Source organism: Triticum urartu, chromosome 7, assembly GCF_003073215.2.
Source record: "Triticum urartu cultivar G1812 chromosome 7, Tu2.1, whole genome shotgun sequence".
Lineage (NCBI taxonomy): Eukaryota > Viridiplantae > Streptophyta > Magnoliopsida > Poales > Poaceae > Triticum > Triticum urartu.
In genome coordinates this window covers 564617808-564689896 of record NC_053028.1, presented here as the reverse complement: position 1 = coordinate 564689896, position 72089 = coordinate 564617808, and the positions used below count along the sequence as shown (strand labels likewise).

General features: G+C 45.8%; 2 protein-coding genes and 1 non-coding gene across 4 annotated transcripts; 1 reads left to right on the top strand and 2 right to left on the bottom strand.

The window, feature by feature from the left end:
- Nucleotides 1–14751: 14751 nt before the first annotated feature.
- LOC125519800 (stromal processing peptidase, chloroplastic) lies at nucleotides 14752–30800 on the top strand. Of its 2 annotated transcripts, none has more exons than XM_048684569.1 (25): nucleotides 14752–15023; nucleotides 15121–15316; nucleotides 15765–15991; nucleotides 16584–16782; nucleotides 17027–17074; nucleotides 17404–17511; nucleotides 17618–17806; nucleotides 17909–18205; nucleotides 18577–18678; nucleotides 19158–19292; nucleotides 24751–24975; nucleotides 25196–25399; nucleotides 25523–25690; nucleotides 25784–25933; nucleotides 26301–26438; nucleotides 26548–26775; nucleotides 26882–27034; nucleotides 27354–27477; nucleotides 27659–27764; nucleotides 28127–28247; nucleotides 28325–28405; nucleotides 28745–28846; nucleotides 29730–29880; nucleotides 30062–30178; nucleotides 30289–30800. In XM_048684569.1, the coding sequence occupies exons 1-24, from the start codon at nucleotides 14818–14820 to the stop codon at nucleotides 30142–30144; spliced, it is 3741 nt and encodes a 1246-aa protein (XP_048540526.1). In that variant the 5' UTR covers nucleotides 14752–14817; the 3' UTR covers nucleotides 30145–30178; nucleotides 30289–30800. The 2 variants fall into 2 exon arrangements, with proteins under 2 accessions (XP_048540526.1, XP_048540525.1); XM_048684568.1 differs by having other exon boundaries at nucleotides 27656–27764.
- Nucleotides 30801–31661: 861 nt separating this feature from the next.
- Nucleotides 31662–31742, bottom strand: TRNAL-CAG. The gene has a single exon. It is a non-coding gene; the product is annotated as a tRNA-Leu (tRNA).
- A 378-nt stretch (nucleotides 31743–32120) lies between these two features.
- Nucleotides 32121–33003, bottom strand: LOC125521497. The gene has a single exon (XM_048686550.1). It carries the CDS (start codon nucleotides 32947–32949, stop codon nucleotides 32359–32361), a length of 591 nt encoding a protein of 196 aa, XP_048542507.1. The 5' UTR covers nucleotides 32950–33003; the 3' UTR covers nucleotides 32121–32358.
- Nucleotides 33004–72089: the final 39086 nt, after the last annotated feature.

Sequence of the window (72089 nt, the reverse complement as noted above, 5' to 3'; positions counted from 1 at the left end):
TAAAGTTTGTGATTCCCGTAGCATGCACGTATGGTGAACCGTTATGTGATGAAGTCAGAGCATGCTTTATTTATTGATTGTCTTCCTTATGAGTGGCGGTCGGGGACGAGCGATGGTCTTTTCCTACCAATCTATCCCCCTAGGAGCATGCACGTAGTACTTCATTTCGATAACTAATAGATTTTTGCAATAAGTATGTGAGTTCTTTATGACTAATGTTGAGTCCATGGATTATACGCACTCTCACCCTTCCACCATTGCTAGCCTCTCTAATACCGCGCACCTTTCGCCGGTATCATACACCCACCATATACCTTCCTCAAAACAGCCACCATACCTACCTATTATGGCATTTTCATACCCTTTCTGAGATATACTGCCATGCAACTTTCCACCGTTCCATTTAGTATGACACGCTTCATCATTGTCATATTGCTTTGCATGATCATGTAGTTGACATCGTATTTGTGGCAAAGCCACCGTTCATAATTCTTTCATACATGTCACTCATGAGTCATTGCACATCCCGGTACACCGCCGGAGGCATTCATATAGAGTCATATTTTGTTCTAAGTATCGAGTTGTAATTCTTGAGTTGTAAGTAAATAAAAGTGCGATGGTGATCATTATTAGAGCATTGTCCCATGTGAGGAAAGGATGATGGAGACTATGATTCCCCCACAAGTCGGGATGAGACTCCGGACGAAAAATAAAAGAAAAAGAGGCCATGAAAAAAGGCCCAAAAAAACAAAAAAATATTAGAGAAAAAGAGAGAAGGGGTAATGCTACTATCCTTTTACCACACTTGTGCCTCAAAGTAGCACGATGATCTTCATGATAGAGAGTCTCCTATGTTGTCACTTTCATATACTAGTGGGAATCTTTCATTATAGAACTTGGCTTGTATATTCCAATGATGGGCTTCCTCAAAATGCCCTAGGTCTTTGTGAGCAAGCGAGTTAGATGCACACCATTTTTGAGCTTTCATACACTTATAGCTCTAGTGCATCCATTGCATGGCAATCCCTACTCACTCATGTTGATATCTATTGATGGGCATATCCATAGCCCGTTGATACGCCTAGTTGATGTGAGACTATCTTCTCTTTTTTTGTCTTCTCCACAACCACCATTCTATTCCACCTGTAGTGCTATGTCCATGGCTCACGCTCATGTATTGCGTGAAGATTGAAAAGGTTTGAGAACATCAAAAGTATGAAACAATTACTTGGCTTGTCATCGGGGTTGTGCATGATTTAAATATTTTGTGTGATGAAGATAGAGCATAGCCAGACTATATGATTTTGTAGGGATAGCTTTCTTTGGACATGTTATCTTGAGAAGACATGATTGCTTGGCTAGTATGCTTGAAGTATTATTGTTTTTATGTCAATATTAAACTTTTGTCTTGAATCTTTCGGATCTGATATTCATGCCACAATAAAGAAAATTATATTGGAAATTATGTTAGGTAGCATTCCACATCAAAAATTCTATTTTTATCATTTACCTACTCGAGGACGAGCATGAATTAAGCTTGGGGTTGCTTGATACGTCCCCAACATATCTATATTTTTGGTTGTTCCATGCTATTATATTATCCATCTAGGATGTTTTATATGCATTTATATGCTATTTTATATGATTTTTGGGACTAATCTATTAACTTAGAGCCCAGTGCCAGTTTCTGTTTTCTCCTTGTTTTTGAGTATCGCAGGAAAGAAAAACCAAACAGAGTCCAATTGACCTGAAATTTCACGGAGATTATTTTTGGACCAGAAGAAGCCCACGGAGTATCGGAGATGGGCCAGAAGAGTCCCGAGGCACCCACGAGGGTGGGGGCGCGCCCTACCCCCTTGGGCGCACCCCTACCTCCTAGCCGCCTCGGAGACCCCCCTGACTTGTTCCCGACGCCAACATCTCTTATATATACCCAAACTTCCAGAACATAACCTAGATCAGGAGTTCCGCCGTCGCAAGCCTCTGTAGCCACCGAAAACCAATCTAGACCCGTTCCGACACCCTGCCGGAGGGGGAATCCCTCTCCGGTGGCCATCTTCATCATCCCGACGCTCTCCATGATGAGGAGGGAGTAGTTCACCCTCGGGGCTGAGGGTATGTACCAGTAGCTATGTGTTTGATCTCTCTCTCTCTCTCATGTTCTTGATTTGGCACGATCTTGATGTATCACGAGCTTTGCTATTATACTTGGATCTTATGATGTTTCTCCCCCTCTATCTCCTTGTGATGAATTGAGTTTCCCCTTTGAAGTTATCTTATCGGATTGTGTCTTTAAGGATTTGAGAACACTTGATGTATGTCTTGCATGTGCTTATCTGTGGTGACAATGGGATATTCATGTGATCCAGTTGATGTATGTTTTGGTGATCAACTTGCGAGTTCCGTGACCTCGTGAACTTATGCATAGGGGTTGGCACACGTTTTCGTCTTGACTCTCCGGTAGAAACTTTGGGGCACTCTTTGAAGTTCTTTGTGTTGGTTGAATAGATGAATATGAGATTGTGTGATGCATATCGTATAATCATACCCACAGATACTTGAGGTGACATTGGAGTATCTAGGTGACATTAGGGTTTTGGTTGATTTGTGTCTTAAGGTGTTATTCTAGTACGAACTCTAGGATAGATCGAACGGAAAGAATAGCTTCGTGTTATTTTACTACGGACTCTTGAATAGATCGATCGGAAAGGATAACTTTGAGGTGGTTTCGTACCCTACAATAATCTCTTCATTTGTTCTCCCCTATTAGTGACTTTGGAGTGACTCATTGTTGCATGTTGAGGGATAGTTATATGATCCAATTATGTTATTATTGTTGAGAGAACTTGCACTAGTGAAAGTATGAACCCTAGGCCTTGTTTCATAGCATTGCAATACCGTTTATGCTCACTTTTATCATTAGTTACCTTGCTGTTTTTATATTTTTAGATTACAAAAACCTATATCTACCATCCATATTGCATGTGTATCATCATCTCTTCGCCGAACTAGTGCACCTATACAATTTACCATTGTATTGGATGTGTTGGGGACACAAGAGACTCTTTGTTATTTGGTTGCAGGGTTGTCTGAAAGAGACCATCTTCATCCTACGCCTCCCACGGATTGATAAACCTTAGGTTATCCACTTGAGGGAAATTTGCTACTGTCATACAAACCTCTGCACTTGGAGGCCCAACAACGTCTACAAGACGAAGGTTGTGTAGTAGACATCAAGCTCTTTTCGGGGAGGTTAGAGCTTGAAGGTATATCTTTAGATCTTGCAATCGAATCTTTTTGTTTCTTGTTTTATCACTAGTTTAGTCTATAAAAGAAAATTAGAAAAAAATGGAATTGAGGATACCTCGTATGCTTACTTCGGAACCCCCCGGTGAAGTATTGGGCCAACATGGGCCTAAGGGAGAGAGAGGGAAGCCCACGGGAGGTGGTTGCGCGCCCCCTCCTTGGGAGTCTGTATTGGAGAAGGAGGAGGGGGCGGCACCCCCTTCCCTTTCCCTCTCCCTCTCCCTCCTATTCCCTCCGGTGGAAGAAAGGAAAAGGGGGGACCGAATCCTACTTGGACTAGGAGTCCAAGTAGAACCCCATGGCGCGCCCCTCCTGGCCGCCGGCCTCTCTCCCCCTCCTTTATATACATGGGCAGGGGCACCCCAAAGCACAACAGACAATCTCTTAGCCGTGTGTGGTGCCCCCCTCCACAGTTTAACACCTCGGTCATATCGTCGTAGTGCTTAGGCGAAGCCCTGCGCCGGTAACTTCATCATTACCATCACCATGTCGTCATGCTGACGGAACTCTCCCTCATCCCTCTACTGGATCAAGAGCTCGAGGGACGTCATCGTGCTGAGCGTGTGCTGAACACGGAGGTGTCGTACGTTTGGTACTTGGATCGGTTGGATCGTGAAGACGTTCGACTACATCAACCGCGTTACTAAACGCTTCCGCTTTCGGTCTACGAGGGTATGTAGACACACTCTCGCCTCTTGTTGCTATGCATATCCTAGTTAGATCTTGCGTGATCGTAGGAAAATTTTGAATTACTACGTTCCCCAACAGTGGCATCCGAGCCAGGTCTATGCATAGATGATATATGCACGAGTAGAACACAATGAGTTGTGGGGGATAATAGTCATACTGCTTACCACCAATGTCTTACTTTGATTCGGCGGTATTGTTGGATGAAGCGGCCCGGACCGTCATTACATGAGTGCGTTCATGAGACTAGTTCTACCGACGTGCTTCGCACACAGGTGGCTAGCGGGTGTATGTTTCTCCAACTTTAGTTGAATCGAGTTTGACTATGACCGGTCCTTGTTGAAGGTTAAAACAGCACACTTGACGAAAAAAACGTTGTGGTTTGATGCGTAGGTAAGAACGGTTCTTGCTAGAAGCCCGTAGCAGCCATGTAAAAATTGCAACAACAAAGTAGAGGACGTCTAACTTGTTTTTGCAGTGCATGTTGTGATGTGATATGGTCAAGACATGATGAGATATAAATTGTTGTACGAGATGATCATGTTTGGTAAAAGTTATCGGCAACTGGCAGGAGCCTTATGGTTGTCGCTTTATTGTATGAAATGCAATTGCCATGTAATTGCTTTGTTTTATCAATAAGCGGTAGCGATAGTCGTAGAAGCAATAGTTGGCGAGACGACAACGATGCTACGATGGAGATCAAGATGTCAAGCCGGTGACGATGGAGATCATGACGGTGCTTTGGAGATGGAGATCAAAGGCACAAGATGATGATGGCCATATCATGTCACATATTTTGATTGCATGTGATGTTTATCCTTTATGCATCTTATTTTGCTTAGTACGACGGTAGCATTATAAGATGACCTCTCACTAAATTTCAAGGTATAAGTGTTCTCCTTGAATATGCACCATTGCTACAGTTCATCGTGCAGAGACACCATGTGATGATCGGGTGTGATAAGCTCTACGTTCACATACAATGGGTGCAAGCTAGTTTTGCACATGTAGAATACTCAGGTTAAACTTGACGATCCTAGCATGTGTAGATATGGCCTCGGAACACTGAGACCGAAAGGTCGAACGTGAATCATATAGTAGATATGATCAACATAGAGATGTTCACCATTGAAAACTACTCCATCTCACGTGATGATCGGACATGGTTTAGTCGATATGGATCACGTGATCATTTAGATGACTAGAGAGATGTCTATCTAAGTGGGAGTTCTTAAGTAATATGATTAATTAAACTTTAATTTATCATGAACTTAGTACCTGATAGTTTTTGCATATCTATGTTGTTGTAGATCAATGGCTCGTGCTACCGTTCCCTTGAATTTTAATGCGTTCCTAGAGAAAGCTAAGTTGAAAGATGATGGTAGCAACTACATAGACTGGGTCCGTAACTTGAGGATTATCCTCATTGCTGCACAAAAGAATTACGCCCTGGAAGCACCGCTAGGTGCAAGACCTGCTGCAGGAGCAACTCCGAACGTTATGAATGTTTGGCAGAGCAAAGCTGGTGACTACTCGATAGTTCAGTGTGCCATGCTTTAAGGCTTAGAATCGGGACTTCAAAGACGTTTTGAACGTCATGGAGCATATGAGATGTTTTAGGAGTTGAAGTTAATATTTCAAGCAAATGCCCGAGTTGAGAGATATGAAGTCTCCAACAAGTTCTATAGCTGCAAAATGGAGGAGAATAGTTCTGTCAGTGAACACATACTCAGAATGTCTGGGTACCACAACCACTTGACTTAGCTAGGAGTTAATCTTCCCGATGATAGTGTCATTGACAGAGTTCTTCAATCACTGCCACCAAGCTATAAAGGCTTCGTGATGAACTATAATATGCAAGAGATGGAAAAGACAATTCCCGAGCTCTTCACAATACTAAAGGCTGGGGAGGTAGAAATCAAGAAGGAGCATCCAAGTGTTGATGGTTAACAAGACCACTAGTTTCAAGAAAAAGGGCAAAGGGAAGAAGGGGAACTTCAAGATGAACAGCAAGCCAGTTGCTGCTCAAGGGAAGAAACCCAAGTCTGGACCTAAGCCTAAGACTGAGTGCTTCTACTACAAAGGGACTGGTCACTGGAAGCGGAACTGCCCCAAGTATTTGGCGGATAAGAAGGATGGCAAAGTGAAAGGTATATTTGATATACATGTTATTGATGCGTACCTTACTAATACTCATAGTAGCGTCTGGGTATTTGATACTGGTTCTGTTGCTCATATTTGCAACTCGAAACAGGGGCTACGGATTAAATGAAGATTGGCTAAGGATGAGGTGACGATGCGCGTGGGAAATGGTTCCAAAGCCGATGTGATCGCCGTCGGCACTCTACCTCTACATCTACCGTCGGGATTAGTTTTAGACCTAAATAATTGTTATTTGGTGCCAGCGTTGAGCATGAACGTTATATCTGGATCTTGTTTAATGCGAGACAGTTATTCATTTCAATCAGAGAATAATGGTTGTTCTATTTATATGAGTAATATCTTTTATGGTCATGCACCCTTGATGAGTGGTCTATTTTTGTTGAATCTCGATTGTAGTGATACACATATTCATAATATTGAAGACAAAAGATGCAAAGTTAATAATGATAGTGCAAATTATTTGTGGCACTGTCGTTTAGGCCATATTGGTGTAAAGCGCATGAAGAAACTCCATGTTGATGGGCTTTTGGAATCACTTGATGCTTGCGAACCATGCCTCATGGGCAAGATGACTAAGACTCCGTTCTCCAGAACAATGGAGCGAGCAACTGACTTATTGGAAATAATACATACTGATATATGTGGTCCGATGAGTGTTGAGGCTCACGGTGGGTATCGTTATTTTCTGACCTTCACAGATGATTTGAGCAGATATGGGTATATCTACTTAATGAAACATAAGTCTGAAACTTTTGAAAAGTTCAATGAATTTCATGGTGAAGTGGAAAATCATCTTAACAAGAAAATAAAGTTTCTACGATCGGATCGTGGAGGTGAATATTTGAGTTATGAGTTTGGTCTTCATTTGAAACAATGTGGAATAGTTTCGCAACTCACGCCACCTGGAACACCACAGCGTAATGGTGTGTCTGAATGTTGTAACCGTACTTTATTAGATATGGTGCGATCTATGATGTCTCTTACCGATTTACCACTATCGTTTTGGGGTTATGCTTTAGAGACGACTGCATTCACGTTAAATAGGGCACCATCTAAATCCGTTGAGACGACACCATATGAACTATGGTTTGGCAAGAAACCTAAGTTGTCGTTTCTTATAGTTTGGGGCTGCGATGCTTATGTGAAAAAGCTTCAACCTGGTAAGCTCGAACCCAAATCGAAGAAATGTGTCTTCATAGGATACTCAAAGGAGACTGTTAGGTACACCTTTTATCATAGATCCGAAGGCAAGATATTCGTTGCTAAGAATGGATCCTTTCTAGAGAAGGAGTTTCTCTTGAAAGAAGTGAGTGGGAGGAAAGTAGAACTTGATGAGGTAGTTGTACCTTCTCCCGAATTTGAAAGTAGTTCATCACAAAAATCAGTTCCAGTGATTCCTACACCAATTAGTGAGGAAGCTAATGATGATGATCATGAAACTTCAAATCAAGTTACTACCGAACCTCGTAGGTCAACCAGAGTACGATCTGCACCAGAGTGGTACGGTAACCCTGTTATGGAGGTCATGTTACTTGACCATGACAAACCTACAAACTATGAGGAAGCGACGATGAGCCCAGATTCCGCGAAATGGCTTGAGGCCATGAAATCTGAGATGGGATCCATGTATGAGAACAAAGTGTGGACTTTGGTTGACTTGCCCGATGATCGGCAAGAGCCATAGAAAAAAATGGATCTTCAAGAAGAAGACTGACGCTGACAGTAATGTTACTGTCTACAAAGCTCGACTTGTTGCAAAAGGTTTTCGATAAGTTCAAGGATTTGACTACGATGAGACCTTCTCACCCGCAGCGATGCTTAAGGATGTCCGAATCATGTTAGCAATTGCCGCATTTTATGATTATGAAATTTGGCAAATGGATGGCAAAATCGCATTCCTTAATGGATATCTTAAAGAAGATTTGTATATGATGCAACCAGAAGGTTTTGTCGATCCAAAAGGTGTTAACAAAGTGTGCAAGCTCCAGCGATCCATTTATGGACTGGTGCAATCCTCTCGGAGTTGGAATATACGCTTTGATAGTGTGATCAAAGCATATGGTTTTACACAGAATTTTGGAGAAGCCTGTATTTACAAGAAAGTGAGTGGGAGCTCTGTAGCATTTCTAATATTATATGTGGATGGCATATTGTTGATTGGAAATAATACAGAATTTCTGGATAGCATAAAAGGATACTTGAATAAGAATTTTTCAATGAAAGACCTCGGTGAAGCTACTTATATATTGGGCATCAAGATCTATAGAGATAGATCAAGATGCTTAATTGGACTTTTACAAAGCACATACCTTGATAAAGTTTTGAAGAAGTTCAAAATGGATTAGTCAAAGAAAGGGTTCTTGCCTATGTTACAAGGTGTGAAGTTGAGTCAGACTCAATGACCGACAACTGCAGAAGATAGAGAGAAAATAAAGGTCATTCTCTATGCCTCAACCATAGGTTCTATCATGTATGCAATGTTGTGTACTAGACCTGATGTGTGCCTTGCTATAAGTTTACCGGGGAGGTACCAAAGTAATCCAGGAGTGGATCATTGGACAGCGGTCAAGAACATCCTGAAATAACTGAAAAGGAGTAAGGATGTGTTTCTCATTTATGGAGGTGACAAAGAGCTCGTCGTAAATGGTTACGTCGATGCAAGCTTTGACACTGATCCGGATGACTCTAAGTCACGAACCGGATACGTATTTATATTAAATGGTGGAGTTGTAAGTTGGTACAGTTCCAAGCAGAGCGTCATGGCGGGATCTACGTGTGAAGTGGAGTACATAGCTGCTTCGGAAGCAGCAAATGAAGGAGTTTGGATGAAGGAGTTCATATCTGATCTAGGTGTAACACCTAGTGCATCAGGTCCAATGAAAATCTTTTGTGATAATACTAGAGCAATTGCCTTGGCGAAGGAATCCAGATTTCACAAGAGAACCAAACACATCAAGAGACGCTTCAATTCCATTTGTGATCAAGTCAAGGAGGGAGACATAGAGATTCGCAAAATACATACGGAATTGAATGTTGTAGACCCGTTGACTAAGCCTCTCTCATGAGCAAAACATAATCAGCACCAAAACTCCATGGGTTTTAGAATCATTACTATGTAATCTAGATTATTGACTCTAGTGCAAGTGGGAGACTGAAGGAAATATGCCCTAGCGGCAATGATAAAGTTGTTATTTATATTTCCTTATATCATGATAAATATTTATTATTCATGCTAGAATTGTATTAACCGGAAACTTAGTACATGTGTGAATACATAGACAAACAGAGTGTCCCTAGTATGCCTCTACTTGGCTAGCTCGTTAATCAAAGATGGTTAAGTTTCCTGACCATAGACATGTGTTGTCATTTGATGAACGGGATCACATCATTAGAGAATGATGTGATGGACAAGACTCATCCGTTAGCTTAGCATTATGATTGTTTAGTTTTATTGCTATTGCTTTCTTCATGACTTATACATATTCCTCTGACTATGAGATTATGCAACTCCCGAATACCGGAGGAACACCTTGTGTGCTATCAAACGTCACAACATAACTGGGTGATTATAAAGATGCTCTACAGGTGTCTCTGAAGGTGTTTGTTGAGTTGGCATAGATCGAGATTAGGATTTGTCACTCTATGTATCGGAGAGGTATCTCCGGGCCCTCTCGGTAATGCACATCACTATAACCCTTGCAAGCAATGTGACTAATGAGTTAGTTGCGGGATGATGCATTACAGAACGAGTAAAGAGACTTGTCGGTAACGAGATTGAACTAGGTATGATGATATCGACGATCGTATCTCGGGCAAGTAACATACCGATGACAAAGGGAATAACGCATGTTGTTATGCGGTTTGACCGATAAAGATCTTCGTAGAATATGTAGGAGCCAATATGAGCATCCAGGTTCCGCTATTGATTATTGACCGGAGATGTGTCTCGGTCATGTCTACATAGTTCTCGAACCCGTAGGGTCCGCACGCTTAACGTTCGATGATGATTTGTATTATGAGTTATGTGATTTGATGACCGAAGTTTGTTCGGAGTCCTGGATGAGATCACGAACATGACGAGGAGTCTCGAAATGGTCGAGAGGTAAAGATTGATATATTGGAAGGTTATATACAGACACCGAAATGGTTCCAATAAGGTTCGGGGATTTTTCAGAGTACCAAGAGGCTACCGGGACCCCCGAGGAAAGTTATTGGGCCTAATGGGACATAGTGGAGGAGAGGAGGCAGGCCACAGGAGGTGGGGCGCGCCCTTCTTGCCCCAATCCGAATTGGACAAGGGAAGGGAGCGTGGCCCCCCTCTTTCCTTCTCCCTCTCCCTCCTTTCCCCTTTCCCCCTCTCTGTTGGAAGGAAAGGGGGGCGAATCCTACTAGGTTTGGAGTCCTAGTAGGACTCCCCCCTAGCGTGCCTCCCACTTGGCTGGCCTCCTCCTCCCCCCTCCTTTATATACGTGGGCAGGGGGCACCCCAAAGCACAACAGACAATCTCTTAGCCGTGTGCGGTGCCCCCCTCCACAGTTTAATACCTCGGTCATATCATCGTATTGCTTAGGCGAAGCCCTGCGCCGGTAACTTCATCATCGCCGTCACCACGCCGTCGTGCTGACGGAACTTTCCCTCGTCCCTCTACTGGATCAAGAGCTCGAGGGACGTCGTCGTGCTGGACGTGTGCTGAACACGGAGGTGCCGTACGTTTGGTACTTGGATCGGTTGGACCGTGAAGACATTCGACTACATCAACCGCGTTACTAAACACTTCTGCTTTCAGTCTACGAGGGTACATAGACACACTCTCCCCTCTCATTGCTATGCATCTCCTAGTTAGATCTTGCGTGATCGTAGGAAAACTTTGAATTACTATGTTCCTCAACATGTATGAGTTATGTGACCGAATATTGTTCGAAGTCCCGGATGAGATCACGGACATGACGAGGAGTCTCGAAATGGTCGAGAGGTAAAGATTGATATATAGGACGATGGTATTTGGATACCAGAAGTGTTTCGGGGGTTACCGGGTACTTATCGGGTCACCGAAAGGGGTTTCGGGCACCCGCGGCAAAAGATATGGGCCTTATGGGCCAAGAGGGGAAATGCACCAGCCACAAGGGGCTGGTGCGCCCCCCATATGGGTCGCCCTAAGAGGAGAAGAAAGAGGGGAAAGGGAAAGGAAGGAGAGGAATAGGATTCCCCCTTCCTCCCCCCCCCCTCTTTCCTTCCCCCTCCGACATATATTCGGTCCTACTTGGGGAGCCTCCTAGCCTCCCCCTCCCCCTCTCACCTATATATATGTGGGAGGGGGGCACCTAGCACACATCAGATCAATTGTTAGTCATGTGCGGCGCCCCCCTCCACCGTTTACACCCCCGGTCATATATTCGTAGTGCTTAGGCGAAGCCTTGTGGAGATCACTTCGCCATCACCGTCACCACGTCGTTGTGTTGATGGAACTCATCTACTACCTCGATGTCTTGCTGGATCAAGAAGGCAAGGGACGTCACCGAGCTGAATGTGTGCAGAACGCGGAGGTGTCGTGCGTTCGGTACTTGATCGGTTGACGTGAGAAGAAGTTCGACTACATCAACCGCGTTGTGAAACGCTTCCGCTTACGGTCTACAAGGGTACGTAGACACACTCTCCCCCTCGTTGCTACGCATCTCAATGGATAAATCATTGCGTGTGAGTAGAAAAGGTTTTGTTTTCCATGCAATGATTCCCAACACCCTGGGTCTCTTATGGGCAGAAGAGAATCTCCAAGAAGTTTCACTGCATTTGGACTTCGCTTGATATGGATATTATGCGAAGTAAAAAACAAGCAGAAAACAACAACTGGCACTGGGCACCATGTCAATAGGTTAGTCCAAAAAATGATATAAAGTTGCTATAAAATGAATATAAAACATTCAAGAATGATAATATAACATCATGTAACAATAAAAAATTATAGATACGTTGGAGACGTATCAAGCTGTCACGTGTGTTTGAAATCCGACCGCTAGACACGTGTCGGTTCCTTAATGACCCAGGATCATTTCGGACATATCATGTCGGGTTGCCCCCTAACTATAAATAGCCACCCCCTCCACCATAAATTGGTGGTTTCTTAGAGTTAGTGCACGCTTTTTGTCGTTTGAGAGTAACCCACCTCCGGAGCCTTTGAGAGAGAATCCTTGCAGGACAAAACCCAAAACACCCAAAGCCCAAAGAGTGTTTGGCATCACCGAAGTCTTTCTGTCCGCGTGATCTGAAGACTTGTTACACTTGAAGGCTGTGATCTTCCAGTAGGTTAGGCCGTGTTACGAGGATCCTTGAGTCATTGTGGATCGCCGGTGAATGAAGTCTGTGAAGGTTTAGAAGTCTACCTTGAAGACTTACCTGAGTGATTGGGCGAGGACTAAGTAACCTTAGCTCAAGGGGAATAAGATGAAGACATGGTCTTCTGAGTTCAATCTCAGCCTCCCTAACCAGACGTACAGTTGTCACAACAATTGGAACTGGTCTATCAAATCCTTGTATTCGTCAAGCAACTGGTTCTATCTCCTCACTCCTTCACTTATAGTTTAGCCTCGTGAAGTCATTGCTTGCCTGCTCTATTTGACTTTATTGTGTGAAGACATTCTTTCTGATTGCATATTTGGCTTCATATTGTCTTCCTATTCCGATCTGACCTATCTAGCTGCTATTTGTCTTCGTGTTTACTCTGTATTATTTTTTTGACTATGGCATGGCTAGTGTAGTTTATCTTCCGTTGCATACTGTGTAGGTGTCATTTGGTTGTCTGTCTTCGAATACATTGCCTGCCTTGAAGACTGTCATAAAAATCGCCTATTCACCCCCATCTAGTCGATAACTAACACTTTCACCATGTCACACGAAAACACTTTTTGTCCGTTCAAAGCACACTTTTCCATGTTGAAAAAACAAAAAAATACTAGATCAAAATCTGTAGGAAAGTGTTTCCCAATAATCTCGAGTTGGAAGCAATCTCGTTAGCACATGGTAACAAATATCCTTGGTATGAAGCATGATTAATTTGCGCTGGAAATAATTCACCCAGTTGGAAACAAGCATCTTGATATGGAAGCACATTGCATGGCGCTAGCAGTTAGGCCTCGAGAGATTTACGGGAGTGGTTTTATTATGAAATAAATTGCTATTAGTAGATCGTTGCATGGAATTAAGCACCTTTTTCCGGCCCATTGCATGTTCCTGATGCATCCAATCCTATGGTGGAACAGTGGTCTGATGGGAAGCTAAGAATCAGTAGTATGATTTCTAGCGGTTCCCATCTTAATTTACGGTTTATACACACGTGCATATGAGTTTTTCATTGAATCACATATTTCAGGATCATAACAATTATAGCATAGAGTATAAACTCTTAATTATGAGCAGAGAAATATAATAATACAATATTATTGTCTTTAGGGCGTATTTCCAACAACCTTCAGATGATGGTTGGGTCGAAGTGAACTCTGATGAGGCGTGTCAAAGTTTGGTGACAAAGGTGGAGGTGGTGCCATGCTGATGGATCACAATAGAGCTTTTCTGGCTGGAGTTAGCCACTATTTCCAAAACATTTTTGATCTAGAGGCTGCTGAAATTCTTGCTTGCAGGAGACGTATATAGGTAGCGACCGAGCACGAGATTGAGGGGGTCCATCTGAAGCTTGATAACAAGACAGTGGTGCAAATGATCAATGATTCGTAGATGAACCTAGCTGCAGTCGTGTCGTGGATTCAAGAGATAAAGTAGATGCTCAACACGCGTATGGATTTTCGAGTTGTATGGGTTCATCGTTCTGCTAATATTGTCGTGCATAAGTTAGCAAAAGTAGGCGTAGAAGATGAGATTTGTAAGATTTGGTTAGGGACTCCCACGGATTTTGTTTTAGATGTAGTTCCAAAATATATTCCTAGTCATGTTTTTCTTTTGAAGGGAAAGCCTCAAGGCACTTTATTGTGAAATTATCGGAGTTACATCCTTAAAGACACGTGAAAGAAGAAAACTAGATGGTTCATCGTCCCATCAAATACACCAACTGAATATCATAAGCATGCCTAGCTATATAGTGTGCCAAATTATTGGCTTCCCTCGAACAATGCTGGAAACGAATCAAAGGTATACTGTGTGCGAGTTGGAAACAATCCACGAGAGTAGCAGCATACGGTGCCAATACATCTGAGACTCCATTGCACACATCAATTACCTCCAAGCAGTCATATTCACAAATGATCTGTGAACACCCAATTTGATTCCTAGCCATGTTGGCTAAATAAAGCGACAACATTAATCTCGACAAAGAAAGTCTGTTGTGTTAAAAAAAACAAAGAAAGTCGGTTGATTCTCAACCTCAAAAAAAGAAAGAAAAGAAAGTCTGTTCACGCTTTGGTGCGTCCGGGGCCGAACCCGAATGGAAACTCGGGTGCCTTCCGGCACCAACTCGCGAGTCAGGGGGATATTTGCGTCTCCACCTCTCGCAGCCGCGAAAGCCGCCGTGCCGGCCCCCAACTCCTCGATAGGCCCCAGCCTATTTTACCCTCACAAAAAACACCAAAAATACCCAGAAAAGACTAGTAATAGAGGGAGAGAGCAGCGTTCTCTCGCTCTCCTATCCTCCCCTCCCCTCCGGGCCATCCCACCCCCATGGCCTCCTTCCCCTCCCCCTCCGTCGTCGCCGCGGCAGCGGCCGCGCCCCCGCGCCTCGCCCCGGGCCTCTCCCTCTCCGCCGCCGCGGTGCACCACTCCTCCCACGCCTTCCGCCCGCGCGCCTCCCTCGCCCTGCGCCCCTCCGCCACCGCCGCGCCGGCCAACCCCCTCCGCTGCTCGCACCGCCGCGCCGTCACGCCCAGGCGAGCACGGACGCACGAACTCCCCCACGCCGCCTGCGAGGGTTCACCGGGTTTGTTAGCGAATTGCTGATTCGTCTTGCTGTGTGTGTGCCTGCAGGTCGAGGAGGCGGACGCAAGGGCTCGGCGCGGCGTCAGCGTCGGCCGCTGGGATTCTCGGCGAGGAGAGGGACGGGTGCCTCTCGTGCTTCCCGAGGAGCCGGAGGCGGGGGCGGCCGGGGCTCGCCAGGTTCGCGCCCTGCGCGCTCCCGCACACCTCGGGCTTATCGCTGCACAGCCAGTGGAGCGGGCCTAAGGTTCGTTTCATCTGAGTTGATAGATTATCAGGCAGCTATTTTTTTCCTGTTATGGATTGCACGTGATGACTGCTAGGAAAAGTGTTTTGTTCCTTACTTCTCTTGGAGTATATAGGTTCTGCTTGGTTCCGTAATTAGTGGTGCAAATTATGGGGGGTATATGAGCAGCGCAATAAATGTGGACCGACCATCAGTATAGAAGTGTAAAAGATTTAAGCGTTAGTTTTTGCACTAAAAGGATTTCCCTGGTTTCGATGTCCATAAAGCCTGCACATGTTTGTTTTTTCATTAACTGTCAAGCTAAATGTTGAGCTTCACTAGTGGGAGGCAAATATTTTGTATCAAGCAACATATAGCGAGAGGGCTGTTGCTTGTCGCCTTGTCGGTATTTGAGTATGCAGCAAGCAAAATGTTGAAGGCATTGACTTAACTATTTGATGTTTTTCAGACCAGGCGTAGTCATATATTACGTGCTGCTGGACCTGACGAACCACATGTTGCAAGTCCAACATGGTCTGAGACGGCTCTTGATAAACCTTATGATCCCACGATTACAAACGGGGCGCTTGAAGATGTCCTGGACACTCCTCTTCCGTCCCATCCAAAGCTAATACGTGGTCAATTGAAGAATGGCCTCAGATATCTTATTTTACCTAATAAAGTTCCAGCGGACAGGTGAGGAAACTTCATTTTCACCTCATTTTATACACTGTAATACAATTACCAGAAGTGGGTATGACATGGCCGTACTGCCATAATCATTTCCCTTGCAACTGAATTTTTATTGAACCCTTTCTACATTCACAACCACAATTTCCCAGTGAACTAGCAATTTGTGTTGTCTTTTCTGTTTCACTTCAATGCAGTTTCAAAGATACATGGCAGAATGATTGCTGAAACTCTTAAATAGTTGAACAAGTACATGGTTTCAACCTGTCTTGATTTCTGGACCATAAAATTCTCATGCTTGTATATGGATGCATCATCATACATTGTGGCTTCCATTGCTCTCTTATTATTTTAATTTACTTTAAGAGACATTTTAAAGAACTATAGGTGAATCCGTTGGAGAATTAACCAGGACAGTGTTGATTTGAGTCCCTGAACATGGAAATTCTGCTCCGGTGTATGGATCCGCAGCAGCCAGTAAATATTAAACCATGCTTAATTCATGCCACACTTAAACTTTAGTTAAGTCAGACTAAGCAAAATTACTTTGATATACATATTTAAATATGTGCATGGTTCTAAGTATTTTAGTTTGCAGGTTTGAGGCTCACATGGAAGTTCATGTCGGATCAATTGACGAGGAAGAGGACGAGCAGGGAATTGCACATATGATCGAGCATGTTGCATTTCTTGGGAGTAAAAAGCGTGAGAAACTCTTGGGGACAGGTGCAAGGTCTAATGCATATACAGACTTCCACCATACAGTCTTCCATATCCATTCTCCAACTAAAACAAAGGTCCTTACTTTTGTGGCTTTTCTCAGTGTCAATTTTGGGTTGGAAATTAACTCTTGATGGTTTATTCGAGGCCATTGTTACTTTCCTATTTGCATACTTTCTTTGACAAGCACTTTCATCGAATGGATTTGAAAATGTATATGTTAGCTGCCAGACTTATATTCTGTGAATACTGATGGTTGAAATTAGATGTCTTCTCTTGTTTGTCTAGGGTCTGACATTTAGTTTGTCTTCGGTGTGGCAGGAATATGGTGAATCCTTACTCCCTTCTGTGTTGGATGCTTTGAATGAGGTAAGATCTTACTCAATTGCATTCCTATTTGGAGTTATAGGATGTATGCCAACCATAGGCTATCTATTTTTGTTAAAGATATTTGAAACCACAAGCATATTCATTCTTTCTGTTAAAGATATATGAAACAGCAAACATATTCAAAATGGTCGGAGCAAATTAAAGACTACCCACCACTGTCATTTAATGTTATTTGATACAACATTATCTTCAAACTGGTAGCTAAAATTTTGATGCATGCTGCAATGGCATGATATTAGTCTGTATGACAAATCTCTTAATGCTATTACGTAGATATATGAACAGGTTCTTCAATTTATTCCTTTCAGATAGCTTTTCATCCTAAGTTCTCATCGTCTCGCGTTGAGAAAGAGAGAAGAGCAATTCTTTCAGAGCTCCAGATGATGAACACAATCGAATACCGTGTTGATTGCCAGGTAAGTTTTTGTTCTTATTCTTTTTGGCCATGTTCCTGGGACAGTATTGAATCATTAAGACACTATCTTTCTGTACAATCAGTAATTATGGTTCCTATGCTTGTAGTTGTTGCAACATTTACACTCCGAAAACAAATTGAGCAACAGATTTCCTATTGGACTTGAGGAGCAAATACTTAAATGGGATCCTGATAAGATCCGCAGATTCCATGAGCGATGGTATTACCCTGCCAATGCCACTTTATACCTGGTAGGAGAAATTGATGATATTCCCAGAGCAGTGCGGGAGATAGAGGTAGTTAGAAATTACATCCTTTTAAGTATTGTTGTTGATTATTTAGCTGATTCCCCTATAGGATTAAGTTGCAAGCTGGTTAGCTGACCCATTTCAATGCAGGCTGTGTTCGAACATACACTTTCAGGAAACGAAGCAGCCCCTATGTCGTCTGGAAGTCCGTTTGGTGCTATGGCAAGCCTCTTTGCACCAAAGCTACCAGGTGGCTTGGCCGCAAGCCTAACTGGTGAAAGATCACCTGCCACAGATAAACTAAAACCTATAAAAAGGGAAAGACAGGCAGTCAGACCTCCTGTAGAGCATAAATGGTCTCTTCCTGAGGTTGATCAGGCTGCCAAGCCTCCAGTGATTTTTCAACATGAGTTGATTCAGAGCTTCTCTATTAACATGTTCTGCAAGGTATGGTTGCCTGCTACTCTTTACTCTTACAGTTATGTTCTGCGCCCTGTGGTTAGTTTACCACCAATCGTTCCATTAGTGTTCCTAGGGACTGGTTTCCGTTATAATATTTAATAGATATAAGCAAGCTGTATCAGCATTGCTGTAACGTGCACCACGTATGTTTCAATAGTGCAATTTTTTGCTAGGGTTAGAAAGTGTCATGTTGACAATAGTGCACTTAATTGTTCACCTTTAAAGATATTTGAATGGATTGTCTTTTTATTGCTACGAAAAAAATAGGAGGATTTCTGCAGTCAGGTTACTGCTTCTGTCTGTGAAGTTCCTTAATCATGCTTCGTATGTCTGACTTGCTTTCCATTTTTGGACAGATACCCGTCAACCAAGTTCGTACATACAAAGACCTGCGCAGTGTACTGATGAAACGGATATTTTTATCTGCTCTGCACTTCCGAATAAATACACGATACAAGGTTTGTGGTTTGGAGAAACGTTCATGATATATGTATAAGTTTTTCCATTTTGTTTGTTGCGTCAGAACATAATATTTTCTGTGGTTTATAACTTTGTATCCTCGCATAAGCAGATTAATTCAAGCACTTCATACTTTCATATGTATGCACATTTGCACATGTTATTTTCTCGTTGTTAGGATCTTTACGCCCACCAGTCTACTACAACTCACATTAAATGTCACTCCAGTCCATACATAATATAATTCATACTTGTTTTGGTCTTTTAGGCTTTTAGCCGAGCTATTAGCTACTCAGGATGCATTATACTGGATATTGGACTTGAAATGCGAGTCAAATATCCAAGATTTCCAGTGAGGAATTAGCACACGTTAGCACTTAGCACACTATTATGTATTTTACAAGGAAATGGAACATATGAGTTAGTTACATGGTTTCTCTGACTGAATAAAGTTTTTTTTCCTTCTTTTATTATACAGAGCTCAAATCCTCCCTTTACATCAGTTGAGTTGGATCACAGTGACTCAGGAAGGGAAGGATGCACTGTCACTACTCTAACAGTAACAGCTGAACCCCAAAATTGGAAGAGTGCCATCAAAGTTGCTGTTCATGAGGTTTGTTTGTGCCTTCATGGCTCAATTACTCTGTATGTTTTACAAATATAGTTTGAGCTGACTGTATTATGTCATTCAAATATGGATCAATTACCTAGAGAACATGAGTTTGAATCAGTACACTACCATCTATATTCATCTATTGCAATTGGCATATGAGGAAAGTCCTGTGAAATTTAAGTGTTGGTTTAGCACGTACATCAAGAACATTACCCTTTTAGCTACAAGAAATGTTTTAGGACAACATTTGTTGAAGAGAATAAATGATAATTGAATGGAAAATATTACAGCAAGGTTGTCCTAGCATGACAGCTTCACAAGTCAAGCCTGTTAGAGTTATAATATAAGTCATGTACCCCGTTGTATTTATCCCGTTGTATAAGGGGTTTCCTGCATATGTTCCACACCTGTACATGTATATATATCGGCCTATGGCCTCATGGGAATACAAGTTGCATATTCCTAACATGGTATTAGAGCCCTAGGGTTTTTTTTTTCGCACGTGCAACTCGTGCTCTTCGTTCCAATTTCCGGCGTCGATTGCCGCTGCTCCTCTCTCCGGCCGACTGCTGCTGCTCATCTGTGTACGCACAACCACAACTCTCCTGATCGCCGTTGTGTTCGTCCGCACCCGATTCTCCGCTGGCCGCCGCTGCCCCGATCCATCTGCCTGTCCGGATCGGGTCGCACCCTCCAGTTCGGGTCGCGCCCTCCAGATCGGGTCGCCTCGATCCACTCCCCGCCTGCTGGGTCACCCGCCGCAGCCCAAGACGTGTAGTCTGAGGTGTTCGTCCGCTGCTGCCGTTCTCCAGCCCCAGCTCTTTTCTTCGTCAAAAACAAAGGAGCGTACTGCTCCTATCTGGTGCTGCTACGTGCTACTTGCTGCTACGTGTTGTCTCCTCAATTCCTCTCGATCTGGTGGTGTACGTGCTTCTACGTGGTGCTACTACTGCTCCTTGGTGCTGCGTGGTGCCTCAGCCGCCGATTGTCAGAGTAAAAAAAAATGATGCTTTCCTCGCGTATGCATCTCACTCGCTGTCCGCCTACTCTTGACGGTGTTCCTTACTTTGATCCCGTCTCGCATATGCATCGTTCCTCGGTGCTTGATGCTCCTTCGTCTATGACGTCCTCCTCTTCGGCGTCTTCTGCAGGCTGTGTTGGTCGCTCTTCTGCGGCTCCTCCTGTTACCCCCGCACATGATGATAGTCGCTCTACATCGACTCCTCTCGCGACTGTCATCGGTGAATGTCGCTCTTCCCCGACACCTCCCGCGACTTCCACTGGTGGTGCTGGTGCATATGACTCCATTGACCGCGCCTTGCACACGCGTCTTCCCTTCGCGCTTGGTGCTTGTCTGCATACGGTCTCGTCTTCACCACCGGTCCTTGTGGATGCTGCTGGTCATTCTACACCGCCACATCTAGCGGCTTCCACAGATGGTGGTGGTCGCTCATCTCCCGGTATTACTGCGTCGACTACTTCAACTGTGTACTTCACTAAGGAGGAGATTGCGCGACTTCGCGCCTTGCTGAGTACCTCCGGCTCTCCATTGTCGGGTGCATCTACATCGACCTCTTCAGTTCAGCCCCTGACCGAGCAGGAGATTGTGCGACTTCGATGCCTGCTAGCTCCATCTTCCGGTTCTTCATCGACAGGTTCTGCTGGTTCTGCTACTGAGTCTTCTGGCATTGTGAGACCACCTTCTACACAGTCAGGTACATCTTCGTGGATTCTTGATACTGGAGCATCTTTTCATATGACTCATGATTCATCCACTTTGTCTTCCATTCGTGCTCTCGATTCTCCTGTTCATGTTCATACTGCTGACGGTACCTCCCTCCCGGTTAATGGGCGAGGCATTCTTAGCACCTCATCTTTTCATGTTCCTGATGTTGCTCATGTTCCTCGACTTACCATGCAGCTTCTTTTTGGTGGTCAGATTGTTGACTCTGGTTGTCGGGTCATTCTAGACTTTGACTCCTGTTCTGTTCTGGACCGTCACACTGGTACTCTCCTTGGTGCTGGCCCTCGGCGCCGTGACTCTCAGGGTCTCTGGGAGCTTGACTGGCTTCACCTTCCCTCCGCTGCTACCGCTGCCAGTCTCTCCGCCTCGGTCACCTTGTCTACTAGCTCTTTTCAGCAGTGGCATCATCGCCTTGGTCATTTGTGTGGCTCTCGTCTCTCCTCTTTAGTTCGACGTGGCCTTCTTGGATCCGTCTCCGGCGGTGTGTCTTTAGACTGTCAGGGTTGCCGTCTTGGCAAACAGATCCAGTTACCTTATCCTCATAGCGAGACTGTGTCTCAGCGTCCTTTCGACCTTATTCACTCTGATGTTTGGGGTCCAGCTCCCTTTGCCTCGAAGGGAGGTCATCGCTACTATATTATCTTCATAGATGATTTCTCTTGGCACACATGGATATATTTTATGTCTTCTCGTAGTGAGGTCTTATCTATCTATAAGCATTTTGCTGCCATGGTCCACACTCAGTTCTCTACGCCTATTCGTGTGTTCCGTGCTGACTCTGCTGGAGAGTATACCTCCAAGATGTTGCATGGAGTTCTTGCCGAGCAAGGTACTCTTGCTCAGTTCTCTTGTCCTGGTGCTCATGCTCAGAATGGCGTGGCTGAGCGCAAGCATCGTCACCTTCTTGAGACGGCTCGTGCGTTGATGATCGCCGCCTCTCTTCCACCTCACTTTTGGGCCGAGGCTGTTTCCACTTCCACCTATCTCATCAACCTTCAGCCTTCCACTGCTTTGCAGGGTGGCGTTCCTTTTGAGCGTCTCTTTGATCGTTCTCCTGATTACTCGGCGCTTCGTTTGTTTGGTTGTGTTTGCTATGTTCTTCTAGCCCCTCGTGAACGCACCAAACTGTCCGCTCAGTCTGTTGAGTGTGTCTTCTTAGGCTATAGTGATGAGCATAAGGGCTATCGTTGTTGGGATCCTATCGGTCGTCGGATGCGTATTTCTCGGGATGTAACTTTTGATGAGTCTCGTCCTTTCTACCAGCGTCCATCTTCCTCAACCTTTTCAGTGGAGGATACCTCTTTCCTCACTTTTCCTGACACACCTCCCTCTGTGCCCAGTATTCCTATTCCTCGTCCTGCTGTTGCAGATCCGACGCCATCCTCTCCTACAGGTTCTTCTCCACCTTCATCACCGACACATTTCCCATCTCCACCTTCATCACCGATACCTTCCTCTTCTCCACCTTCGTCATCGCTACATTCCCCGTCTCCACCTCCAGTGATTCCACCTCTTCCCTCCTTTCTTTTTCATTATACTCGACGTCCACGTGTTCTGGATAAATCCACTGACGTGCCATCTACTTCTGGTGCGTTGTCCTCCTCATCCCAGCCGCCTTATGGTCTTCGGGCTTGGCCTCGCCCTCCCCCTGACCGCTATTCTCCTAGTCGATATGCTCTTTCGACTATACTCGAGCCTACGTCTTATCGCGATGCTCTTATTCATCCTGAATGGCAGTTTGCGATGGCAGAGGAGCTTGCTGCTCTTGAGCGCACCGGCACGTGGGATCTTGTTTCTCTTCCTCCTGGTGTTCGTCCCATCACTTGTAAGTGGGTCTACAAGGTTAAGACTCGCTTTGATGGTTCTCTTGAGCGTTACAAAGCTCGTCTTGTGGCTCGTGGTTTTCAGCAGGAGCATGGTCGTGATTACGATGAGACATTTGCTCCTGTGGCCCATATGACCACTATCCGCACACTTCTCGCTGTGGCCTCTATTCGTCATTGGTCTGTTTCTCAGCTTGATGTTAAGAATGCCTTTCTTAATGGTGAGCTGCGTGAGGAGGTATACATGCAGCCCCCACCTGGGTATTCTGTACCTGATGGCATGGTCTGTCGTCTTCGTCGCTCTCTATGGCCTTAAGCAAGCCCCTCGCGCCTGGTTTGAGCGTTTTGCCTCTGTGGTGACTGCCGCTGGTTTTTCAGCGAGTGATCATGATCCAGCGTTGTTTGTCCACATTTCCACTCGTGGTCGGACTCTTCTTCTTCTCTATGTTGATGACATGATCATCACTGGCGACGACCCTGAGTATATTGCCTTTGTAAAGGCTCGTCTTAGTGAGCAGTTTCTTATGTCTGATCTTGGACCTCTTCGCTACTTTCTTGGGATTGAAGTCTCTTCTACCTCTGATGGCTTTTTTATATCCCAGGAAAAGTATATCCAGGATCTTCTTGCTCGTGCTGCTCTTACTGACGAGCGCATTGTTGAGACTCCTATGGAGCTCAATCTTCACCTCCGTGCTACTGATGGTGATCCTCTCCCTGACCCGACGCGTTATCGTCATCTTGTTGGCAGTCTTGTCTATCTAGCTGTCACTCGTCCGGACATCTCTTATCCGGTTCATATTCTGAGTCAGTTCGTCTCTGCTCCCACATCGGTTCACTATAGTCATCTCCTTCGTGTTCTTCGATATCTTTGGGGCACGATCTCTCACCGTCTGTTCTTTCCTCGCTCCAGTTCTTTACAGCTTCAGGCCTATTCGGATGCTACGTGGGCTAGTGATCCTTCAGATTGCCGTTCACTTTCTGCCTACTGTGTTTTTCTTGGTGGTTCTCATTGCCTGGAAGACGAAGAAACAGATTGCAGTTTCCCGTTCGAGTGCCGAGGCTGAGTTGCGAGCAATGGCTCTTTTGACGGCAGAGGTGACTTGGTTACGGTGGTTACTTCAGGATTTTGGTGTTTCTGTCACTACACCGACTCTGCTCTTATCTGACAGTACAGGTGCTATTAGCATTGCGCGCGATCCTGTGAAGCATGAGCTCACCAAGCATATTGGTGTTGATGCTTTCTATGTGCGCGCTGGTGTGCAGGATCAGGTTATTGCTCTTCAGTATGTGCCTTCTGAGTTACAGTTGGCGGATTTCCTGACGAAGGCCCAGACTAGAGCACAACATGGCTTTTATCTCTCCAAACTCAGTGTTGTTCATCCACCATGAGTTTGAGGGGGGGTGTTAGAGTTATAATATAAGTCATGTACCCCGTTGTATTTATCCCGTTGTATAAGGGGTTTCCTGCATATGTTCCACACCTGTACATGTATATATATCGGCCTATGGCCTCATGGGAATACAAGTTGCATATTCCTAACAAAGCCTAGCTTCGTCTGTGACCTGCCTAAGCCTACTAGCCCAGTCTAATATGGCACGATCCAAGTTCAATCTTGGAAATCCAGGCCAAATGCGAGCTTTGAACCAACTGTAGCCAGATCAAGTTTGACATTAACCCAGGTCAAGCTTGAACTCAAGCCAACTCAAGAATTTGTATCAGTAGAACTGATGGATGTGCAGGTAAACGGTTTCTACTGGTTTGACGCAATGCACAAAAGTTTCTTGACAGTGAGATTTGTGCTGCACAAATGCCTTTTACCTTTTATTACTTGAGCCATTTTGTCGCAAATGTTTCTTTACTGTTTACCAACTTCTCCTTGTGCTATTTTAGGTTCGGAGACTCAAGGAGTTTGGTGTCACAATGGGAGAAATGACCCGTTATATGGATGCACTGATAAAAGATAGTGAGCAGCTGGCTATGATGATTGATAGTGTGCCCTCAGTTGATAACTTGGACTTCATTATGGAGAGTGATGCACTTGGCCATACAGTCATGGATCAGTTGCAGGGACATGATAGTTTGCTTGGGGTTGCCGAAACTGTCACACTTGAAGAGGTGCTAACATAATCATTTCTCATATATATGTCATATTAGAAACAAATGACATAAATGCATTTTACTGTCTATTACTCCCTCCGTTCCAAATTACTCGTCGCAGAAATTGATGTATCTAGAACTAAAATATATCTAGATACATCCATACCTGCGACAAGTAATTTGGAACGGAGGGAGTAGCTTTTAATGATACTATTAAACACATTTTTGCCATATGTAGGTTAACACCGTTGGTGCAGAAGTACTTGAATTTATTTCGGACTTTGGGAAGCCCAGTGCACCACTTCCTGCTGCTATTGTGGCGTGTGTACCTAAAAAGGTCCATATCGATGGAGTAGGTGAAAGTAGTTTTGAGATATGCCCAGAAGAAATAACCGAGTCCATGAAGGCAGGTCTTGAAGAACCCATTTACCCAGAGCCTGAGGTATCTTAGTTATTTCTGATATCTTTTCTTGGTTCTGAAACTATACTAACTTGGCTGTAGATGTATTTTGGTGTCACTAATAACTGTAAAGTAACATGTTATTGATTGTTATTATGATTGCAGCTTGAGGTGCCAAAAGAGTTGATTACTCAATCAGAACTTGAAGACTTGAAAGTGCAACACCGACCATCATTTGTTCCTTTCAAAGAGGATGATGTGGTGAAAGTATTTGACAATGAAACCGGTATAACACAACGTCGCCTTTCTAATGGAATTTCCGTCAACTACAAGGTACTTTAGTTCACTTCTAGAGATGGAAGTTCTGATGTAATTTAGCTTTTATCTCACGTTCCAGACTAACATTTTAATGATGATTCATGATAGATCACACAAAATGAGGCAAGGGTTGGTGTCATGCGGCTGATAGTAGGTGGCGGGAGAGCCACCGAAGATTCTGAATCGAAGGGATCTGTTATCGTTGGTGTTCGTACTTTGAGTGAAGGTGGCTGTGTTGGTAACTTTTCGAGGGAACAGGTACCCCCTACTATTCAGTTTTATGTCCATGCCAGTCAAGCTTCCCAAACTTCAAACTTACCGATTATGTATGCATAAACATTTAGACTAGTCACTAGTCACATGATATAGTCTTTTATGTAATTCTAGCTTCAAATTATAATTCATAAATCGTATAATATACAATGCCCTATGGTTTAATTTTCTTACAATAGCCTATGGTTTTTGTTTATATCTATCCCGTTCATCCCCACTAGCTTTGATAATATTCATATTCATGCATGTAATCCACTTGTGATGTTCACATATTGTTTTCCTTTTATCTTATTACTGCTGAGAAATCGTTTGATAACATTTTCTTATAATCTGCATATGATTTTTATTTCAGGTTGAACTTTTCTGTGTGAATAATCTTATAAACTGCTCGCTGGAATCCAATGAGGAGTTCATATTTATGGAATTTAGGTTTGCTTTGAGAGATAATGGCATGCGTGCTGCTTTCCAGCTCCTCCATATGGTCCTTGAGGTGTGGGTTTAACTTACTACATATGTCACCTGTCTTGCTATAAAAATATGAGTTTTCTGAAACATGTAGGTCTTCCCCTTACATATATATATTTCACTTTGTGTTACAGCATAATGTGTGGCTAGAAGATGCATTCGATAGAGCTGCTCAACTATATTTGTCTTACTACCGGTCTATTCCCAAAAGTTTGGAACGTGCCACGGCTCACAAACTTATGGTAGCCATGTTGAACCATGATGAAAGGTTTGTAGAACCATCACCACATTCATTGGAGAAGTTGACTCTTCAATCAGTTAAAGAAGCTGTCATGAACCAGTTTGTGGGTAGCAACATGGAGGTTTGTTGAGTAGTTTGTCCATTCTGAATCTCCTTTCTCTACATCTCTTTGTTCTAACATTCTTTTAATCCTTTTTTTAACTTAATGTTGAAAATATTTTTTTCAGGTCAGTGTAGTTGGTGATTTCACAGAACAAGAGGTAGAATCTTGTGTTCTTGATTATCTTGGGACTGTAAGCGCTGCAAAATCTTCAAACAAAGAGGAACATATTGAGAAGATTTCCTTCCTGCCATCCCCATCGGATCTGCATTTCCAGCAAGTATGAACTGTCATGCAGCCTTCATAACCATCTTTTTAATATGTTGAAGCATTCATGAAAAAAAGATGGATATTTTGGTACTTCATTAAAATCATGTGTTTTAAGCCTCAGGGTGTGTTTGGTTCTAGCCCAAGCTTGCCCTGCCAATTTTTTTGCTAGCCTAAGTTCTGGTTGAGCTTTTGGTTGCCATGAGCTGGCTAAGATTGGCAAGAAAAATGAATTTAATAGGCAAAGAGCAATTAACATGCCAAAAAACAGTAGCCATCCTAACAAAAGACCAAATCTAAACATATTCATTTAACCGTGAATTCTTTCCCAGGTATACATAAAGGATACAGATGAGAGAGCTTGTGCATACATTGCAGGCCCGGCACCTAACCGATGGGGGTTTGCTACTGAAGGAAAAGATCTCTTCAATGACATTCGAAGTTCCAGCGCAGATGGTAACTATAATTCAATATGTGTGCTATTCTCTGACATGAGCCACACGACTGACTCCAACTCAAGTGCCATATCTTGAATTAGACCTAATTTTTGTTTTTGTTTGAGGATTTTACTACTCATCTGTTAATGACCTTGTGGGTATAAACATGTGCACTGATAATTGTCGTACCATCTTAGCAGAAATCTCTGCACCGGCTAACTCGGGGAAGACACATATTAACGTTCGCAACCATCCTCTTTTCTTTGGCATCGCTTTGAGTTTGCTGGCTGAAATTATAAATTCCAGGTAAAGCATTTCAGTGCATTTTTTTTGTTACATCATTGTAAAGCTCTTCCATACACAGTACACGCATAATTCTTTTTTGTTAAATCGTTATGAAGCTCTTCCATACACAGTACATGCTAATATGCTACAAAGTGCATGGTGTGCTTACTTTCGTGTCCCACCCTTGGATAACTGGGTCATGAGTTGTTGCTTATGCAAAAATCGTGATGATGCCCTATGTATTCTATTAAGCGACATTCATGGTTTCATGTCTTATTGATGTCCCTGCGAGATGCTTGGTTGCGTGTCATGATTCACTTTGATGTTCTGTTGGTTTTTACCTGATAAGACTAACATGATGGGCTGCACCTTTTTTCTCTCAGGCTATTTACAACAGTGCGAGATTCAATGGGATTAACCTACGATGTTTCTTTTGAATTAAATCTTTTTGACAAACTGGATCTTGGTTGGTATGTGATCGCGGTAACTTCAACTCCGAGCAAGGTAAAAGCTGTGATCTTGAGCTTGTCTTACTTTGTTCTTCCGCTGCTAATATCTGCATTTTGCGATCTTGATGCCAGGTCCATAAGGCTGTTGATGCGTGCAAAGGTGTTCTCAGAGGTTTACATCACAATAAAATTGTTGAAAGGGAGCTGGATCGGGTTAGTCAAAATTCCGTACCACCTCCGAGCCATAATATGTGTCGCAGTTTTAAACTAACCACAGTTCAAAACTGCAACACTTATTTTGGATCGGAGGGAGTACTATTTTTCATCTGTGACAATTCTTGCTAATCAGGGCCATGTTGCTTAAATGGTAGTCTAACAGAAGTGCACATTTTTATGATTGCATATGTTGTTCAATTTTTCTGTACTCAAGTTGAATCCACATCTTAAAGAAATGCATATGTATTGTATTACTAAGCTCAGAGCTTTAAACGTAACTATGAGAACATACTTCTTTGCTTGTTAATTTGGTTAGCATTTTTTTGCATGTTTCAGGCAAAGAGGACACTGCTGATGAAACATGAGGCAGAGACAAAAACAAATGCCTATTGGCTTGGTTTGCTAGCCCATCTGCAGTCTGCATCCGTGCCGAGAAAGGTATTCTGTATGTGAGGTTTATAAGTGCATATTCTATAGGAAACTAGAACAGAAATAGACCGACTCTCCAAGCCCTGGTTTCACGGAGACTCCGGCTGCATCATCCTTGTGCCACTTTACTGTGGTGAACTCCATGTAGTTACTCTGACTAGATTTTCTTGATGCAAGTTTTCTAGACGAACTTCTGAAAGCCTGCTGACCCACGACCATCTCGATGATAGTTATGATCATGTAATTATTGGTTGAGAAGTTTGTTGATATATCAAGAAGTTCCAGGGGTTGCTGTATGAGTAGCAGAAGGAAAACAAATAAATCTACTCCCTCCGTCCCAAAATAAGTTGTACTAAATCGGCGACACTTATTTTGGGACAGAGGGAGTTCTTTTTCTTTTTTTCGAGAAAACGCAGAGGACTCTTGCGTTTCATTGCATTGAAAAGATAGGGAGGGGACAGAGGGAGTATGTTCTATGCTCTTGGTTATACTCCACCAGGCTGCAAGTATGACTCTATGGTTTGGCTGACACTTGGCCATGCACTCAGGGCATTCAGTGTGTTTACTGAACCAAGTATAACTAAACCTTCTGCTTTAAAAAAAATGCTGACTTGGCCAAGACCCTGCCTCTGAATAATTCGGGCTGTAGAGCCTTCCCCAGAGGAAATTTTTAACAGCAGTTTGCATTACATGTATCTGCCAATGTATGATCACATGTTAAATCTGTATAGATTGTATCTTTTTCGTGTTAGATATTATCATTTGTTGGATCCCAGTCCATATCTTATCCTTCATTAGTTTTTTGTGCTATTAGTTTCCATACTAGTTTCATTTCCTCTTCTCTTGTTGTATCACTGTCTTACTGTAGTTCATCTCTTCCAATTAAATGCAGGATATATCCTGTATTAAGGAATTGACAACATTGTATGAAAGTGCCACAATTGAGGACTTGTATCTTGCATATGAGCACTTGAAAGTTGACGATTCATCTTTATTTGCCTGCATCGGGATTGCTGGTGCTGAATCTGGTGAAGAAGTGAACGGTACGTAATAAAAACATTGATGATAAAGTTGCACAGTTTGTATGAATCTTATTCGGATTTGAGCAAAGTTTAGTACATGAAAATGGCCGTATATTGTTTATTTGTTTGCTGTATGGTAGATGCATTTTTTACATCAGAATTTGTAGTTTCATCCATTTATTTTTCATTTAATTGTCAGCAGATGATGAGCCTGAGTTGGGGCTTCCTGGTATGGTTCCCATGGGAGGTCGGGGTCTATCTACTATGACCAGACCAACCACATGATCTCTACACATTTTCACGCCCCAACTTTCTCAAGGTGTGTAACATTGTTATCAATTGAATCATTCCATATCCAGTGTTATACAATGCTTTTGTGAAACCTGCAGACTTTTTTTTTCTTCTGATTATAACTGGCCCCATACACAGGTATCAAGTATCAACCTAGCTCCTGAAGAGGGGATCTGCATTGCCATGTGGAGACTAGACTGATGGCAGTCGTTTGCTAGCGGGTAATGTCCACCCACTGGTTTGATTGGATCAGGCCGATAGTTATTCAATGCACATTGCAACAGAAAGCGTTGGTTGTTGCATTTTGTCCGAGAAACATTGAGTTGATTGTTGGCAAGGTCTTGAAAGGTTTACTTGGCAGGCCATGCCCACATGTATAGCGGTGAACGATTTGATTCTTGCAGGTTCCTCGGTTGTTGTAACTTGTAACTAGGATTCTTCAGGTCATTGCAGAAGATATAGGATGACAGTAGAGAATCAATCACTCCCAAGACACTGTGCAACGGCTAAGTAGCACAGGTCATTGTAACACAATAACGGTGAAATAATAAATAGCATAGGCTCGTGTAAGTTTTTACTACTGTTATTTCTTCTCACAGTTGTAATACTTGAGGTATTTATAATGAGAAAGATACAGAGTTTTGGTTATAGCTACTCTGGTTCCACTATTTTGGGAGCCTTGGCTGAATTATGTTTTGAGCCTGAGGTGTCAAATTGAATGCTCGCGGCCACGGGAGCCCCTCAGGGGCATCCGATAAAATATCAGGGAAAAGATCAAGTTGATTATTCGCTGATGGAGTTTCGTCCAAAAGCTCGGGTTGACGGGGAGAGACGACACTGCTGGTTTGCTGAAGTGGTAGGTTGTCATTCACGTAGTTGATCCTGTTGGCCACATGAACGCTACCTGATGCCGCCGCAGTCCACGGTCCGCGTGGTCCATGCGGGGACGGAAGCCGTACCCGTACGCCTGCCTCTCGTCCACTCACCGCGGGTCAAATGCGTCAGCCAGGGCTTCCAGAAACAACGCCCGCCGTGCAAGCATCATGTGTGTGTGCCACGACCAAGTCTGAAGTCCCCCTCTCGCCAGCACGAGCAAGGGCAATGGACATGAAAGAGAAACCCAGTCGGGGAACGAGCAATTTGCAACTCGCTCGTTCAAACTTCTCCCGTGTCCAGTTTTTTCAAAAAGAATGCATGCATGTAGCTAGCATGTTGAGAAGACCAGGAGCTGTTGCCACTGGCACTGCGACTTTGTGATCACGGAGGGAGGCCTTTTTTACAGCTCAGACTTCCAGTGGGGGCGTCGGTGAGATGCTCGTGCCCGTTCAGCCTAGCGCCGATTCTCTCAGCGGAAGTCGTACAATCTGGTCGGCACTCGGCAACCGACGGCACAGACCAAAATTAAGTCAAACAAAAGGATATTACATTCAAAAAGAAAAGGTGAAGCAAATATATGAACGAAAAAACTGTGTCAAGAGTGGGATTTGAACCCACGCCGAACGAAAAAACTGTGTCAAGAGTGGGATTTGAACCCACGCCCTTTCGGACCAGTACCTGAAACTGGCGCCTTAGACCAACTCGGCCATCTTGACTTGGTGATATAGCTGCGTATAAAGTTTATTTGTTAGTGTAGCAGCCTGTGCGCTCCACCAACGATGCGCATATCCACCTGCCGTTTGGCTGACCAGACCAGTACCTTCTCCGTCAGTTGAAGTCCACAAGATGATTTCGACATAGCTAATCCGTACCCACCACTAATTCTGCCACGAGAGATGCTCGATGCTTCAACTATTTCCATTTTCTAAAGTCTCCTCCCCCCAATACAAAATAATCTTAGGCATCACGACACAACGGGGACAAAAAGAAGACATGCGCGATAGTCAACCGAATATTATCACATGATCTAAAGCCGACGCCTTTGACCACTAGCCCAACACAATCAACAAAAGTAGAAGTATGAACAAATCATATATGGGACCACATTTCAATTCCCTTTGTTACCAAATACTAGTACATGTACAATGGCAAATCAACCAAACGACATCCCTATCTACCTTTTTTGAATTTTCCTCACCAACACCACTGTTCCAAAAAATGGTTAATGCGAAAACAATAGTACAGAAAAAATTAATCCTATCACAAAATCTTGTGATTTCCTTCCATTTTATCACTCGGCGTCGCCTGCCTTTTTTTCTTATGAGCATTGCGTCACTCCGCATCTTCTTGGATGGTGCTGAGCGGCTTGAGGGCCTTCCTCGCCGGCGGAAACGCAGCCACGGCAGCCTTCTTGCCGATCCACGCCGGACCACCCGAGGCCGTCGCAGAGTACTCCCCAAGGGTCCTCTCGTTCAGCTTCGCGTTGACCTGTGCGTCCACGTCGCCACGCCTACCCTCGGCGTGCACCGGCGTGACGCGCACCTTCCTGATGCCGGCGCCGCGCCCACGCGGCCGCGCTCTAGTCGCCAGCGCCTCGCTAGCCCGCACCGCCATGGCCGCCATGTCGGCGCTCGAGAGGGGCCGCCCGAGCATCGCCTGGGGGAGCACGAAGTATATCTGGCCGGGACGGAGCAGCTCGCCGCCGCCGAGCGCCGGCACGTCCTCGTCGAAGTAGAGCGCGTCGGAGCTGCACAGGAAGAACGAGTCGCCCGCATTGCCTGCGCGGAGGACGTCGGAGACGCTGACAGGCGAGGAGGCGGCGAACTCCGTCAGCGAGCCGTCGGCGGCGATGACGCGGGCCGACGACGGCTGCTGCTGGGGCGCGACGCTGCTCCGGTGGTTGTGAGAGAGACCTGATCCCATCCACGGTTTTCTGAATACAGGTTGAATGGTTTTGGTGTTTGGTGACGACGGGACGCGGAAAGAAGCTGTATATATAGCCACGACGCGCCCAACATGGAGGACAGTAGGAGTCCAGGGACAAGGGTTTAATTGGAAACGAATTGTTGTCATGCCTTTTACACGCCGCTCCCTTGCTTTTGGTGTTATTGTGAGCTTGTCGCCCTTCTCGATTCTCAGTTTCTCATGGTGGGCACTCCTTTCTTTATTTATTGCCAAAGCAATCTTGTTTTCTGCCACTTAAATGTTGCAAATAGTGCCTGAGTATAACTGTATAAGGATACATGTACTCTAATATTTCCCATCTATATACGAGAGTTAGACGCATCCTAGTTTGTTCTTCGAAATCCGGCAAATAAGATTTTCACTTAGAGAGCCAATGGTGTGATCGCGACAAACTTTTCATATAAAAATATTCCCTCTGTTATATTGGTGTAAAAAGGTTAGCCAAGGAAAAATTCCATGGTATTGTTGGTCGAAAAACAAAATAAAACACTATATAGAAGTTACTACTCGCATTTTTTTGTCCTTGAGATCCCCCCCCCCCCCCCTCCAGCCAAAGGAATTCTTTTCCTCGCAAAACATTTTAGGTATAACAAAAGGTCAAGTTTATTTCAGATTGTTTTTAGAAATTTTGACTTTTTTCAAATTACTATTTTTTCTTTCATACCAAGTGTATATGCACCTAGGAACCGGAGAGTATTTCATCGCAGAAACCGGCCAATAGACTAGTCGCAAAGATAAAGAAAACACATGCATTCTAATTTCCAATTAACGAAAGATGAAGCCAATCAAAAAATTCTACTGGATCCGCTTCTGGTGTAAATGATAGTCCACTTCTATTCCTCAATTATAAGCATTATGTATTATCATAGGATTTGCTAGATGGCATCGGGATGTGGGATCAACACAATGCCTCTTTTTTTCACGTAGTAATACGTGTCTCATTAATAATATAAAATTTTAGTTACAAGCCACGTAAATATCGATATTACAGGACTGAAAAGATATGATAATCCTATGCAAAAGACCAGCGCCTGACCCTCTCCACTATGAAAAAGGAGATAGATCACCTCTTCACCCGAGCTCGACGCGGCTCCATCACTGATCAGCAGCTTTACGGATCTCTAAAGTAGTTTGCCTGAAGTAAAACCATTGTCGTTGAAAGAATCAGACCGAGGCAACGTGTTCTCGGACATGCCATCGAACTCCAGAACTGACACCCCCACATGACTACGCGTCGGAGAAGGAAACCAGAACTGTCAGCCTTCAACCACAAACGCAGCACAAGATGCACCATCTTTTAGCTGTCACTTGCGTAGACAAACGTCTGCGCGTACTCCTGGACGACAAAACCTCTCTGCTCCACCATGACGTCGGAGACAACGCCTCAGCAACGGGGACGGAGCAGAAGGAGAGACACACCTGATGGAGTCGCCGTCGCTGCCTCGCCGACACCATCCATGAACCCTAACATCGCCGATCTGAAGGATCGACAAATACATGATGCCAGCAACTCTGAAACGCCGCCATGAAGGACACCGCCGGTGTGAAAGTGGAGTTGAGGCAAATTTATTCATCCGGATGCCGCTCCCACTACTCCAACGACGCACCACGACCTACAAATCCAAATCCTAACTACAGAGCGAATGAACGGGTCCTCCATCCCTCCTGCCGCCAGAGCAGCAACCGGAGAAAGGGGGGGCCAGCGCCCTCGCCGTGGGAGATCGGTAGAAAAAGATCGCCTCCCCGTGGCGGCGGCTAGGGTAGATCAACACAATGCCTCGTTGTAGGCTTGTAGCTGTCTCCACCCTGCAGCAAACAAGATACGTAGAAATGTACAAAACACCGACTCATCCCATGAAGCTCTACCATTAGTTTATTTTTTTCGGCAAAATCTCTACCATTAGTTAATGTGTACGAAAGTCAGCCTAGCCAGCACATATATTTTATTTTTCCAAGTCAACCTTGTGAATTTTACTATAGTTTATCTCATTCATAGCCAAACTACAAATTTCATAGCCTCTCCCCCAAGAAAGAAAGCCACCTGGTTCATCTTGTAAAATAGCACCTCCGAAGGGACCGGGTTGCAAAGTCTCCACGGACGAAGCACGAGCAAAAACGGCCGGCTGGGGTGCTGGGGTTGGGGCGTGGGCGCTGACGCGGCGGCGAACCGAACGCATCGCCGCACCTTGTTTTCTTGCGGATATGTACGCACTGTCATACATACGGCTACTCCTACGTATACTAGGTATAAAATATTTTTTCGGAAACTATTTTTTCCCTCTTAAATTGCCGTGCGTTTCGCTCGGTCCGCGTGTGAGTGACTCACGCACGGAACCGCACGCCGCTGCTGCCGCAGTGCCTGCCGCTTTGCGCTGTTGCGGACGGGGTGCGGCGCGCTGTGCGCCCCGCGCCGCGGCACTGCCGGTCCGGTCGGCCGCCACAGCTGGTGCGCGCTCCACTAGCGCGTATCGTATTCGTGTCAGCCTACGGCCTACGCGACGCGACCGGTTTTCCTTTCACTTTCCGGCCGGCTTCTCCTGTTTCGGGACGAAGGAATGCCATGCGGTGCGGTGCCGGTGCGGTGGTGCTTCTTCTGCGCCGCATTTGTCAACTTGTGCCATGATCAGAAGAGGGGATATGCGGTGCGGCGTTGTAGCTCGCTAGTACTCCTACTAGCTATGGCCGGGCTGGAGGTCACTGCCTGTAAACCGTGTGCCGCGCAAAACATAAGCTGAGAGAGAAGCGGAAAGCACTGCACGTTTGGTTTCGTTTATATCTCCTCCGCCTCCGGGTGGGTTTTCTTCTTCGTGCGCAAGCTACCTGTGCAGGGCAGCAGGGGTCATTGGAGTACAGTGTGTATCTTACGTATTTTTTTTAATGATTTAGAGCAACTCCAATGGGTGACCTAAACAGACGACGATTTCATCCGCTTTTTGTCTGTCTGATCGGTCGCCCGCCCGGTGTCCGTCCTGTTTTAGATGTGGATCGGCAACGCGCCCAACGTGCCGACCCATATGTACCGGCATGGCCGGCCTATTTTGCATTGATGAAATTACATTTAAACATATACTGTAGTTAATAAAACGAATAAAATAACATAGTTTTATAAGCTGAATAAAAATAAAAATGTCTCGTATAGTTCTCACATAGGTTTACAAATGAATAAAAAAAGATACATCTATTGGTTGTCAACATGAGCCCACATATGCTTAACCGATTCATTTTGTAGTTGCACGTGGATTTCCCTTTCACGCATGTCATGATGAAATTGGATGAACTGTTCAAACGTTGCCGCTCCTCCTGTAAGTGCATCTAGTGCCACCCCTAATTGGTTTTGGAGTATTGACGACAAACCTAGTTGAGGACAAACCATGTTTTGAAGACTTTCATAAAAATCGCCTATTCACCCCCCCTCTAGTCGACCACTAGCACTTTCACCTCCATACTCAGGCACAACATTCTTACTCTGAAACTGAAACCCTTGATCGTACAGACGTTCCAGGCGCTCGTCTTCTACGATCATATTGTGCATGATCACACAAGCAATCATCACCTCCCACAGTTTCTGCGTGCTCCAGGTATTAGCAGGATACCGAACGATGCCCCATCGAGATTGCAAAACACCAAAGGCACGCTCGACATCCTTCCTAACACTCTCTTGCTCTTGGGTAAATCTTTTCCTCTTCTTTCCGACAGAGTTGGGTATTGTCTTGACAATAGTGGTCCACTGAGGATAGATACCGTCATCCAGGTAGTATCCTTTGTTGTAGTTGTGGTAGTTGACAGTAAAGTTCACCGGTGGGCTGTTGTCTTTGGCAAACCTAGCAAACACCGGCGAGCGCTGACGCACGTTGATATCATTGCGTGATCCAGCCATGCCGAAGGAAGAGTGCCAGATCCAGAGGCATGTAGACTCGCTCATACGGACGTACTCGTCAATGAGATCACCGGGCACTCCGTATGCAAGCATTCGGATGGCAGCAGTGCATTTCTGATAAGAGGAGAAACCAATCTTGCCAACGGCATCCTCTTTGTACTCGAAATAATCATCATAGCCGACCACCCCCTCTCTAATACGGTTGAAAAGATGCCTACTCATACGGAAACGACGGCGAAATTTTTGATGTTTGAACAACGGGTTTGTTGTATCAAAGTAGTCCTTCCAAAAAAGGAAATGCCCGCTCTCTCGGTTGCGACTAACGCCGGAAGGTGGCCCGGAATGGAGCTATGGAACAACGACCGCTAGCTGTTGAGGTGGTGATGGACCAACACGGCAGCCAATATCTCCTCCTCGTCATCGAACCACGAATCGTCGGAGTCGCAAAGGAAATTGTGAAAAAAGAACTCGTCGGCGGAGTCCATTTTGTATCTTGACAAACCGTCGAACAACTTGCGGCCGTCGACGAAGGAGACGGCCGATGAAGGGAGTCACGACGCGCACGGACCAGCTAGCTGCCCTGCCGGCGTCCGACGAGCGTGCCGGGGGCGGCTGTGTGGTGGGGGACGCGGGGGTGGGAAGCAGTCGGCTCCCCGGCAGCAAGACGGCGATGGCGGGCGAGGTTGGAGTGGGCAGCTGGCAGAGTCGCGGCAAAAATTGGCGGCGTCGGCGACGAAGGAGGCGGACGAGGGTTGTTGTTGGACGGGAAGGCCAATATGCCACCGATCAACGGGCTCGGAAAAAGAGAATGCGAGCGTGCACGCGTTCGTCACGTGTCTACGCTGATTTAAATCCGGCTTAAAAATGAATCGAAAATGAATCACTCGCGGATGAAAAGCGGACGCGCATTCGTTTGAATCGACGCGACGGCGGCGGACGAAATGGATCGCTCATTGGAGTTACTCTTACGGTGCATTGGATCGGGGGCCGTGAGATCCCGCGAAATCCTGGTACGACATGCAGTGAAGGCTTGATCGATCTTGCGTCGCCAGGACAGAACGGAGGGAGTATTAGCATTAGCGTACGTCGATCGCCTCGTGCTCCCTGTCCCCGATCGATCGTTGACTACAATCATCACAGACAAGCTAGCGCGGCTGTAGCGGATCGGTGGGCGAACGAAGCAGGTTTCTTGGCCTGGTCTTCATGCTCCCGATCGACCATTCCACGTTTTTGTCGTTGCCAACATAGAGATAGAGGGTCCAGTCCAGTGTTCGATCAACGGCAACAACAAAATAATAAACCGTGCCCGTACGTACGTACTCGGTTCCTACGTTTCTTTCCCACCTGGGGCATGGACTGCAGGTGTGACCCCATCGTGCTTCCAAGATGTACTACTGTCCGTGCTCCGCATGTACGCGCACGTATATCACACCCTTCACACTTTTTCTTCAGTCGTACTAGATGTCTGTGCTTGCATTTGCATGTACGGGCGTCGTCCTTCTGGAGCTGGAGGTGGTACACTTCGAATGGTATTTCTCCACCTGCCTGCCGTGAGCCGTAACAAGGACCGTGGACCAACGCCGTATGTACGGTACGGCGCTCCTTGGTAGTGTACAGAAACTGAAAGTTCAAAAGCTGCGTCTCTTCCAACACCGCCTTGATTGCGGGTTTCATCAGTCGGTTCACTTTAGTGATAACAGTGGTGAAAGAGATCGATGCAACGGGACTCGCGTGAATGGAGAAAAATACTACTCCAGAATGGACAGCTCAAAGTCGAGCCCTGTCACGTCTCCTGCTGCCGGTGGACGTGGCCACATGCTCTGAACCCGCACTTGACCGCACCAAAGTTTCTCTCCGCCTCCGCCTCCGCCTCCGCCTCCGAAATTGATCAATTCCGCAGCTTCCCTCGCGTCCTTCCTACGCTGATTTTAAAACAAAATTCAAATCAATCCCCAAATTCAAACGCGGTTCTGCAACATGCTGAATTGCTGATGGGAGCAGACCAGCGCCCATTCTGGAGTAGTACTAGTATATCGTACTAGTAATTAATTAGGGCTGATCTCTATCAGAAAATGTTATCATCAGCGCCGCGGCCGGCAGACAGTGACCTCAACGGCTGTGAACTCTCGAGCCTGACGGCTCCTGCTGGGAACCACACCTTTCTTTCAGGAGACACAAGCATCTATCCCATCCCATGTTTTTTTTTGTGAAGTGTGTCCCATTCAAAGTTTCTTTCTTGGCCATCTAAAAACAAAGTTTCTTTCTTGGATAGGAAGTGTGCGACATGTTGATCTGGGAGGTGGCTTTTCTGGACGTTGGAACTGTTGGGCTCGTTAGTAGTTAGTTTAGTTGGTTGGGGGTACTTTAGAGCATCTACAGCGGGGCGCCTTAAACCCGTCTCATAGGTCCAGATGGACCGTCCGGTGACTAACCGGTCACGAAATTTCAATCCAAACAGGCTCCTTAAACGGGTTTCAAATGTCCGGACTGACCGGCATCCCTCATATCCAGCCCAAATACGAGGCGCCTGGACATGCTCACCACGTTGAACCCGACAACCCGTCCCCACTGCAAATTGCACCAAATCCACCAAACCCCTCCTCCTCTTTCCGCAGCCCTCCAACCTTTCCCGCTCCCGCGCCTGAGCCCTCGCCGTCCTCCACCCTTGCTCCTCATCCTCACCACCGGTCTCGATCTACCGCCAGAGATGTCGTCCAGCCCGCCCCCGACCGCCGCCACGGATACACGGTCCACCTTCTCCGTTGGCGTCCCTTCGCCGACTCCATCTTGCAAGGTGGAGAACGTCACCCGAAAGTTGCGGCGACGCTAGCAGCGAGAGAGGGAGGCGACGGCGACGACATAGGGAGGTTCAGACATGGTGGAGTAGTTGTCTCCTTCGCCCCGGCCGGAACCCCGCACCCTTCCATCTGAGCACCGACGCGGATTGCGCCGTCCGACCCCATCGGGGAGGTGGCTTTTCTGGACGCGGATTTGTCGGCCGGCTGGGCCATTCCGAGGAGCTTTCTACCCACGCAGATGCCGTTAGTCGACATATGTGACTCACCGCAGCCCGTTCGGGCGTGGATGAGCACGGGCACTGGCGGCGCACGGGCTGCCCTTGACATGTTCGATGGAATGACAGAACAAGAGTCTCTACGTTTTCTTTTCTCCTGTCTAATCAATTTTTTTTGCATAGACCACTAGTTCATTTCGCACATGATGAATGCTTGTAAATGAAGGAAATATGCCCTAGAGGCAATAATAAAGTTGTTATTTATATTTTCTTATATCATGATAAATGTTTATTATTCATGCTAGAATTATATTAACCGGAAACTTAGTACATGTGTGAATACATAGACAAACATAGTGTCCCTAGTATGCCTCTACTTGACTAGCTCGTTAATCAAAGATGGTTAAGTTTCCTGACCATAGACATGTGTTGTCATTTGATGAACGGGATCAGATCATTAGAGAATGATGTGATGGACAAGACCCATTCGTTAGCTTAGCATTATGATCGTTTAGTTTTATTGCTATTGCTTTCTTCATGACTTATACATATTCCTCTGACTATGAGATTATGCAACTCCCGAATACCGGAGGAACACCTTGTATGCTATCAAAAGTCACAACGTAACTGAGTGATTATAAAGATGCTCTACAGGTGTCTCCGAAGGTGTTTGTTGAGTTGGCATAGATCGAGATTAGGATTTGTCACTCCGTGTATCAAAGAGGTATCTCTGGGCCCTCTCAGTAATGCACATCACTATAAGCCTTGCAAGCAATGTGACTAATGAGTTAGTTGCGGGATGATGCATTACGGAATGAGTAAAGAGACTTGCCAGTAACAAGATTGAACTAGGTATGATGATACCGATGATCGAATCTCGGGCAAGTAACATACCCATGACAAAGGGAATAACGTATGTTGTTATGCGGTTTGACCGATAAAGATCTTCATAGAATATGTAGGAGCCAATTGAAGGAAATATGCCCTAGAGGCAATAATAAAGTTATTATTTATTTCCTTATATCATGATAAATGTTTATTATTCATGCTAGAATTGTATTAACCGGAAACATAATACATGTGTAAATACATAGACAAACAGAGTGTCACTGGTATGCCTCTACTTGACTAGCTCGTTAATCGAAGATGGTTATGTTTCCTAACCATGAACAAAAGAGTTGTTATTTGATTAACGGGATCACATTATTAGGATAATTATGTGATTGACATGACCCATTCCATTAGCTTAGCACCCGATCGTTTAGTATGTTGCTATTACTTTCTTCATGACTTATACATGTTCCTATGACTATGAGATTATGCAACTCCCGTTTATCGGAGGAACACTTTGTGTGCTACCAAACATCACAACGTAACTGGGTGATTATGAAGGAGCTCTACAGGTGTCTCCAAAGGTGAATGTTGGGTTGGCGTATTTCGAGACTAGGATTTGTCACTTCGATTGTCAGAGAGGTATCTCTGGGCCCTCTCGGTAATGCACATCACATAAGCCTTGCAAGCATTGCAACTAATGAGTTAGTTGTGAGATGATGTATTACAGAACGAGTAAAGAGACTTGCCGGTAACGAGATTGAACTAGGTATTAAGATATCGACGATCGAATCTCGGGCAAGTAACATACCGATGACAAAGGGAACACCGTATGTTGTTATGCGGTCTGACCGATAAAGATCTTCGTAGAATATGTAGGAGCCAATATGAGCATCCAGGTTCCGCTATTGGTTATTGACCAGAGACGTGTCTCGGTCATGTCTACATTGTTCTCGAACCCGTAGGGTCCGCACGCTTAAGGTTTCGATGACAGTTATATTATGAGTTTATGAGTTTTGATGTACCGAAGTTGGTTCTGAGTCCCGGATGTGATCACGGACATGACGAGGAGTCTCGAAATGGTCGAGACATAAAGATTGATATATTGGACGGCCATATTCGGACACCGGAAGTGTTCCGGGTGATTTCGGAGAAAACCGGAGAGCCGGAGGGTTACCGGAACCCCCTCGGGAGAAGCAATGGGCCATATGGGCCTTAGTGGAGAGAGAGAGGGGCAGCCAAAGGTGGGACACGCGCCTCCTCCCCCCTGGTCCGAATTGGACTAGGAGAGGGGGGGCGGCGGCGCCCCCTTTCCTTCTCCCTCCCCACTTCTTTCCCCCTCCTTGTAGGAGTCCTACTCCTACTAGGAGGAGGACTCGTCCTTGGCGCGCCATAGGAGCCGGCTGGCCTCCTCCCCTTGATCCTTTATATACGGGGGCAGGGGGCACCCCTAGACACACAAGTTGATCCACGTGATCATATTCTTAGCCGTGTGTGGTGCTCCCTTCCACCATAATCCTCGATAATATTGTAGCGGTGCTTAGGCGAAGCCCTGCGACGGTGGTACATCAAGATCGTCACCACACCGTCATGCTGACGGAACTCTTCCCCGACACTTTGCTGGATCGAAGTCCGGGGATCGTCATCGAGCTGAACGTGTGCTAAAACTCGGAGGTGCCATAGTTTCGGTGCTTGATCGGTCGGGCCGTGAAGACGTACGACTACATCAACCGCGTTGTGCTAATGCTTCCGCTGTCGGTCTACAAGGGTACGTAGATCACACTCTCCCCTCTCGTTGCTATACATCACCATGATCTTGCGTGTGCGTAGGAATTTTTTTTGAAATTACTACGTTCCCCAACAACATCGATCACGGAGGACTTCTACATCAACACCATAGCCCCTCCGATGAAGTGTGAGTAGTTTACCTCAGACCTACGGGTCCATAGTTAGTAGCTAGATGGCTTCTTCTCTCTTTTTGGATCTCAATACAATGTTCTCCCCATCTCTTGTGGAGAACTATTCGACGTAATGTTCTTTTTGCGGTGTGTTTGTTGAGACCGATGAATTGTGGGTTTATGATCAAGTCTATCTATGAACAATATTTGAATCTTCTCTGAATTATTTTATGTATGATTGGTTATTCTGGCAAGTCTCTTCGAATTATCAGTTTGGTTTGGCCTACTAGATTGATCTTTCTTGCAATGGGAGAAGTGCTTAGCTTTGGGTTCAATCTTGCGGTGTCCTTTCCCAGTGACAGTAGGGCAGCAAGGCACGTATTGTATTGTTGCCATCGAGGATAACAAGATGGGGTTTTCTTCATATTGCATGAGTCTATCCCTCTACATCATGTCATCTTGCTTAAGGCGTTACTCTGTTTTTAACTTAATACTCTAGATGCATGCTGGATAGCGGTCGATGAGTGGAGTAATAGTAGTAGATGCAGGCAGGAGTCGGTCTACTTGTCTCGGACGTGATGCCTATATACATGATCATACCTAGATATTCTCATAACTATGCTCAATTCTGTCAATTGCTCAACAGTAATTTGTTCACCCACCGTAGAATACTTATGCTCTCGAGAGAAGCCACTAGTGAAACCTATGGCCCCCAGGTCTATCTTTATCATATTAATCTCCTACTACTTAGTTATTTCTTTGCTATTTACTTTGCTTTATTTTACTTTGCATCTTTATCATAAAAATACCAAAAATATTATCTTATCATATCTATCAGATCTCACTCTCGTAAGTGGCCCTATAGGGATTGACAACCCCTATTTGCGTTGGTTGCGAGGATTTATTTGTTTGTGCAGGTAAGGGGGGGGGGGGGGGGGGGGGGGGGGGGGGGGGGGGGGGGGGGGGGGGGGGGGGGGGGGGGGGGGGGGGGGGGGGGGGGGGGGGTGGGGGGGGACTTGCGTGTTGCCTCCGCTGGATTGATACCTTGGTTTTCAAGAACTGAGGGAAATACTTACGCTACTTTTCTGCATCATCCCTTCCTCTTCGGGGAAAGCCAACGCAGTGCTAAAAGAGGTAGCAAGAAGGATTTCTGGCACCGTTGCCGGGGAGGTCTATGCAAAAGTCAACATACCAAGTACCCATCACATACCCTTATATCCCGCATTACATTATTTGCCATTTGCCCCTCGTTTTCTTCCCCCCACTTCACCCTTACCGTTTTATTTGCCCTCTCTCTCTCTATCCTCCCTCTCTTTCTCTATTTGCCTCCTTTTGTCCGCTTGCTTTTTGTTTGCTTGTGTGTTAGTTGGCTTGCTTGTCGTGATGGCTAGTCCCTTATCTTCTCCGTTGTCTCCCGAGAATGAAATTCTAAATTTTAAGCAAAGGGAGGGTGAAAATCTAAAAGATGCTTGGTATAGAATTTGCAAAGCTCAAAATAAATCTACTAGGAAGCAATCTACTACCATTCTCCTTCGCATTTTTTATGTAGGCATTACTCCTTGGCACCGTTATGTTCTTGATACTATTACCGGAGGGAATTTTTTGGGTAGCCATACTTTTGATTCTTATAATGCTATGTTAGATTTATTTGGCTCACCCCCTCTCTTGGTTAATGGAACTATATTAACTTTGGAGCATGTAATGCAAAGTCTTGAAATTATCGAAAATAAGGTTGCTACCATAGAATTGATTGAAAATTTGGATAAAAAGATCCACAGCCGAATCTCTCAATATGGATCTAAAGTAGGAGTTACTTTGAAAGATATTAAAGAAAAGGAACCCATAGTTAATGAGAAAATAAATCACGATTCCGTTAGGATCGATAAACTTGAGAATATTATTACCAACTTGGGAATCGCTTTTTATTCCGTAAAGAATACTCCGAGTCCTTCCACTAAAGTTGCCAAACTTATGTACGCTCCTAAAAATAAGGGTGAATCATCTAGTAAGGAAAATGCGGATCTCAAATCTATAAGTGTTCATCCCAATCTTTTTGCTATCATTAAAGAACCCTTTGTTACAAATGAATTTTTTGATCTTGTGCCTAAAAGTTTGATAATTAATCAAAAGAAATAAATTCCTAAAGATAGTAGATGCCTCATTGAAGAATTGCCTACCAAAGATGGCAATACCTAGATCTATTCTTGCTTGTTATGCCTAGCTAGGGGCGTTAAACGATAGCGCTTGTTGGGAGGCAACCCAATTTTATTTTTATTCCTTGCTTTTGCTCCTGTTTAGTAATAAATTATCTAGCCTCTGTTTTGGTTGTGTTTTTTGTGTTTAATTAGTGTTTGTGCCAAGTAGAACCGTTGGGAAGACTTGGGGAAAGTCTTGTTGAACTTGCTGTAAAAAACAGAAACTTTAGCGCTCACGAGAACTGCTGTCATTTTTATTTGGAAAGTGCTATTTAGTTAATTCTTTTTGCAGATGATTAATAGATAAATTCCTCACGTCCAGCAATTTATTTTAGAATTTTTGGGGTTCCAGATCTTGCGCTAGCTACAGATTACTACAGACTGTTCTGTTTTTGACAGATTCTGTTTTTCGTGTGTTGTTTGCTTATTTTGATGAATCTATGGCTAGTAAAATAGTTTATGAACCATAGAGAAGTTGGAATACAGTAGGTATAACACCCATATAAATAAAGAATGAGTTCATTACAGTACCTTGAAGTGGTCTTTTGTTTTCTTTCGCTAACGGAGCTCACGAGATTTTCTACTTTAAGTTTTGTGTTGTGAAGTTTTCAAGTTTTGGGTAAAGATTTGATGGATTATGGAACAAGGAGTGGCAAGAGCCTAAGCTTGGGGATGCCATGGCACCCCCAAGATAATCTAAGGACACCTAAAAGCCAAAGCTTGGGGATGCCCCGGAAGGCATCCCCTCTTTCGTCTACTTCTATCGGTAACTTTACTTGGAGCTATATTTTTATTCGCCACATGATATGTGTTTTGCTTGGAGCGTCTTGTATGATTTGAGTCTTTGCTTGTTAGTTTACCACAATCATCCTTGCTGTACACACCTTTTGAGAGATCATACATGATTTGGAATTTGTTAGAATACTCTATGTGCTTCGCTTATATCTTTTGAGTTATATAATTTTGCTCTAGTGCTTCACTTATATCTTTTAGAGCACGGTGGTGGATTTGTTTTATAGAAACTATTGATCTCTCATGCTTCACTTAGATTATTTTGAGAGTCTTAATAGCATGGTAATTTGCTTAAAATCCTAATATGCTTGGTATGCAAGATTAATAATAAAACTTTCTTATGAGTGTGTTGAATACTAAGAGAAGTTTGATGCTTGATGATTGTTTTGAGACATGGAGGTAATAATATCAAAGTCGTGCTAGTTGAGTAGTTGTGAAATTGAGAAATACTTGTGTTGAGGTTTTGCAAGTCCGTAGCATGCGTATGGTAAACGTATGCACAAATTTGAACATGAGTGTTATTTGATTGTCTTCCTTATGAGTGGGGTCGGGGACGAGCGATGGTCTTTTCCTACCAATCTATCCCTAGGAGCATGCGCGTAGTGCCGAGGTTTTTGATGACTTGTAGATTTTTGCAATAAGTATGTGAGTTCTTTATGACTAATGTTGAGTCCATGGATTATACGCACTCTCACCCTTCCATCTTGCTAGCCTCTTCGGTACCGTGCATTGCCCTTTCTCACATTGAGAGTTGGTGCAAACTTCGCCGGTGCATCCAAACCCCGTGATATGATACGCTCTTTCACACATAAACCTCCTTATATCTTCCTCAAAACAGCCACCATACCTACCTATTATGGCATTTCCATAGCCATTCCGAGATATATTGCCATGCAACTTCCATCATTCCGTTCATCATGACACATTCATCATTTCATATTGCTTAGCATGATCATGTAGTTGACATAGTATTTGTGGCAAAGCCACCGTTCATAATTCTTTCATACATGTCACTCTTGGTTCATTGCATATCCCGGTACACCGCCGGAGGCATTCATAGAGTCATCTCTTGTTAGTATCGAAGTGTAATCATTGAGTTGTAAATAAATAGAAGTGTGATGATCATCATTATTAGAGCATTGTCCCAAGTGAGGAAATAAAAAAGGCCATAAAAAAGAGAAGGCCCAAAAAAGAGAAAGGTCATAAAAAAGAAAAGGCCCAAAAAATGAGAGAAAAAGAGAGAAGGGACAATGTTACTATCCTTTGCCACACTTGTGCTTCAAAGTAGCACCATGATCTTCATAGTAGAGAGTCCTCTCATGTTATCACTTTCATATACTAGTGGGAATTTTTCATTATAGAACTTGGCTTGTATATTCCAACAATGGGCCTCCTCAAGTGCCCTAGGTCTTCGTGAGCAAGCAAGTTGGATGCACACCCACTAGTTTCTTTTGTTGAGTTTCATACATTTATAGCTCTAGTGCATCCGTTGCATGGCAATCCCTACTCCTTGCATTAACATCAATCGGTGGGCATCTCCATAGCCCATTGATTAGCCTCGTTGATGTGAGACTTTCCTCTTTTTTGTCTTCTCCACATAACCCCCCTCATTATATTCTATTCCACCTATAGTGCTATGTCCATGGCTCGCGCTCATATATTGCGTGAAAGTTTATAGGTTGAGATTACTAAAGTATGAAACAATTGCTTGGCTTGTCATCGGGGTTGTGCATGATGATAGCATTCTTGTGTGATGAAAATGAAACATGACTAAACCATATGATTTTGTAGGATGAACTTTCTTTGGCCATGTTATTTTGAGAAGACTAATTGCTTAGTTAGTATGCTTGAAGTATTATCATTTTTATTTTAATATGAACTTTTGTCTTGAATCTTTCGGATCTGAATATTCATACCACAATTAAGAAGAATTACATTAAAATATGCCAAGTAGCACTCCGCATCAAAAATTCTGTTTTTATCATTTACCTACTCGAGGACGAGCAAGAATTAAGCTTGGGGATGCTTGATACGTCTCCAACGTATCTATAATTTTTGATTGCTCCATGCTATATTATCTACTGTTTTGGACATTATTGGGCTTTATTATCCACTTTTATATTATTTTTGGGACTAACCTATTAACCGGAGGCCCAGCCCAGAATTGTTTTTTGCCTGTTTTAGGGTTTCGAAGAAAAGGAATATCAAACGGAGTCCAAACGGAATGAAACCTTCGGGAACGTGATTTTCTCACCGAATACAACTCCAGGAGACTTGGACCTACGTCAAGCAACAAAGGAGGCCACGAGGTAGGGGGCGCGCCTCCCCCCCCCCGGCGCGCCCTCCACCCTCGTGGGCCCCCTGTTGCTCCACCGACGTACTCCTTCCTCCTATATATCTACGTACCAAACCAGATACGGAGCCAAAACCCTAATTCCACCGTAACTTTCTGTATCCACGAGATCCCATCTTGGGGTCTGTTCCGGAGCTCCGCCGGAGGGGGCATCGATCACGGAGGGCTTCTACATCAACACCATAGCCCTCCGATGAAGTGTGAGTAGTTTACTTCAGACCTACGGGTCCATAGTTAGTAGCTAGATGGCTTCTTCTCTCTTTTTGGATCTCAATACAATGTTCTCCCCCTCTCTTGTGGAGATCTATTCGATGTAATCTTTTTTGGTGTTTGTTGAGACCGATGAATTGTGGGTTTATTATCAAGTTTATCAATGAATAGTATTTGAATCTTCTCTGAATTCTTATATGTATGATTGGTTATCTTTGCAAGTCTCTCCGAATTATCAGTTTGGTTTGGCCTACTAGATTGATCTTTCTTGCAATGGGAGAAGTGCTTAGCTTTGGGTTCAATCTTGCGATGTCCTTTCCCAGTGACAGTAGGGGAAGCAAGGCACGTATTGTATTGTTTCCATCGAGGATAACAAGATGGGGTTTTCTTCATATTGCATGAGTCCATCCCTCTACATCATGTCATCTTGCTTAAGGCGTTACTCTGTTTTTAACTTAATACTCTAGATGCATGCTGGATAGCGGTCGATGAGTGGAGTAATAGTGGTAGATGCAGGCAGGAGTCGGTCTACTTGTCTCGGACGTGATGCCTATATACATGATCATACCTAGATATTCTCATAACAATGCTCAATTCTGTCAATTGCTCAACAGTAATTTGTTCACCCACCGTAGAATCTTATGCTCTGAGAGAAGCCACTAGTGAAACCTATGGCCCCCCGGGTCTATCTTTCATATAATCTCCTACTACTTAGTTATTTACTTTTCTATTTACTTTGCCTTTATTTTACTTCGCATCTTTATCATAAAAATACCAAAAATATTATCTTATCATATCTATCAGATCTCACTCTCGTAAGTGGCCCTATAGGGATTGACAACCCCTATTTGCGTTGGTTGCGAGGATTTATTTGTTTTGTGCAGGTACGAGGGACTCGCGCGTAGCCTCCTACTGGATTGATACCTTGGTTCTCAAAAACTGAGGGAAGTACTTACGCTACTTTGCTGCATCATCCCTTCCTCTTCGGGGAAAACCAAGGCAGTGCTAAAAGAGGTAGCAAATATCACCGAACCTGCGGTGACCTGTGGGCCGATGACCGGGAATGAAGTCGCCCCAGGAGCCAATCTAGTGCCGGTTCGCCTCCAGGCCGCTCTTTTTCTGCGCTGATGCTCTTACCGTACGATATGTAGCCGACAATGTACGCCGGCGCTGGCATGGTGCCGGTACATTTCTGCCCACTTGATTCTTGGGCCCACCCGACCTACTGGGGCTTCTAGCATGTCTAAGAAAGAAGGAGGCTGTCAACACTTGAGTTTGTTTTATTTATTTATAAGAGCATACACTAACAAAAAGGCCCAGCAGCTAATTTTGTGGCAAACTAGCATGTGGAGATGATTGAGCAAAGATCAGAGATTGTATGTTGGGAGATGAAAACACGCAATTCTTCCACGCCGCTGCAAATTGCCCCTCCAGAAAAAAAACAGAATTAGAATGCTGATGAGAGATGACATACAACACTATGAGAATTTAGAAAAGCTGACTATCGCTGCACAGTTCTTCACAAACTTGTTTGGTCCGGACTCATCTCTTCCAGTTATTGATCCCGCAAATCTGTATGATCAACTCGACATTAGTATGTTGGATGAACCTATCTCCTGGGCTGATATTGTTAATATGCTATCAACAACCTGGGCCTTCCTTTATGTACCCAAAAAATTACGCATGGCATGCTAATGCCTGTAATTCAGAGTGGACAAAAGACTCTCTGGGTGGCTAGCCACCTTTCTTTCTTGGGGAGGCAGACTAATATTGATCAACTCCGTGCTCCGTGCGATTCCAAATCATTTCATGGCATGCTTCTTGTGGCCTAAAGAGTTTAAAAAAGCTGGAACAAATCCTGTGAGGTTTTATTTGGCAAGGTCTGAGCCGCCGGTCCGAAACCGAAGCACAAGAGTAAGCGCACGAAGGCATACACGGCTGCCGAGGACAAGCTTTTTTGCGAGTGCTGGCGTGACATTGGACAAGACCCCAAGACGGGCGCCGAACAAAAGCATTCAACCTTTTGGATTCGTGTCCATCGAGAGTTTCATGAACACAAGAAGTTTCCGTCTTACCAATTTGTGAGCACGCGCGGTTGGGTGTCCATTTCCAAGCGATGGAGGGTGAGCCAACAAGAGTGCAACAAGTTTTGCGTCACTCTTGAGAGCGTCAAGGCCCGCCCCGTGAGCGGCATCGGCATGCAAGACATGGTATGCTAGCAAGCCGCCCTCTTTTGTGTCATCAAGTTCATGCTTGCGTGTTCATTTGCATATCATTTGCCCATATGCTTGCATGAAAACATTTTATAGGCATTTCAAGCTTTTGAGGCATTCAAGGTTCAACACAACGGCAAGTGCTTCAACCTTTTCCATTGCTTTCGGGTCATCAAGGACGAGGAGAAGTTCAAGGCGCAATATGCCGCCCTCAAGTCGCGTGGGGGGAAGCAAGCCGTGGAGGAGGTTGGGGAGGGCGAGCCGGCACGGCCGCGGGGGAAGACCAACTCCAAGGAGGACAAGCGGGATGCGGCATCCAACGCCTTAATTGCAAGCGTGGAGGGCATGATGAACAAGAAGGACTCAAGAGAGGAGGAGCGCCGGCGTTTCAAAGAAGAGCAAATGAACGCCTTCATGGAGATCCAAAGGAGGAGGCTTGAGATAAACGCGGAGATACAAGCCAAGGAGCTTGAGATGGAGGCGAAGAAGCAAGCCAAGATGCTAGAGATCGAGGCCGCCAACGCCAACACAAGGCGAAAGAAGTGGCGCTCGCGAGCATGATGACCGGGGTGGAGATCATGAAGGTGGATCTCAACACCGTGTCGCCAAGAAAGAGGCCGTGGTTCGAGAAGATGCAGGCCGACATGCTCAAGTTCGACGACGAGTGATCTATGGCGGCGAGCGCTATCTTTTTTGTATGCCGGCAGGTGTGCTGGCATGACCACAGGGGCTGTGACGGTGTGGTCGAACTCAAGTCCCACCCATTTTTATGTGCAGACATATGTGCCGACCGCTGGCGAGTGCACCAACATAAACTGTGTGGTGTTAGTTTTTGTAGCTGGCAATGTATGCCGGCGCTGGCATGGTGCCGGCATAAGATATGGCTGCTGACATGATCGGCCGCGAGCCTTTAAAAAAATTAAATACATATGAAATGGGTCGATGCGTTGGGTTTATTGTCGATCTAAATACAAAATTGGACAGATGACGGGCGGTCCTTTTTTATGACTCGCGTCACGGCGTTAGATGGACAAATATCATTCGAAATGTAGCACACACAGTAGGACGTCCGTACGTAGTTTCAAGCCTGTGACTGAAGAGAAGGTGTGAACGGCGCGATGCTGTGATTCGTGCGGGTACATGCAGGGTACGGACAGTGGTGCATTCTCGAAGCTGAGAAGCACGACCGGGTCACACACCTGTAGCCCATGCCCCATGTGGGAGGAGTACGTACAGGTACGGTTTGTACTACGTATTATTTTTATCGTTGCCGTTGATCCAACACTGGACCCTCTATTCTCTTCTCTATTCTACGTTGGCCACGACAAAAACGTGGACTGGACCACGCGAAGAGACCTGCTTCGTCCGCCGTCCGATCCGCTACAGCCGCGCTAGGTTGTCTCAGATGATTGGAGTCAACGATCGATGTTGGCCATCGACGTACGCTAAACCAAACGTGCCGTGCTTCCCGCTTGTCTCTCCCCGTACGTTTTGCGCGGCACACGGTCCGGTCAGCCGCGCGCGCAAAAGCCTAGCGCCGTCCGATCCCCTGTACTAATCGTGGCACAAGTTGACAAATGCGGCGCAGCCAGGCAGTAGCACAACCGCACCGCATCTTGGCATTTCTTCGTCCCGAAACAGGAGAAGCCGGCCGGAAAGTGAAAGGAAAACGGGCCCGTCGCGTCGCGTAGGCTGTAGCTACGAATACGATGTACGCGCTAGTGGAGCGCGCACCAGCTGTGGCGGCTGACCGGACCGGCAGTGCCGCCGCCAGGGGCGCACAGCGCGCCGCCCCAGTGAAAGCGCAATGCGGCGGAGGCAGAGAGAGAACCACCCGCGGTTTCGTGCGTCACGGGCCCGTGGCCGTGAGTCACTCACGTGGACCGAAAACGTACAGTAATGTTAGGTATATTCGCAAAACCCAAATACGTATAGTACTCCAGGTCATACGTACGTATACACATATACATATATCCAAAAGAAAACAAGTTGCGGTGATGCGTTCGGTTCGCTGCCGCGTCAGCGCCCATGCGCCGACCCCATCAACGACACAGCCGGCCCTCCTGATTTTGTTTCTGTCACTTCCCGTCCGTCCTCGTCCTGGACTCCTGGTTGGCCCGCGCTCGTCCGTGGACTTTGCGACCGGGTCCCTGCGGAGGGGCTATTTTACAAGACAAAGCAGGTAGCTTTCTTTCTTGGGGGACAGGCTAGGCGAATTTGTTGTTTGACTACCAAATAAGCAAATACCAAAATGGCATTCACCAGGTTGACCTGGAAACAAAAAATTTATTTTCTTGTCACGGCCTTCAGGCTGACTTTACAATAACATTAACTCATAGTACAGCTCCATTGGGTGAGTCGGTGTCTCATACTTAATTATCTTGGTTGAAGCACGGTGGAGACAGCTATGAGGTACTGGGTTCCTTCTGGCAGCTCACCCCTGTGCCATTTAGCAAATCATGTGGTAATACTCCCTTCATCCCAGAATAAATGTGTCGGTGTCAAAACCGGCGGATCTTGGGTAGGGGTTTTCTGAACTGTGCGTCTAGGCCGGATGGTAACAGGAGGTAAGGGACACGAAGTTTTACCCAGGTTCGAGCCCTCTTGATGAAGGTAAAACCCTACGTCCTGCTTGATTAATATTGATGATATGGGTAGTACAAGAGTAGATCTACCACGAGATCGGAGAGGCTAAACCCTAGAAGCTAGCCTATGGTATGATTGTTGTTCTGTATGTTGTCCTACGGACTAAAACCCTCCGGTTTATATAGACACCGGAGAGGGTTAGGGTTACACAAAGTCGGTTACAATGGTAGGAGATCTGCATATCCGTATCGCCAAGCTTGCCTTCCACGCCAAGGAAAGTCCCTTCCGGACACGGGACGAAGTCTTCAATCTTGTATCTTCATAGTCCAGGAGTCCGGCTGAAGGTATAGTCCGGCCATCCGGACACCCCCTAATCCAGGACTCCCTCAGTAGCCCCTGAACCAGACTTCAATGACGACGAGTCCGGCGCGCAATTTGTCTTCGGCATTGCAAGGCGGGTTCCTCCTCCAAGTACTTCACAGAAGATTTTGAACACAAAGATAGTGTCCGGCTCTGCAAAATAAGTTTCCACATATTGCCATAGAGAGAATAATATTTACACAAATCTAATCTGCTGACGTATTCCGTGGTGCGACTTCGCACCACGGCCAAGCCTTTATTCGAATCGTTTTATTATCCCACCTCAGCGCGTCATGCGAGGCGATTTCCTTGGCACGTCTTGTTAAAGCAGAGATCGTGTCCCCTTATTCCGGAATTCTCATCAATACGAGCGTGGGTAACCCAACCGCTTCTAGGACTCCTAGACTATAGGCAAGTCCAAACGGCCACGGAGAGGACGCTTGATATTCACCCTCTTTACAAAGGGACAAGGCTTTTATTTTTTCCCTCCCGTGCTCAATCGAATCCTTCCCCCACCTTAAGCTCAAACACTCAAAGTTCAGGTCAGGTGCTCTGAACCTTCAATCATGTCCGGATCTAGCCTTCAAGGCCGATGGGTGCCTTCCTCCATCACGGAAGAAGACATTAAAAAGTTGAGGGAGGCCAGATATCTGACCGCCGAGGTTGTGCATCGGCTGCCTGCCCGAGGGCAGGCCGTCCCCTCCCCCAAACCCAACGAGAGCATCGTGTTCGTCTCCCACTTCCTCCGAGCTCTAGGCCTTGCTCTGGATCCTTTCGTCAGGGGTCTGTTGTTTTATTACGGGCTAGACTTCCATGATCTAGCTCCGGACTCCTTTCTTCATATCACGACATTTATTGTCGTGTGTGAGGCCTTCCTCCGGGTTACCCCTTACTTTGGCTTGTGGCTCAAGACCTTTGAAGTAAAGCCGAAGATGATCGAGGGGCAACATGCAGCGTGTGGAGGTGCCTCAATATGCAAGATGACGGGAGCTCCGTGGCCCAAAGGTTCCATTCCAGAGGTGTCTGAATTGTGGCAACAGGAGTGGTTCTACATCACGGCTCCTAGAAGTGCCAAGTGGGCGGCCGCCCCTGTTTTCCGCTCGGGCCCTCCACCACAACTGATGTCATGGATCAGCAGAGGTCTGAGCTGGGGTCCAGCCAAGGACGTGCCTATACTGCAAAGCCGCATTCGAGATCTCTTCAATGGAGATTTTAGTTTGGCTGCGATAATACAAGTTATGCTGGTTCGTCAAGTCCAGCCTTCCAAACGCCGGCCCCCTCGCTTGTGGGAGTTCAATCCCGAGGGACCGCGTGTCATCCAAAATTTCCTCGGCCTGACGCACGAGGAGATGTACAAGTCATTCTTCGGACCCCAGGTAGAGTGTCCGGAAATCACCGAGGGCGTGGGCTTGAGCAGTAACCGCGCCGCCGAATAGGTAAGGAATCTTCCGGCCAAACATACTATCTCTCATTCGTTACGAAGTTATTTCTGAGAGTTCGCTTTTTGACCAGGACTGGCTAACAAAGGCGAAGTTGATTCGATGTTCGGCCCCCCTCCCTGAGGGTTTGGACAATCCGGTATTGGAAAAGATGCTCCAGGTCGCACCTTGCCCGGAGCCCTTGAAGGAAGATACTGGGAAGGATAATACGGGCGGACGCGGCCCCCAACGCTGCCCATTCTAACCGAGGGAGCGAGCGTCTCCATGAAGGAAGACGACCGGAGGAGGAAAAGGACTGCGCCCGGGGATTCGGACGCCGAAGCTTCCAAATGGGAGAAGAAGTCTCCCACAGAGGGTCCTACCTTGGGGGGTGCTTTTGCCGCACAAAGTCCGCGGGGGGATCAATTCTCCAGCGAGTCGTAAGTGACCCGAAATACTTTAATAGTACAGGTATGCCATCCTTTTCTTCTGAGAAAATAACCACCGCATATATCTTTGCAGTTCGGGCCTTAGCCCCTCTCAAATGAGCTCGTCTTCGGGGGATCTTCTTCCAGAGATGATGGAGAGCGAAATGCCCCCTCCGGACTCCTCCGCTCCGGAAGCGGGCGACCCCGAAGTGTCGTCACGGAGGGCCTCTCCGGGTCCGGTGAGGCCAGAAGATAATCCCATTGACCCCCGAAGCTCCCAGTATCCGGCTCCCGAAGAGAGCGGAAAAAAGAGTCCGGCACCGTCTGGTGTGCGATCGGATGTTCTGAGGGAGTTGGTGGGGCGAGCGGCCATCTCAGAGAACACCGTGTGCTGATGAATACGGTGATGGAGAGAATCTTGTCCGCCGAAAGCGGATTGCATGAAGCTTTTATGAGTCTACTGACAGGCTTTGAGGTACGTAAAATAACGTATGATAGTCCTGCACATGCTAGGTTTGTCCTGTGTAGATAGTAGCCCCTGAGACTCTGGTTGTCATCGGAAACGACGACGAACAGAGGATCATATTCCCAGGTAATAACCATACTGCCTCTATGTGCAGGTGATGGAAGCTCCGGTGGCTAGCCGGACTAGCGAGTTTGCCCATTTAAAACGGCAGTTGGATGCGGCAGACGCCGACATCGAGCTTGTTAACAAAAGGCTTGACGAGGCATAGGGTAAGTGTCATTATCTGGTAAACGCCACATAGTAAGAGCAGCATGATGCCAGTATCTTTAATATGTTGTGACTGCAGATGGAGCTGCCACTGTTGAAGCCTTGTGGGCAGAACTTGCCCGAGCCAAGGAACAAGCGAGGTTTAGTAATGCGGCTGCTTTGAAGGCAGCCGAAGAGTTGAAAACCGAGAAGGCCGCGCATGGTGAGAGCCGAGATAAGATGGCCAAGATGGCCATAGAATTAAAAGCTGCCGCCGACCGTTGCCGGGTTCTTGAAAAGGAAAACCTAGCGAAGGCATCGGACCTTGAGAAGGCCGCTGCGACGAGAAAAGACATCCGCTCTGCTATGAGGGCGAAGAAGGAGGAGTTGCGGGAAGCCGGGGATATTGTAGCTGGGAAATCCTTTATGTTGCGGAGGAAGTTCGGAGATCCACGGTATGCCTCTTTGGATCGGCTGTGGAGTTCGGAGGATGTGTATATGGATTTGGCGGCGAGCGCCGCCGATGCGGCCAAGTACTTCCGGGGTCAGACAGACCGTGAAGTGGACCAGCTGTTTTGGACACAATTCCATTCTCCCGAGCGTCCGCTTTCATTGACTGACCAATTAGCCGAATGGGCCGAACTGAATAGGTTGTCCGGACTCGCCATGAGGTCTGTTGTGGACCAGCTATGGCCGGAAAGGCCAAAACCGAACATCTATTTCAGCTTGGTGCAACAGCTCCTTGACGTGGTGCCGCGCATTAATGCGATGAAGAGGTCGGCATGCATAGAGGGCTCACGGATGGCCTTTGCCCGTGTTAAAGCAAACTGGGCGGTGATGGATGCTACCACTGTTGCAGCGCGGGATTCGGCCATAGGTCGAATGGCTGCTGAGCACTACTTTGAAGAAGTTCTTGAGGGTGCTCGTTTGATAGAGACCCAGTGCTCAAAAAATATTATGTTTGAGTGATATGTAATCTCATTGTAAGCGAAATGCTTTTATAAATTTTTATGAGGCTATTTTTATACTTTTACCTGAAAGTAATATGATGCCTCCTGGGCGGCCGTTTATATATACATGTGTATAACCTGAAAGATTGCAGCCGTCGGCTTCAACCCCCACGCATATAATGCGGAGGTGCTCGCAAAAAACACGCGTTCACACTTAACCCAACGTCTTGGTCCTATTAAGGAGGTGATAGCGGAGCGAGCGAGGCAACCGGACTATAATGCTTTAGCACTTTCACTTAGCCATAGGAGTTTGACAGTGGGGCTACTAGATAGCCCCTGGTGGCTCCACACTCTCCCGATCCCGGGGTGCATACATGCCTGGCCAGAAAACGACCCTTCATTAAGGCGGAGGAATTCTAACATTCCCACAGGTCATCGAGTGGTTGACCAGTCTCACGCTATATCATGACAGTCAGTTTTCGGCTTTCTCTACTGAGGTGCTCGTCCGGATGAACCAGGGCACAATCGCAGTAGTTCTCCTGGTGCTACCTTAGCCGGTAAAGCGGAACGTAAGGCACCAAAACACAGGAGCCGGGAGAACCCAACATTTGACCAAAGACAATGATTCGGAGCTGATGCATATAAGGCCAAACTCGCGACGCCGAACATTCCCTAAGGTATTCGGTCTTTGTGGTATAAACCGGGCCTAAATAATGGCCTTTGTAAGAAGCCCCTTGTGTCCAGGTACGTGCATTGTTCTGGCATGGCCACATGCCAAGACGTCAGCATCCTTCTCAACGGTGGATATGTATCAACAAGAGACAGTAAAAAAGGTTTACGCAGGGTCTTAATCTAAAAAGAATCCTTGGAGCGGGTCCCTGCTGCACGTCTGCGCCTGTGTCTCCGTTGTGCCGTATCCTGGACGTGTGTAGCACGATGATCGTCTATAAAAGAGAGGAATTTAGGTGAAAAAGTTGTCGTGCAAAAAGATAGTTTTTAAAGAAACCATGTATAATTCAAGATGAGAAAAAATTGCCACTTGTCTGCGCGCGTTGAGCCCCTTGTATTGACAAATAGGGGTGTGACCACTTATTCGGTATAAATAGCGGCGCCGGACTTGATTAATTGTGTCTGAGGTCTTGACGACCTATTGGATGCTTTCGCTAGTCCGGGCGCCTTTAGTGTGCGGCTGCCAAGGCAGCCGCACTTTCTTCGGCGCGTAGAGATCGCTTGATATTTCCTTTCACTGAAATGATGCCACGTGGACCGGGCATCTTGAGTGTGAGGGAGGCGTAGTGTGGTATTGCATTAAAGCGAGCGAAAGCTTCGTGTCCGAGCAGTGCTTGATAGCCACTTTGGAACGGAGCGATGTGGAAGGTTAAATGCTCGCGACGGAAGTTATCGGGGGAGCCGAATATAACTTGTAGTAGGAGGGAGCCCATACAACGAGCCCCTGGGCCTGGCGTTACTCCTTTAAAGGTAGTATTGCTATGGCGAATTTTTGTTGGGTCTAACCCCATCCCGCGGATTGTATCCTGATATATTAGGTTTAGACTGCTGCCACCGTCCATCAAGACTCGTGTGAAGTGATGTCCGCCAATTATTGGGTCTAATACCAGGGCGGCCCATCCTGCGTGTCGGATACTTCCTGAGTAATCGCGATGGTCGAAAGTGATCGGTTTAGACGACCAGTGGCAGGACTTCGCGGTGACAGGCACTTGGGTATATTTTCCTGGGAGTGCCGCGTTGTTTTTTCCCTTGATCATGTGTAACACGTTTACTGTTTTGACTTCTGGTGGAAATTTCTTTTGTTCCCCAGTGTCTTGCTTGGGAGGCTCGTCCTCGTCTTCACTTGGTGTATCCTCCCCCTTGTGTACGACGTTGAGCTTGCCAAACTACTTGAAGACCCAACATTCTCTGTGGGTATGATTAGCCGGTTTATCAGGGGTACTATGGATCTGACATACTTGCTCCAGAATTTTGTTGAAGCTGGACAGTTCATCCCTGGTGCCTTTAGAGGGCGGCTTTTGCTGACCTGGCCAAGAGTTTTTGAATCCGGTGTTTACTGTCGTGCCCTTCGTGTTGTCTTCTTTATTCCGGCGTTTGTTATTGTTGCGCCGTGATTTCCCGTTTCCATCTCTAACTTCATCTGGCTAGCCAGCTGTCCTCACCCGTGCAAAAGCGGGTCATGAGGCTTGTTAATGCGGCCATCGTTCTCGGCTTATTTTGGCCGAGGTGTCCGGCGAGCCATTCGTCATGGACGCTATGCTTAAAAGCTGCCAAGGCTTCGGCGTCCAGACAGTCGACAATCTGGTTCTTTTTAGTAAGAAACCTGTTCCAAAGCTTTCAGGCTGACTCTCCGAGCTGTTGAGTTATATGACTCCAATCGTCCGCATCCGGAGGTCGGACATAAGTCCCTTGAAAATTTGCCCGAAAGGCGTTTTCGAGCTCTTCCCAACTTCCAATGGAGCTTTCGGGGAGGCCTTTAAGCCAGTGACGAGCTGGCCCTTTGAGCTTGAGGGGTAAGTACTTGATGGCGTGGAGATCATCTCCTCAAGCCATATGGATATGAAAGATGTAGTCCTCAATCCAGACCCCAGGGTCTATTGTTCCGTCGTATGTCTCTATGTTTACGGGTTTGAATCCCTCTGGAAATTCATGGTCCGGCACCTCATCGGTGAAACATAAGGGGTGTGCGGCACCCCTGTAACTGGGTGTACCGCGTTGTTCGGATGTTTGTTGTGTTGCATTGTATGCTGGGGCGCGCTTGCGTGGTCCGTAGATGGATCTTGCTGCGCCATCCTTTGGGTGCGAGCCCTCGCATGGGTCGCGTGTTGCATTGTGAGTGGCGTTGTATGCCGCTCTGTGTTGGTAGAGGGGTCGTTTATCCGGCCAGGTGGCTGCTTTGATATTTGGTTGTGGGGGGTCTGAGGCCTCCTCATCGAATTCAGGTAGCAGCTTCCGCTTTGGGTAGCTCTTGGAGGGGCGATTGTTGCCGTACCTCGCTGCTGTGTTGAGTATTTTACTTCATCTGATTTGGAGTGTGTCTTGCGCAGCCTTGAGCCTTTGCTTCTATTTTTTAAGACTCCCCGCGGTGGCAGCAAGCCTTTTACGGGCATTCTGCTGCTCCGGGTGCCTGTCCGTTGTTATATCGTCCGGACCATTATCCTTAATAGAATTTGTTTGTTCGGTTTGATTATCTGGATTGCCGCTGTCCGGCAGCGGTTCGCCCTGCTCCAGCGCTGGGTCTGTGTGATCGTTATTTCTGTCGAGGCGGGATTTGGGGCGGCGCTTGCATCGCCGCTTTAACTTCTTCTCGAGGGAACAAGCCTTCGGTGCGTCCTTCCGCTCCTCGTCGTCATCTTTTGGTGCGTCCACCATGTATATGTCATATGACGAGGTGGCTTTCCAGGGCCCAGTAGGTGCTGGTTCTTCATCGTCTCCTTCATCGGTGTCCATACCGTCGATGTCTTCAGAGTCGAAGTTGAGCATGTCGGTTAAATCGTCGACAGTGGCTACAAAGTGGGTGGTGGGTGGGCTTTGAATTTCTTCATCGTCCGTATCCCAACCTTGCTGACCATAGTCCGGCCGGGGCTCTCCTGATAAAGAGAGAGACTTTAGTGTCTTCAGAATATCGCCAAAAGGCGAGTGCTGAAAGATGTCCGCGGCAGTAAACTCCATGATTGGCGCCCAATCAGATTCGATCAGCAGGGGCGCGGAGGGTTCGGAGTCCGGCTCCTTGGAGTCACGAGTCTCGCGGAGTGCGGGGCTGGTGTTCGGCTCGATCGCCGTTGGGATCGCAGCCCCCGAGGCGGCGTCCAACCACCCATCCTCGATCGGTGCAGTTGGCTCCGAATTAAGGGTCGAAGCCGATGCGGGTGCGGCCTCCAGGGCACTGTTCGGCGGTAGAGCTAGATCATGCTCGTCGTGACAGTGCGGCGCGCTCGGTAGTGGCTCGAATCCATCGAGGATCAAGTCCCCGCGGATGTCAGCCATGTAGTTTAAACTTCCAAATCTGACCTGACGGCCAGGGGCATATCTTTCGATCTACTCCAGATGGCCAAGTGAATTGGCCCGCAGTGCGAAGCCGCCGAAGACGAAGATCTGTCCGGGGAGGAAGGTCTCACCCTGGACTGCATCGCTATTGATGATCGTAGGAGCCATCAAGCCTGACGGCGACGACACAGAGGAACTCTCAATGAAAGCACCAATGTCGGTGTCAAAACCGGCAGATCTTGGGTAGGGGGTCCCGAACTGTGCGTCTAGGCCGGATGGTAACAGGAGGCAAGGGACACGAAGTTTTACCCAGGTTCGGGCCCTCTTGATGGAGGTAAAACCCTACGTCCTGCTTGATTAATATTGATGATATGGGTAGTACAAGAGTAGATCTACCACGAGATCGGAGAGGCTAAACCCTAGAAGCTAGCCTATGGTATGATTGTTGTTCGGTATGTTGTCCTAAGGACTAAAACCCTCCGGTTTATATAGACACCGAAGAGGGTTAGGGTTACACAAAGTCGGTTACAATGGTAGGAGATCTGCATATCCATATCGCCAAGCTTGCCTTCCACGCCAAGGAAAGTCCCTTCCGGACACGGGACGAAGTCTTCAATCTTGTATCTTCATAGTCCAGGAGTCCGGCTGAAGGTATAGTCCGGCCATCCGGACACCCCCTAATCCAGGACTCCCTTAAAATGTCTTAACTTTATACTAACTAAAATTCCCTACCTCGCCTCCCGGGTCACACGCGCGTGCGGCCCCGGAGGAACCCTAACCCTAAAGCCCAGAGGCCCTCGATCTCCGCCCCCTGGCCGCTGTCGCCGCCGGCGCCCGGCCGTCGAAGGCAGCTGGTGCTGGCGGCGCTCCCGGCGTGCCCTCTTCACTATAGCCCTCCCGAAAATTAACGATCTCCTGCAAGCCTTGAGGCCCCTGCATGCCGAGAAGCTCAAGCCCTAGCTCACTATCTCCTTCTACAGAAGGTTATTATTTCATGTGAATGTAAAACAATGCTACAAGAAGTTAAGCATGGAACTAATGACATGTATTGTGCTATAATTAGGGAGATCGGGGCAGCTCAACTTATGTTTGAGAGCTGTGAGGTTATCTTTCAACGTCGCAAGAATAACTCGAATGCTCATAGTTTGGCTAAGTATTCAGTTTCTCTTAATCAGGTGCCATTTGTGGCTTGGTACTTCCGACCCCTTTTGTATTCCAATGAACATTATTGATCAATAAAGCTTAGCCTTTTATCCTAAAAAACATGTTAAACAGCATAACATACTTTTCTGGTATACCCGAAAACTACCTTTACAATCACCCAGTTACGAAATGACATTTGGCAACCCCAAAGTAACGATCTGATATCTAGGTATATGATATTCTCATGGTCTAAGGACGTAAGTAAGCGTTAGCACTTTATACAAAAATGTAGACAACATACTGGCGACGTGATCTCGCAGTATTTCATAAGTTGGGTCTATCCATCAACACCGTTACCCTAACAATGTGTTCTCATTATTGCAGGCATGATTGTTGAAATAACAATGCTCATGGTTAGGAAAACGGAATCATCAACAATACATGAGTTAGTCTAGAGGCCGGACTAGAGATCTATTTGGTATTTATCTTTCACACATATAGAAAGTTTTCCTCTGAATCTCATATTCAAAAACCATTGCAACTATGGCACATAAATATAAACTCAATTATAAAATGAAAATAGAATAATAACAACTTAATTTTGTCTTTTCAATAATATACTGGTCTAACCCATGTGGAACCAAAGTTACACACCTTGCCATGCATGAATGGGCCAAATTGGGCCTCCGAAATTTATTCTAGAAAGTCGTCGATGAACCTAGTAGCTTGAAGAAGCAGCGTCTGGAAAGTCATCGGCGTAGACCCAAAAACGCTGACGAGCAAATCTTGTTCGATTGTCATCCCGGAGAAGGTGGCACCATGAGGGCCAGAAGACAATCCCAAATCCGGCCAGACATAGGAGGAGGACACAAATGAAGCTGCATGTGGTTGAGCTTCATCAGACCGAGAGGAACCGGGGAAAAAAATCATGTCGTGGCATCGACCTTCTGTAGGACTCCACCGGTCACACAAATGAAACAAAGACAAAAAAAGAGGCCCATGATTTGGCCCTAGCCAAATCTTCACAGGTCCACCTCGGATGCCAAACAACATTGTTCGAACAAGAATAGGACAGGTGTTAGGGCATATTTCTCCCTTACTGGTTTTGGTGATTGATGACAATGCTTTTGAGAACTAATTATGTGCATTGAGCATTTCAGATGATCTATCATATGGCACAAGATGATATGTGCCCCTCGGAGATATAGAGTCGAGATGGTTACTTTTCCCGCGTTTCTTTTTTGGTGGACTTGAGTCGTAGGAAAACCGTACTATTAAGAGGGGTCCGCTTTAGAAAGGTTTAGGTGGAATCTACGACCAGACTTGGCAAATCCGGCCTCCTATACGCCCGTGGGTGCGTCCGAGCGTGTTTGCGGACAGCGCTCGCCGACCCCTCACATGTTGCGCCCCAAATCCACATACCTCAAGTGTCGATCCTCAATTTCGTGCAATCCATGCACATCGATCATACGATACAAATTGTCTGAATTAAACAGTTCAAAACAAAGCAAAGCAAATCATAGTTCAACAAACCGAACATGCCAAAATGAAATCAATGTCTGAGCGTGATGGATGACTTCGAATCACTAGCCGGGCGCTTGCTCCGAGCGGAATGCATCCTGGTCCGGGTGGGATGCGTCATGTTCGTCCTATTCCGCATGGATCCGAGCTGCCTCCTCCGCCTGCATCTGGGCTGGATTATCCACTGCCGCTGCCGCTGCCTCCCTTGCCGCCTCGTACTCCCTACGGTCATTGATCTCCTTCCTCTTGTCTGGAAACCAGTTCTTCACATGCTCATCCAAGAGGGTTTCGTCCGCCAACATAATCTTCGCATCCTTCAGATACCGCGCGAGTTGCAACCTCTCCTTCTCAAGCTCTATCTCGCCAAATGTCGTGGCCTTCTCGAGTTCCCATTTGAGCGCCGCCTTTTGCTTCTCCAACTCGATCTTCTCCCTCTCAATTTTAAGCTTCTTTTTTTGCGGGTGCAATTTTGAGCTTCTTCTTCGCCCTCTTTCAGTCCCACTCTGTAGGATCCAAAGTATGTCTAGAGGGGGGGGTGATTAGACTACTTGACCAAATAAAAATCTAGCCTTTTCTCAATTTTAAGTCTTGGCAAATTTTTACAACTTAGCACTAGTCAAGCAATAAACCTACACATGCAAGTCTAAGAGTATAGTAGCGGAATGTAAAACATTGCACATGAAGGTAAAGGGAGGAGTTTGGAGAGAGCAAACGCAATGTAGACACTGAGATTTTTGGCGTGGTTCTGATAGGTGGTGCTATCGTACATCCACGTCGATGGAGACTTCAACCCACGAAGGGTAACGGTTGCGCGAGTCCACGGAGGGCTCCACCCACGAAGGGTCCACGAAGAAGCAACCTTGTCTATCCCACCATGGCCATCGCCCACGAAGGAATTACCTCACTAGGGTAGATCTTCACGAAGTAGGCGATCTCCTTGCCCGTACAAACTTCTTGGTTCAACTCCACAATCTTGACAGAGGCTCCCAAGTGACACCAAACCAATCTAGGAGACACCACTCTCCAAAAGGTAATATATGGTGTGTTGATGATGAACTCCTTGCTCTTGTGCTTCAAATGATAGTCTCCCCAACACTCAACTCTCTCTCACAGATTTGGATTTGGTGGAAAGATGATTTGAGTGAAAAGCAACTTGGAGAAGGCTAGAGATCAAGATTCATATGGTTGGAATGGAATATCTTGACCTCAACACATGAGTAGGTGGTTCTCTCTCAGAAAATGTATGATGGAAGTGTAGGCATGTTCTGATGGCTCTCCTCTCGAATGAAGAGTGGGTGGAGGGGTATATATAGCCTCCACACAAAATCTAACCATTACACACAAATCACCAAACTCAGTGGGACTGAATAATGAAACTCGGTTGGACCGATTTAGTTCAAAATGTGAACGTTAGGATTTTCGGTGGGACCGACATGTCAAATCGGTGAGACCGGTTTCATTAGGGTTAGGGCATAACGTAATCTCGGTGAGACCGATTACACAAACTCGGTGAGACTGACTTTGGTAATAAGCTAACCAGAGAGTTGGTCAGGCAAACTCGATGGGACCGATTCGCTCATCTCGTTGAGACCGAAACGTTATGAAGGGGAAACGGAAAGTTTGCATTGCGAACTCGGTGGGACCGATCGCTCATTTCGGTTGGATCGAAATGTTATGAAGGGAAACAGAGAGTTTACAATCCCATCTCGGTGAGACCGAGATCCCTATCGGTGAGACCGAAAAGACTAGGGTTTTGTGGCAGTGGCTATGTCAACTGAACTCGGTGGCGCCGGATAGAAAGTTTTGATGGGGCCGAGTTTGACTTTTGGTTTGGGACATATGTGGATATGAGAAAGTGGTTGAGGGTTTTGGAGCATATCACTATGCATTTTGAGCAAGTAACCCGTTAAGCAACACCTCATCCCTTTTAATAGTATTGGATTTTCCTATGAACTCAATGTGATCTTGGATCACTAAAAGTTAAAATGTAGAGTCTTGAGCTTTAGAGCTTGAGCCAATCTTTTGTCCTTAGAATTTTGAGGTGTCCACATTTCTAATCTATGTCATGCCAATCATTGAGCTTTCCTGAAATATTTTTCTTGAACTAGTATTAGCTCAATGAGCTATATGTTGTTAGGAATTACCAAAACCACCCAGGGATAGTTGCATTTTCAATCTCCCCCTTTTTGGTAATTGATGACAACATATAGATCAAAGCTTCTACAAATGATTATAAGATTGAAATATGTTGTCACTTTGAGAAGTATGTGATAAGTAAGAGCTCCCCTTAAATTTGTGCATTATTTAAAATTTGCTTTTGAATGCAAATGCACAATCGATTAGGATTATGGGTCACTCTTCCATATCACATACATCTTGGTGGAACGCTCAAAATGATGGGAATTAAAAGCATGCACTCATCACCAAGCAAAGTGAATGATCATATATGGAATATAAGAGATAATATCATCCAAGCAAGCATTAAGGTAGCATATGATCAATCACATGATCAAACAAGTATCTCACACAGACAAAGACATAGTGTATCAACCAAGCGCATAAAAAGGTTCAACCAAAAACAAGAGAGATAAAAAGCAAAACACTCTCTCTCTCGAAGCTTATGATCTGTACATATTTCTCCCCCTTTGGCAACAAGTTACCAAAAAGTTTGAAAATGCATAGTGCTATGCGTATCTCAGGATTGGTTTTCGGGAGGTGGTGTAGAGAGAACTCCAAGGACGAAGGCATCTGTCGATGTAGTTGGAGCTGGTGGAGAGGCTGTTGGAGGTGGCACTTAAGTTGTAGCTGGTGGTGCAGATGATGTAGCTCTAGAATCAGGTACAGGAACTGCAGCAGACCTCTGACTCCTTGGTACTTGCTGAAAAGCATCAGTAGTTGCCTTCCCTCTCCTCTCTTCTGCTTCCTCCTGGAGCTGCTCAACTGCAGTCTATATCTTAGTTACCTTGAGGTCAAGATCATAAAATTTTGTCTCAACAATCCTCTCCAAGCTCTCCTGATTCTGCGTCAGGGTGGCCAAGCCCTTCTCAATCCTCAAAGTAGATTGGATCAGGTATGCAAGCTGATCTTTCTTGCTCTTCAGGAAAACTTGAGATGCTTCCTCTAAACTAGGCATCTTGGCAGCTTTCTCGGCCTTAGCTTTAGCTCTCTTCTCTTGTGCTTCAGCTGATAATGGTTCATTCTCATTCATGACAACTTCATTATGTTCAAACTCTGGAAGCAAGGGCTAGTGCTCTTTGTCCAACAAGTATGTTCCTGTGCCCATCTTGGAGTTGATGAGCTCCTGAATATGTGGAGCATACCCACAGCTTCTCTTTTGGTCAGCAGCTGCCCTCTTGATTGTCTCTACAATCAGACTGATGACTTTGAACTTTTTGGACATCAAAGATTTGCAGCAAGTTGATGGAATGTCCTCTAATCATCTTGTGATCTCCTAATTTGGGTAGCAATATGTGCCTTAGGATGGTGTTGATGGTAGGCAGACTAGACAACAAGTAATGTACAGATCCAAGCATGTGAGTCTCCAAAACTTTACCAGGGATCTATTTGTACATGTTTGCCATGGAGTTGTGGTCTTTCTTCTTCTTGGCATACACATCCAAGTCATCCTCATGTTCCTCTGGGGCATTGATCAGCTCGACCCATTCTTCAACAGTGGATTGGTACCTAGTAGCTTCAGACATCCATATGATCTTCCCATTTGGGTAAAAGTGAGCAGTGGAGTAAAACTGCATGATCAGCTCATCATTCCATTTTGTGAGCTTTTGTCCAACAAACTCATCTACTCCACATGCTTTGAAGCTGTCATATACTCCTGGGAAGTGATCTTCATTCTCCTTGATGTATTCCCAATCAACCCATCTCATGTCACAAACAATGGGCTCCTTGTCAAGCAAAATTATCTCATAGAAGTCTTGCTGTTCTTTGGTATGAAATATGTAATCAACTGCAGTCCTTCTCCTCACAGTATAGGGATCAGACTGTCTCCACAATCTCAGTCCAGCATCTTTCCTGGTGTGCATGTCTTCAACCACTGGATGAGCATCATTGTGGTCTGGGATCTTGGGTTTAAATTTCCTCAAAACAAGAGACTCATCATCCTCTTCTTCAACCTGAGGCACTGGGGCCTTATTCTTCTCTTCTGCAGGAATACTTCTAGTGTTTCTCTTGGGCTTTGACTTCTGAGCTTGAGCTTTGGGGAAGACTTGGGCTTTGATGTTGCAGCCCTTGACTTGATAGCATCTCCCATAAGCTTTTGAGCTTTGGGTGCTGGAGCATCCTACTCCTCTTCCTCTTCTTCTACGGGATCCTTAAACATGGATGATCTCCCTACGACTCTGGCAGTGGTCTTCTTGACCCTCTCTTTTCTCTTCTTGCCTTCTCCAGCCTCTTTAGGTTCAAGAGTGAATTCCATTGTTTCTTCCAAGGCTGTTTTCCTAGGCTTGGATGTTGGCACTCTGTTGGCAGGTGCCTTCTTGTGCATCCCTGGCTTTGTTGTAGCAGTTGTGCCATATTCCTTCTTCAACACTTTCTTCTTTGAGGTGGCCTCATCCTCAACAGCCACATAGTCTTCATCCTCATAGTCTGAGGATGTCTTCTTCCTTGCTCTAGTGGCTGCCTTGGGCAAGTTACTAGGTGTGCTTCTACTGCCCTCATCTTAGCTGCTTGAGGGATCTGAACCCTCACACAATTGCACATGTTCTTCAGAACTGTTCTCACTGTCACTCTGGTTAGACATCTTGGCAATCACTGATAGCAAACCCTGTGAATAGATGTAGATGAGGTAGAGTGGATGAGCATCACAAAGTGCAGAGTTTTTGCAAAACAGATGAGTCAAAAACTTAGTTTTAGTTCTCCACAAAAAGCATTTCGGAGCTACCGATTTGATAAACTTGGTGATACCGAAGCAGCTTTTGGAACCTAAACTAGTGAACTCGGTTAGACTGGGTCACAGTTTGTTGGCACCGAGACTGCTAGGGTTTCACAGAGAATCGAACTCGGTCACACCGATTTGAAACTTTTGGTCGGACCGAAAATGCATGTGCTATGGCCTAAGCCAAATCGATGAGACTGATTTCAACAACTCGGTCGATCCGAGATGAGTTCGGCGGAGACCTAACCCTAAATTTTCAAATCCAATCTAACCTAAAGGAAGTTTTCAGTGGATGGATTGTTTGCGTACGTGGTCATGATCATGGCAAAGCAATGTGCTATGAATTAGAGTTAAGGAATTAGCACATAGAGTCGAACCCATACCCTAGTTCGGCGGAGGTTCGCTACGGCGGCAACGACGGAGCAGATTTCCGTTGACGGTGATGGAAACTAGCGGCGGGAGGTCGCTGGTGGCGAGGAGACGATCCGGAGACCTGAGGAGGCAGAGCAGGACACACGCGTGGGTTGAGGAGTTTAAAGAAATTTCCAAAATCTCACCCGTGGGTATATATATCCCGACCCTGTCGGTGTGACCGAGTGGAACAACTCGGTGGCACCAAGATGCAGAATCGCAAGCGGTTACTGCAACTCGGGGTGACCGAAAGGTTCAAATCGGTTGCACCGAGATGGAAAACCTAGATCAACTTAGTGAACTCGGTGTGACCGAAGTGGATGAGTCCGTCATACCGAAATGCACAAAGAGATTTTGGAAGTTTAAGTCTATGACAAATCGGGGACTCCGAGTGCTCCTCACACAGAGTGGTTTGAATCTGAATTGATCAAACTTTGTGATGTAGCATGAATAGAGTTTGAGATGAGAAAAGCATAGATAGCTAGAGGGAGTTCTTAGGTATTCGTGTCCATCCACTTGGCAAAAGATAAAAATGCCAAACAATCAAAACAGCAAGTGGATGTCCTCAAATGAGTAAAATATGCAACCAACATGCTCACACAATAAATGGCAAATGAAATATGTGGCAAAGCATGCACAAACACTCTAGCATCTATCAAGCAATTGGCGATGACTAGGTCATCTATATATGAGTATATTGAGTGTAGCAAAGTGATTCTGATTGCTGCCTTGACTCCCTTGGTTGCCTTGATTGCGCTCTTGAAGAATTTGCATGATCAACTGTGTGTTTGCATTGATTGCGGCCATCACAGCTTGCCATGCCTCCGGAGGAGGTGGAGGTGGTGGCGGATTAGGATTCGGAGTTGTGCGCGTTGGAGGAGCCATCCTGAAGAGGTTGACCACCATTAGCACATTGACAGACAAATATTGAAGCTGAATCCAACGGAATGAAAATTGCAACATATAGTCTTCACATCCGAACAAAATGAACGAATGCATTCCTCTTGAAATGGTCACATATCCATAAATTGAGAAGCCACGTAGAATTAAGGTAGAGAAATAAATCAACAAGGTATGGATCAAGAACGAATAATCGGTAAGAAATCCCAATCTCAAACCAATATCCGTGGAAGAAGAACTAGAGCTACAAGAATTCCCACCTATGAAACTCCCGAACCTTTCCGGTTATGCAATCAGGTGTTGGGGATACAGGGGAAGCATAATATCTCACCCAAACTAGCAAATCCTACATCCAACTGTATCCATCCTTCAACACATAACCAAGAAACCTTCGGAAACCATCTACCTCAACCTTCAAAAAGCATCTGTTATACAAGTTATGGTGATACTCCCGAACTCCCGCCCCAGTACTGGGTGGCATCGAGGTTATCTCACCAACGAACTGCATAAAAGAGATTTTCGATGTCGGCATACTAAACTCAGGTATTCCAGAACTGCAACGATAAAATTATGATGACAACACCTCAGAGCTCAACTCCCCGGGACACTTCCACTAAACCCCTGACAGGAGGCACCAAGACAATGTTCTCATCATAAAACCATCGGAACGATTCCAAGATACCCGCGTGATCCTAAATTTTTTTAGTGAAATTTGAGAAGAGAAGAGTCAAAACTCTACGTCAGGATGCCTTACCAGAGTGATGAGGAGACTGGGAAGTAAAAAGAATTTCTAAGCTTTCCGATATATAATTCCTAAATGACTCAAAACATTTTTCTAGACACACTTGGCTGCTAAAAACGATCAAGCAATGGGGCTCCTAAGGTCGGGGAAGGCTCTGATTACCAACTTGTAACACCCTCGATGTGACTATATCTCCCGTGTGTCGAGGCACGACTTAGAGGCATAATCGCATTGAAGGCATATGTCGCAAGTTAGGCAATTTTCACAACATCCCATGTAATGTAAATCATAAAAGGGGAGATAACATAGTTGGCTTACACTCTCCACGTCAATCAAGTACATAAATGACATTACATCATCCAAACACTCATGGCCCGACTACGGCGCCAAAATAAAAGATAAACCCAACATGCGACACGGTCCCAATCACCCCCAACTGGGCACCACTACTGATCATCGGGAAAGGAAACATAGTAACGTTGAGAGTCCTCGTCGAACTCCCACTTGAGCTCAAACGCGCCTCCTGGAGCAGAATCATCAGGCCCTGCATCTGGTGTAATAGTAATCTGTGAGCCACAAGGACTCAGCAATCTCGCACCCTCGCGATCAAGACTATTTAAGCTTATAGGTAAGGCAAGGTAAAATATATGTGGAGCTGCAGCAAGCGACTAGCAAATATGGTGGCTAACTTATTCGCAAAAGAGAGCGAGAAGAGGAGGCAAAGCGCGAGCGAGAAACTAGAGAGCAACCTGTGCAAACATTACTCCAACACCGTGTCTGCTTCCCGGACTCCGCCGAGAAGAGGCCATCACGGTAACACACTCAGTTGATTCATTTTAATTAAGTTAAGGTTCAAGTTATCTACAACCGGACATTAACAAATTCCCATCTGCCCATAACCGCGGACACGGCTTTCGAAAGTTCAATCCCTGCAGGGGAGGCCCAACTTAGCCCATGACAAGCTCTCACGGTCAACGAAGGAATAGATCTCCTCCCAAGACGTTCCGATCAGACTCGGTATCTCGGTTACTCAAGACACTTCGACAAGTTAAAACAAGGCCAGCAACACCGCCCGAATGTGCCGACAAATCCCAATAGGAGCTGCACATATCTCTTTGTCAGGGCACACTCAGATGAGCGCTCCATACAACCAAAACCAAACCTCGAGTTTCCCCGAGGGGGCGCTGCACAGGACTCTAGTTTGGACCAACACTCAGAGGAGCACTGGCCCGGGGGGGGGGGTTTAAATAAGATGACCCTTGGGCTCCGGAAACCCAAGGGAAAAAGAGGCTAGGTGGCAAATGGTAAAACCAAGGTTGGGCATTGCTGGAAAAGCTTTAATCAAGGCGAAATATCAAGGGGTTCCCATTATAACCCAACCGCGTAAGGAACGCAAAATCCGGGAACATAACACCGATATGACGGAAACTAGGGCGGCAAGAGTGAAACAAAACACTAGGCGAGAGGCCGAGCCTTCCACCCTTTACCAAGTATATAGATGCATTAAGATAACATAGCAATATAATGATATCCCAACAAGTAAATAAATGTTCCAACAAGGAACAACCTCCAATCTTCACCTGCAACTAGCAACGCTATAAGAGGGGCTGAGCAAAGCGGTAACGTAGCCAATCAACGGTTTGCTAGGACATGGTGGG

What these genes read in the sequence shown, in the direction of transcription:
- LOC125519800 (XM_048684568.1), top strand. Translation starts at nt 14,818, where the DNA reads ATGGCCTCCTTCCCCTCCCCCTCCGTCGTCGCCGCGGCAGCGGCCGCG. An exon ending in AATACCGTGTTGATTGCCAG is followed by an intron (nt 17,512 to 17,617) that starts GTAAGTTTTTGT and finishes CTATGCTTGTAG; the next exon opens with TTGTTGCAACATTTACACTC. An exon ending in GCTGAAATTATAAATTCCAG is followed by an intron (nt 27,765 to 28,126) that starts GTAAAGCATTTC and finishes TTTTTCTCTCAG; the next exon opens with GCTATTTACAACAGTGCGAG.
- LOC125521497 (XM_048686550.1), bottom strand. Translation starts at nt 32,949, where the DNA reads ATGGGATCAGGTCTCTCTCACAACCACCGGAGCAGCGTCGCGCCCCAG.